Source organism: Cantharellus anzutake (genome assembly GCF_015039405.1).
Source record: "Cantharellus anzutake strain C23 chromosome Unknown EI90scaffold_55, whole genome shotgun sequence".
Lineage (NCBI taxonomy): Eukaryota > Fungi > Basidiomycota > Agaricomycetes > Cantharellales > Hydnaceae > Cantharellus > Cantharellus anzutake.
In genome coordinates this window covers 494885-558108 of record NW_024067005.1, presented here as the reverse complement: position 1 = coordinate 558108, position 63224 = coordinate 494885, and the positions used below count along the sequence as shown (strand labels likewise).

The window sequence follows — 63224 nt, the reverse complement described above, 5'->3', positions numbered from 1 at the left end:
GGGGATTAATATCATGGACCACAGGAATCATGATCTGTTAGAATTCTTGGTATAATGGCATACGCTACGACCAACTCACGTTTGGTGATGTTGAGTCGTGTGGCGTCTTAGATTTTCGCCAATTACCTTTCTTGGTGACACCCGTCCCAAAGTCAGTGCGCATTCATAGCGCCTGACTATAAAATCTTAATTTTAGGGCAACCCAACCTTTCCTCAGTTCACGTACAACGGGACTGAGGTGTGTTGGTTAGATCTTGTTCATTCTTCATAAAACATGTATCTAACTTTCGTACACCAGCGACAACATCGCTAGTCCATCTTTTCGTCTTATATGATCATGTGCTGGCCCAGTGATTGTGCGACAGATGACGGTCTGAGAACTTGACGTATTTTTCAAATGATGTATTGGACTGTTCTCAAGCCGAAGGGTATCAACTTGTTGGAATAAAGAGCCAGTCGGAGGGACTCATCTCAACTTGCAAGTGGCCAGCTGACTTACTTGGTGGCGTCTCGTTGCTTTCACCTGCATGCACTGGATTTAAAAGGGACAGATCTTCTGGGCAAGATGAAATGGAAGACTGGGGAGTATATTGCCCAGTCCAGTAGCACATGAACTAGAGGAGAGTAATTACCTAGCGAGTATATCGCTGGTATACATGAATCAGTACAAGATGATGGACACAGTGAGAGGATAGTCAGACTCACCTCAGTGCCGTAGTGTGTGAACTGAGGAAAGAGTGGTGAGATTCAAAAATTCCTGCCTTGATCGCTAGGCGCTATGATTTTCTTTTTCTAACACAAGAAAACGATGCAACAACTGCATTCGCGACGATGTCGAGGTATGTTCATAGTTCTGTATTCATCATCCCTTACTCTAGTATCTCATTTCCCTTTTTAAACAAGGCTTTTTCTTCAAGGGCATTCCCTCGCCTATTCCCTTACAGGTGTAGAATACCCAAAGGAGAACGGGATCACCCCCCCACATTTATTGAACACATCGGATGGTGCTTACAGTATCATGATGGGTGTTTTTGCAGAGACCATTTGTTCCCTTGTTCCCTTTGGTATCTACCAACCACAGGGCCTCAATTCGGAGCAAAATCTGGAGTCAAACGATCAAGTGGCCCCCCCCAGTCTTTGGGTTACAATCAACCCAAGGAACCAAGTTTTTGTGGGGACAAGTCCGTGCACCGCAAAAAGTCGGATTCTGTGGATTCTACCCAACAACGCACACTACATACCCACCTATGCTTCAATTGCTCATTCCCTCACTATCTAACACTCCATACACCCATTCCCTATTTTTCCATATTTTTCCCATCATTCCCGACAGTCCCAGGTCAATTTCCCACACCCAACCACACGGCCAATTTCACCCCCTCCCCAGACCTCCACAACTACACATCAAACATAGCCATTTTTCTGCCCGATGGTGATGCTCTACCTTCCCCCCTTCACTCATGGAGCATTTCCCAGAATGGAAACCCCATTGGTTCAGCACGGTGTAGAGCCTCACGTGGTGTTGACAGCACCTGTCAATGGCCATATCTCAGGAACTACCCAATCGGGACAAATGAGGGTTCGTTGGAAAGCTGGAGATGGGGAGGTTGCTGACGGGAGGATAGGCGGGCGCTGTAGCGAAGTGTTGCGGAGTTAACCCTTACAATTTCCATTTCGGATCCGTTGTCACAATTCCCCCATTCATTCTATATCTTTTATTGTTTCTCTGTCCCTGATTGGACATTCTTTATTTACAGTTGCCTATCGGCCCGTTTGCATTTCCCCATTGCATTCATTTTATTTCCAGCCCATATAAAATAGAGAAACCTTGTACATAACAAGTTAGTACTGAATAGACCCGTGAAGTGTTAGTTTGAGGTTTTTACAGACCTAGTAGCACCCCTGGACCAAAACCCGACCTCCCAACCTGTACCTGCGCATCACTACAACCCTCCCCCTCTTCTCTGTCTCAAAGTCAAGGCGATCGACCCATTAACAACATTTGAAGGAACTGAAGGACCAAATGCTATGGAAAGAATGCAAAACTTGGTGGCAGATCTGTATCTCACGCAGCAAATGCGAGTCCATGACAAGGAATGGACAGTACTGTTGACATGGGAAGTGCAAAGACCGACATATCAGGATGCTATGGAAACTGTTAGTAGGAAAAGGAGACCAGCCAAGGACAAACGATGGAATACTTGTGGCAGACATCGGAACACCATCAAGGGGAGCGTTGACACCATTTAGCACATACATAATAACACTATCACATGTAAGAGGATTGGGAAGGAGGACAAAAGGAGAGTGGGAGCAGACAACGGTGGGGGTGTAGTGCAGAATGGAGAAAGTAGACATGTGGAAAGGATCTGGCGAAGATGTAATGAGAATTGAGAAAGAAGATGACATAATTTCAGCATCGAAATTTCACTAATATTGCCATGGTGAAGAGACTCTTTTGGCAGCAACTGTTCTGAGAAAGGAAACACACATAGATCACAAGCGCTGCTAGACTCAACATCACCAATTGTGAGTTGGCCTCAGCATCATCCTGGTTCAGTACAACGGAGGAGGGTGGAGACCATGTGGTGAAGTTAACCTACAAGTTCTCATTTTTATGTTCAGGTGGCGCCAACAGTTATTGTGACAAAGTTTGTGTCACAACTGTGACAAAAGCGGTGATGCACAGGGGGAACAGAAATGTATCTGTGATGGCTTTTTGTCACAATTGTTGTGACACAAGCAGTGATTGCATACTCTGTTTCTCCAGGGGGAAACAGAAATCACCACTTGTGTCACAATATTGTAACAAAATGTTGTCACAGAGGCATTCTGTTCCCCCTAGAGGAACAGAGTATGCATCACCGGTTGAGTCACAAAAATTGTGACATGAGTTGTCACTGCATTTTCTGTTCCCCCTGGAGGAACAGCACCGCTTGTTGTGTCACAAAAATTGTGACTCAAGTTGTCACTGTATTTCTGTTCCTCCTGGAGGTGCCGACACTCCTTCTATTGCAATAGGCTTTCCTCAAGCTGATGAAAGCATAGTGGTACATTTCTGTTCCCCCTGGAGGAACAGAGTGTGCATCACCGCTTTGTGTCACAATATTGTAACAAAATGTTGTCACAGAGGCATTCTGTTCCCCCTAGAGGAACAGAGTATGCATTACCGGTTGGGTCACAAAAAATTGTGACACAAGTTGTCACTGCATTTTCTGTTCCCCCTGGAGGAACAGAGTATGCATCACCGGTTCGGTCACAAATATTGTGACACAAGTTGTCACCACATTTCTGTTCCTCTAAAGGGATCTGTGTGCTTTTGTCAGCTTGAGGAAAGCCTATTGCAATAGAAAGAGTGTCAGCACCTCCAAGAGGAACAGAAGTGCATCTGTCACAAAGTTTTGTCACAAGATTGTGACACAAACGGTGATGCATACTCTGTTCCTCCAAGGGGAACAGAAATGTACCACTATGCTTTCGTCAGCTTGAGGAAAGCCTATTGCAATAGAAGGAGTGTCAGCACCTCCAGGAGGAACAGAAATACAGTGACAACTTGAGTCACAATTTTTGTGACACAACAAGCAGTGATGCACACTCTGTTCCTCCAGGGGGAACAGAAAATGCAGTGACAACTCATGTCACAATTTTTGTGACTCAACCGGCGATGCATACTCTGTTCCTCCAGACAAATTGTGACACAAGCGGTGGTGCACACTCTGTTCCTCCAGGGGAACAGAAAATGCAGTGACAACTCGTGTCACAATTTTTGTGACTCAACTGGTGATGCATACTCTGTTCCTCCAGGGGGAACAGAAGTGCATCTGTGACAACATTTTGTTACAATATTGTGACACAAGCGGTGGTGCACACTCTGTTCCTCTAGGGGGAACAGAAGTGCATCTGTGACGACTTTTTGTCACAATTTTTGTGACACAAGCGGTGATGTATACTCTGTTCCTCCAAAGGGGAACAGAAATGCAGTGACAACTTGTGTCACAATTTTTGTGACCAAACCGGTGATGCATACTCTGTTCCTCTAGGGGGAACAGAATGCCTCTGTCACAATATTTTGTTACAATATTGTGACACAAGCAGTGATGCATACTCTGTTCCTCCAAGGGGAACAGAAGTGCATCTGTGACAACTTGTGTCACAATATTTTTGTGACCCAACCGGTGATGCATACTCTGTTCCTCCAGGGGGTACAAAAATGTGCAAGCCAAAGTAAAACTTGCTAGAGTGCCCTACTGCTTGATGCCCTAGCGCTAGGGCAAGCTGAACCTGGTCCCTAGGAATTTTTTGACCCTAGGGCAGGATGACCCAGGTTAGGGCTAGGGATCCTGCCCTAGGGATTTTTCAAACCCTGGAACCCTAGGCCCCCTCTTAGCTCCAGAATCCCATTCATGTCTCCATCTCTGGAACCTCTGGTCTTAGCTCCAACCTTGGACTTTGACCCCACCTCCGCTCATACCCATTGTATTGGTTAGCTAATTCCATTTATTTACCTTTGCCAATATCCTGGAGTTTGACTTCCAAGTTTGGACTTTCTGAACTTACTTTGGACCTTGCAACTATTGCATTGTCCCATTCAATTCCACTATTCTCCCTCATTCCTATTTGGGCTGCTGCTTCTTTCTATTCAGCTAGCCATCCCCAACTCCCATCCTCCCATCCTCCTTGGGCCTTGGCCCTTCACTCCTCCTTTGGGCAACACCATTGAGTCAAACACTTGACCCTCAATGTTGTTCCTCCTTCCAACTCCCTTTGTCTCCTTTCAGACTACCCTTGCTCGTAACTTGTAACCTCAGTCCGAAATTGACTTGATTTCCCCCCTAAGAGACTTCCCCCTTGCTAGATCCAAAATTAGGGACCCCCAGGACAACCAGCAATGGCACAGCACTCTGCCTGAGTCACTGAGGCCAAGGTCCTTCCATGATAAGTCTCCAATTCCATTCCGGAATCATCTGAACCCACCGAATCTAACAGTATCTATATATACTATACTTGTACATAGATACTGTCATATCCGTACCAACCTCCAATCTACTGCGCCACCATTCCGGTTCACCTCCAGTTTGTCCTCTCCCTCACCTCCACCATATCCTCTGGTATACTTCTGGTCCACCTCCACCTCCGATCTCCAGTACCTTCTCTGGTACCCCTTACCCTCATCCCAGAAGTTTATTCATATTTCTACCTACCCAACATTACTATGGACCTCCTAGGACCTCTGCCAACCCTGCAAAGGTTTTCCCATTATCCAATAGCTGTCGCTAATCCCACCCTTCATCTACCCACTCCACAGTGCTCGATAAGGTGATTCTCTCATGAGCTTGCCAACCCGGCAAGTGGGTAAGTCCATCTTGGGTTTTCCCTTTCTTCTCATTTGTCTTGTATTATGTATATAAGTCATGTACCATAGTTGATGGCACTTCAGTGCAAAATCGATGACTAGATCTCCCCAGAGTTTGTGCCCCCTCATTCTGAAGTTAAGGACCCAACACTAGCATTACCAAACATAGGCACAGCGCTCCTCTCCAAGTCACTGAGGCCGCAGTCCTTCCGCTCATCCTCTACCTCCAGCCTGCTTTCTGGGGAAAGGTCCAGACATGCTCGTTCCCTCCTTGCCGTGTTTTGACAGTAGGCAACTAAATAGCCCAGTGGAGGTGGGGATGCACTTGTGGACATCAGAGCTGTCTGGAGGCCTTCAGGGGTCCATACTTAGGGAGGTGTAAGTAATATATTGAAATGGGGGGGTGGTGACCATCAGGGTAGTCAGAGGGGATTACAGGATTCAGGGGCTCCAAGGTTGGGAATGGCAGAGCAGAGGCAATTGGGGATGGCCAGTTGCAGAAGGTGGTGGTGGGAGATGGATATGACATAATCAGAATTATAGTGAAGTAAGGTTAATCCCTTACAGTGATCCAGCTCCACTCCTTCAGTGCTTATTGTCAGGGCACAGCCCTCAACCCCACACACCCTCAGACACCCCTTCCCCCATTTTCCCCCATTTCTCCTCCACTGTTCCACAATGGTACAAGTATGCAAACCCGTGGGAATGTTCTGGGCAAGCAGCTCACCCAGAATCTTCCCATGATACCTAATATGGAAACTCAGGAAAGACCCGACAACTGCACAGTTCTCAGGCTCCTTTTGTAGCAGCCTCACAGGGGGTTGAGAGGTTACCCTTCTTCTCAACTCATTCCATGTGAAGCCCAGGGCAAGTCCCCTCAGCAACTTTGAGGAACTAGTGGCTGGAGAAGACTCTCCAGTGCCACTCCCAGACCTCCTGTCAGAGATGGGCTGGGTTCTGTCAGAGTCGGGGTCAGAGGTGATGCAGAGGTCTGTTGGAGCAGGCACACACGGATATGCGGGCAGAAATATGCGGCGCGTCTGGAAGTGCTGTTCAGGGTTAGCAGAGTGGGATCGCGGCCTCAGCGACTCAAGTGGAGCACTGTGCCCTGAGCTTGACATCTGGGGGAGATCCCTTATTTACGACTCACAATTACAGCGGACTTCAAACAAGACTTGCAGGCGGAGCGGGCCCATAGGAGGAGCACGGACTCTGCAAGCACGGACTCAGAAGGGGGGAACAGAAGGAGGGACTCAGACCAGACAGGGTGGGGTACTCTAGTTGATTTCAGACTGAGGTCCCCGAAAGTATTTACAATGTTAGAACCGGGTGGATTCGGACGACTCCGGAGTGGAATCGGAGACTTAGCGTGGAAGGACCTCGGCCTCAGCGACTCATGCGGAGCGCTGTGCCATTGCTGGTTGTCCTGGGGGTCCCTAATTTCGGATCTAGCAGAGGGAAAGTCTCTTGGGGGGAATTCATGTCGATTTCGGACTGAGGTTACAAGTTACTATGTACATTGTATATAAGGAGGGGTCCGGAATCAAAAGGAGCGAGGGTAGGACGAAAGGAGACAAAGGGAGATGGAAAGAGGAACAACACCGAGGGTCAAGGGTTTGACTCAATGGTGTTTCTCAAAGGAGGAATGAAGGGCCATGGCCCAAGGAGGAAGGAAGGAGGTTGGGAGTGGGGGATGGCTAGCTGACTGAATAGAAAGGAAGCAGCAGCCCAAATAGGAATGAGGGAGAATAGCGGAACTGAATGGAGCGATGCAATAGTTGCAAGGTCCGATGTAAGTCCAGAAAGTCCGAACTCGGAAGTTAAACTCCGGAATATTGGCAAACATAATTAAATGGAATGAGCTAACCAATACAATGGGTATAAGCGGAGGTGGGGTCAAAGTCCGAGGTCGGAGCTAAGACCAGAGGTTCCGGAGACAGAGACGCGAACGGGATTCGGGAGCGGAGGTCCGGAGTCGGGAGTATAGGTTTTGCGTACTCGTCTGGAAGGTGTCGAGGTTGGGGTCGGACCCAGAATGTTCCGGAGTCGGACCGAAGGTGGTGTCCGAGCCGGAGGTGGGATAACCTCTTGGAAGTCGGCAAGGAGAAGGTGACGGAAGGGAAGTAGGGCTCCGGAAGTCAGAGTTCGGAGTTCCGGGAGCCCGGAGCGGAGGTTGGGATTGTATGGATATGACATACAAGGTATAAGTAGGTAAAAGAAATCATAAGAGGGACCGGTCAGTCCGGTGTGGAAATGAGCAGGGACTTGTCAAACTAAACCAAGGACAAGAACCCGGGAAATGGGAGGCAAGGAATGAATAAAGTCAAAGTGGATCAAGTACCAATATTGACAGATTAAATGAATGAATTGGAAGGTGCAATCACACACAGATCAAATGCCAATATTGGCAATGAAATGGGTGAACATAATAGGCACTTGGCAAGGAATGAATGATATGATGCCAAGTGGCAAAAGGCCAAAGGGAAAGCAGGGCCGGCATGCGGCACCGACACAAGTCCGCGAAATGGGGTGCGGGAATCAGCGCGGCGCTGATCAGTCCGCAGACAGAGGGTGGTCCGTCAGTGCTGTCACAAACAAGGACAGCATGATGGCCAGCAAAGGTATGGAGTGTTGACCTGACCACAGGGTGTGGAGGGCAACCAGGAGCAGCAGAGGTGCAGGGGTGCAGAGGTGGGCAGAGGTCCGGATGTGGGGAAGGTCCAGATGCGGTGCATGGCTGTGACCACATAGCAGAGGATGGGTGTGGTTCAGATGGAGATGAGGCAAGGGGAACTAGAGGGACTGGATGCCAGGAGCACCAAGGGCTCGGGAACTGGAGGTAAGGTCAGAATGCCAGCAGGGTCCAGGGTCTGATTGTTGGCCAAGTCTCATGCGATAGGGCAGTGGGGCCAGACATCGGATTGAGGGCTGGTTAGATTGGGTTTCGGGTCAGCAGATTCGCCTATCGGCATTGATTCACCGCTGACAGAGCCCCAGGATTTGTCAGTTGTGACACCTCCTCACTATGTCCCCTCGGACAAGGGATGGACCCTGACACTTATCAGCTTCACAACCAGCCAAAGGCAGTTCAACTAGTTGGTATAAAAATGCAGGTATTTTACAAGAGTGATGGACTCATCAGGTGCTGCGCCCAGCAGCTGCCAAACTAGCAAGAAAGTGAGCTTCTGTGTTGCAGCAACCAAAATCTAACATCAAAGTATCACGAAATGCATCCTCATCAAAACTAGTGGTCTGCGATAGGCAAATGATGACCGCAATTTTGAATGGTTCTAGGTATGCAGTCAAACCCACACATGAGGGCATCCCCAATGAGTCGGTTACCTGCACCGACTTTGCTGGTGATTTATCACTCATCTCCCTTTGATCTATTGCAACAGTGTTCAGGTCAGTACAGGCAATCTCCAGAGCAGCAACAGGCACTAGTGCCTACAGCTCACCAGTGTTCTCAGCAATCCATGCTTTGATCATCCGACACATCTCAATCACAAAGATATGTCCAGGAACATGCTCCAAAATTGTTTTTAATTCTGGCTGTCCGAGGATTGGTTCCCAATCTAGCGTGACATCAACTTTGTGAATATCGGCTTATGAAATACTTAACTTGCCTTGGTGGGTGTAGGGTTCAATAAAGGCAGAGACAAATGATTTACTGACCTCCCGATTCCACGGCGAGACTCCTATATTGCTATAGCTACCCAGGATAAAAGCATCGAAGATTCTTTGGGCGTTCGGGCGCCATTCTTCCAAGGCTTGGTCTGGACCACCGAAAAAATAAGTTGCCTGGAACTATAAGATCACCATTCACTAACCATCGAATATCATGTATGATAACTGGAAGGCGTTGGGAGTCAACTTCCAAAATTTAGAGCACGGGTCGCCTCAAACTCAACGGCGGAACGAGCCGAGGTTGATCTGAGCTCTTGAGCGCAACAACGACAATGCAGAGCAATCATGAAACCGAAATTCGGCAATATCTGTACGGTGTCCTGAAGAAGTACATGAATGAACACATTCTAATTGGCCATGTCACTGAGGTGGGAGTGCTCCGAGGCGTGGCAACGCGTCTAATGAGTTCCCACTTCCTCTAGCTTCTCTCTCAATGCCTTCCACTTGCGTCTTCGGGCTTCCGGAGATACCCATGACTAGACTATTTCGTGTTTGCAACGTGGTGGAGATCCAGCCACCTGCTGTCGAGCAATGGACTATGGATTCTGATGATCAACGGTATCTGCGCGACCATCTAAAGTGGAGGGCCTCTTTTCAGAGTTCAAAACTGGAGTCCATGCGTATAATAATAAAGTGTGATCCAGGTGCGGTGTTATCAATGGCATCTTATCCAGAATGTGAAACTGATGATAGAAGGCCCCTATCTCCTCCTTTGGTATCGAGGCAGATGGTGCGGAACATGAGGAAGGCTTGCTCCTTGAAGCCTCTCGGAGTGGCTGCCATACTGGACGATGACACTTTGATGAAGAGTTGTTAGTTACCATTTCTTCTGGATCCAAGGATTCGTCGTTCAACTCGAACACTTCATGGTCAGGAGTCGGGAAGTTGATCACGACCTAGAAGAAACTCGGTACACGGAGCCGTTTCAGAGCCCATTGCCAAACATCACCCGAACTGGGATACCTGGAGGCTCGATTCCGCTTGCCGTCCGAGATTCCCTTTTCCACCCAGACTCACCTCCCACCATGGCGCCTCGCCCAATCACCCCTCCTCTGTTTCTGCGGGACAGTGATCCTCTTCGAAAGCGATGTCGAGTACCTCATTCATCTCCACCGTCAGCCTCAGTCCGGGCGCTGGGTTTATCAGAAAGACACCGAAACTTGGAATCACCTGCGCGCCAATCGCACGCCGTTTCTGCATTTTCCGAACCGAGTGGGAAGTTCGTTCCTCGTATCAAGTTAGAAGACCCTGAGACCAATCTCACAAGAGAGAACACGGCAGCTGTGGATGGGTGGAGTAACTCTTATTTTGTTTGGTGGGTATCTCATCCTGTTTCATTAGTTGCGTATGTTCCCGCCGCTGCTGACTTCGTCACCTCAGATCAACCTGTACCTTCTCTAATTGCTGACCAGAGCGCAGATGACCCCGGGAGTGATAATATCGATGGAATATTATGGGAACAATCGCCCGAGCCAGAAAGGCACTCTTTTTAACAATCATTGTTGAGTCCCGCATGGTCCGTCAAATTGCACACGGAACGATGTCTCCTTTAGTTCAATCAGATGAACTTTGCAAGAGATTGCGGCTTGAAGATACTATTGTTCCGTTTGGGAAAAAATCTCAAGATATACACCAGAAGCGCAAGTAACTTCGTTGATCAGTGAGGCACTAACTCAGAAGAACGAGATATCGGTGGAACAACCTGTGAGCGATAATGACGAGGGCTTCTTCAACATATGCTATCATCCCCTCCCTCAGCTTACGAGTTTCAAGGATTTACTTGCTCTGCCTTCCATCAAAGGGCTACCTAAATCGCACGGGGTTGACAATTCAAAATCAAAAAATGTCTTCCGACTCGCCAAGGTTCAAGCACTACATATTGACCACACTCATCCCCGTTGGAACAATACAATCGTAGGTTATGCATGTCCCTCCCCAAACGGCGGTCCGGCCAAACCGAGGCACCTGCTACATCACACCCGTTAGCACCGTTGTAGGTGATGTGCGCGTCGATTAATGTCCTTAACGCCAGTATGATCGACTTCAACCCTGATCGCGGCTCTATGTCCACACATCCCGGTAAGCGCCCAAAATCTATCGATCCCACCCAGCTTTAACATCGAGTGTAAACGTCGTACTCCATTCCACAGCTCAGGGTTGCAACACACAATCCTTTCCAGCCCTGTTGGCCATCTCTGCGCTCCCCGAAAACTCCATTTCCGGTAAGTGTTCTCCCTGTTTGCTCTCAGCGTTGCAGCTAACAAAAACTTTCTAGATACCATTGAGGGCTCTTCTCTTCATCTTTAACGATGACTAGAGGTGCTTCGCGCATCGCTAGTAAATCACAGTTACCGTGAAGATATCCGACTGATGAGGGCCAGCAACACCGCTGGCACTCACGGTCATTTTGGGCTACTGGCCTACCCCCTGCAGCGCCAACCTCCCGTTCTAATCCCGTGTAGTACACTCAACATTCCTACACCCCCCCCCAATCAGCTCTTCTACCCAAACGGTGTATTACATCACGCGCGGATACCCAAACCCCTAGTACAGCGTTACTCGTGCATGGGCCTGTAAGTTCCACTGCTTGTGGTTGGGTATAGCAGCAAACATTTTGCGCATCGTCTTTTAACATCAAACGGCACTAACAATCCCACTTGGTGGACATTGTCACGACCCCTACCCCGGATTGTGTACTGTCAATTCAATCCTTATTAGTCTCGTACTCAGGTTCGGCTTTCTGGACATCACTCATGCACCAAGCGGTGCTTACATGACGTGCAAAATGGTGTGATCAGACATGAACCTCAACCTTGCCCTTCTGTGTGAGGGCTGCTGCTGAACGTGAACGAGAGGAGGCTGAAGAGGCCAAAAGGGCCACCGAAGTGTTGAAAAGGAGGAAGAAGGAAGAGGCAGCGGTGAGGAAGGTGAGTAGTAATACAGCAATCTTTGGTTGATGGAGTGGGCAGTCTGGTGGAATTCTGGAAAGACAGTGTTGGATTGCACATGACCAAAGGAGGTCATGAAAGCTTGGGGGTATGTTTTTGTAACAACCTTGCCAGTGCGGTGTGGGTCTGACTGCCAATGATTCCCATAGACACGATTGAACATGGTGTCATATCCCGGAATCCCGACCCCGTGCACTCCCACCACATCACACCTTCCTAACAACTTCACCATCCCCTACACCTTGCCTCCCCACTCTCCAAGTCACCTTCCCTCCTGACTGTCTCAGCTCCGGTCTGGTTGCGGCACACCGAACCTTGGCCACTCCCATCCCGGAACCTCGGTCCGGAGTCGGAACATTCGGAGATCCCGGATTTGCTCCGATATCCTGACGGACCTCCGACATCCCGTGACATGCCCTTAAACCCTTCCTCCACCCATTTCATTTATTTGAGTCACCCAACATCCTTCGGATACGCAACTCCGCTTTCGGAGCTACCTGCATCCTTCGGTGATCTCCCTCACGTTATCACTTATTAGTCATCTCCCATTCTTAGCACGACTACCTTCTTACTACCATTCAGTCGGCTAACCCCCTTTATCCATTTGTCTTCCCCATTCATTTTCCGGCCTCCAACTCCGCCCTCCTTGGCCCGACACCTTGGTTCCCCGTTTTAGATATCGTTCAGAACCTTTCGGTACCTCTCGGTATCATTCGGTACCTTTCGGTGTTTTCCCCATTTTGTCATTTCAGGCTTTGACTAAAGTCCTCCCCATCCTCCTTTAATAAATACACGTAGATTAGAACCTGTAGTTCCTCAGTTCTAATCTCGACTAAAAATGCCACCCAAAGTCCCTCTGAGTGAATCCTGTCCCTGTTCTACAAGACACCTCAGACATAAGAAATACAAGGACTAACTGAGACGTAACGGAGGCACAGCGCTCCCTCCGAGTCGCTGAGGCCGCGTCCTTCTTAGAGCCTCTTGTACCATCCAGCAGAACCGGGCTCCCTGAGAAGCTCGGTTCACTACCGGAGCCCTCGGACCCCCCTCTAGTTGAGCCCCGCCTGCATTCGGACTCACGCATTGACCCCCTTCTTCCACAACCTCCGGGGTTTTTAACACATGGTGTGGACATTTTCCAGTTTTAGAAGAATCCCCCCAGGGGCCTCAGAGTGTCTGTACAAAGATATCTTCCTGTTGATGATATTTCCACCAGCATCGTAAATATTGATGGGGTTGTTATCTTCATCTTCATATGGAAGCTTGTCCAAGTCATCAATTTCCTGTCCATATTCATCAAAGATGTTAGAATGGGCGGATTCGGACGACTCCGGAGTGGAATCGGAGACTTAGCATGGAAGGACCTTGGCCTCAGCGACTCAGGCAGAGCGCTGTGCCATTGCTGGTTGTCCTAGGGGTCCCTAACTTCGGATCTAGCAGAGGGAAAGTCTCTTGGGGGGAATTCATGTCGATTTCGGACTGAGGTTACAAGTTACTATGTACATTGTATATAAGGAGGGGTCCGGAATCAAAAGGAGCGAGGGTACTCCGAAAGGAGACAAAGGGAGCTGGAAAGAGGAACAACACCAAGGGTCAAGGGTTTGACTCAATGGTGTTTCCCAAAGGAGGAGTGAAGGGCCAAGGCCCAAGGAGGAAGGAAGGAGGATGGGAGTGGGGAATGGCTAGCTGACTGAATAGAAAGGAAGCAGCAGCCCAAATAGGAATGAGGGAGAATAGCGGAATTGAATAGGACAATGCAATAGTTGCAAGGTCCGAGGTAAGTCTGGAAAGTCCGAACTCAGAAGTTAAACTCCGGAATATTGGCAAACGTAATTAAATGGAATGAGCTAACCAATACAATGGGTATAAGCGGAGGTGGGGTCAAAGTCCGAGGTTGGAGCTAAGACCGGAGGTTCCAGAGATGGAGATGTGAACGGGATTCCGGAGTGGAGGTCCGGAGTCGGGAGCATAGGTTTTGCATACTCGTCTGGAAGGTGTCGAGGTTGGGGTCGGACCTGGAATGTTCCCAGAGTTGGACCGAAGGTGGTGTCAGAGCCGGAGGTGGGATAACCTCTTGGGAGTCGGCAAGGAGGAGGTGATGGAAGGGAAGTAAGACTCCGGAAGTCAGGTTCGGAGTTCCGGGAGCCCGGAGTGGAGGTCGGGATTGTATGGATATGACAAAAGACTTGTCCATGTTCTGCCATGATGTCTGCAGGATCGATAATTTCTGTTCCCCTAACTACACAGGCACTTTAGGAAGCAGGTGGTCAAAGCAGGTGAAATATATAATACATATACTGGGGCTTACCGAAGGTGGGTGGCAAGCGCAAAACTCCAGCATGAGATGTGCTCAAATGAATGATTCTGGTGGAAATGAGCCACAGTCTCCTCAAGATGCTCAGTGTCAAACTCCAAGTCTTGGCCATACTTCATGGTGATGATGAGGGGTGATTGGGAAAACCAAGGGTCATCTTTCCACACTCCTGGGGCATTTCGAACAAATTCTGATTCATATCTGTCAATCAGTGTCTGGTGCATTGAGCGCACATCACGGAGTCTTAATGTGTGTCATAACCATTCCTGGCCATCGACTTCCGGTCCCTCCGTTCCCTCCAGTCTAACTCCGCTCCTCCTTCACTAACCTTGGAGCTCCCGTATTCTGCAATCCTCTTGGCACCCCTCGATGGTCACCACCCCCTCATTTCAACTTATTACCTACACCTCCCTAAGTACAGAGCCCCGAAGACTTCCGGACAGCTCCGACGTCTGCTAGCGCACCCCCGCCTCCGCTGGGCAATACAATCGCCTGCCCTGCAGAGCCTACCTTTGGGCTTATCCCTCCTTTCTGTTTCTGGGTTATCGCCTGCCTTTCCGCTAACCCCGCGACCCGACTCATCGGTAATATTCAGTTGGCTAATGTTTAACCCCGTTAGCTCCGCTCCGTTCAGCTCCGCCAATTGCGGACCCGTCTTCACTGTAACCATATATATATCCCGCTTGTACATAGGTTACACTCCAGTAATAAAATCAACTAGAGTTACCCCCCCTAGGTTCTAATTGCCAGTCAGTAAGTTAGGGCACGGATGTGTCACTAGGCACAGCGCTCTTGGCAGAAGTCGCTGAGGCCGAAGCCCTCCGCTACGGAGACATTCCTTCGTCTTGAATCTGGTCTCTGACAATGTGGCCCTGCCTGACTGATTGTGCCTGTGGCATATGGAGTTAGTTGGAGTAGATCATAATAAGTAATATATAAGTAATATTTTTGCTCACACCCAATCTGTGACTTGCATGTATTGTTGAAGCCCACCATCCAACTCCACATAGATATTAGGTTTCCTGGTTGAGTAGTCCCTCTGTGGAATTTCGCCCATTGCCCAGAGAATGATGCATGTTGCCATTCGCACATGAGCCCTGGTCATCAGAGTGGTCCCAGTATGCATGCCAGTGCAACCAGGTCATCAGTGCCATCCAGGAACCCTTTGGGTGCCATGGAAAGGTACACATTGTCGTGGTCCTTGGTCCCAATGTGGAGCATTCGCCCAGTGGGGTCAAACCCAAGATCACCACAGTGATTGAGGAACTCACGCACAGAACCACAGAGGTTCAGGTGGAAGCACCATTCAGTATTTGCACCAATTGTTGGGAGGATTGCATCAAACCCAGCACGATCAGGGACTTTGAGTGAGAAGTCAATGAAATGGCCTGCCATCATGTGGGTGAAGGTTTCTGAGCCACCAGGTGCATAGAGATGGGCATCAACTTCCAAGTGCCACTTCCTCAAAAGGCTGAAGGCCTTTTCACCATCTCCCTTGTTGTAGAGGGCTTGGAGCGGGCTTAGTTTTAGGGGATGAGCCATTTTGCGATAGTAGCGATCCCTTTCAGGTTCACTTGAAGCAGACCTTGACCCTACCATTGCCCTAGCGATGACATCCTGTGAGACAGATCCATAGCCTTCCTCTGCCTGGGGGTTATCAATGTCGAAGGGTGGAATTGTGGCCTCAACGGAGACAGGGTCAATAAGCTCATCAACCATCATGTCAGACATAGTGGGGGTGCAGGAGAGTGGGTTGAGGCAACAAGAAAATATGTGATATATGACAGTTAGAGCCAAGGGGGTCCCAGTAACCAAGTTGATGGCAAGGGCAAAGGACATGCCAGTGAAATATATACTGTGAGGATATATGGGCCTAGGATCAGATCGGATCAGCTAGATCGCCCCTCGGGAAATTCAGGGGCGATCCAACCCGAGGGTGGAGATCAGGCCAGTTTTCTGTTGTCTCTACTGGATCGTGTTGTTGTATCTAGGTTCGCGAACACAACTATGATATTGTGTCAACATTATGGATATATGCTTGTTGTATGGGTTTTCTTTAACAATATGATGAGGCATTTCAGGGCTATTTGTCACAGCAAGCCAAAGAAAAATGGGTGTGTCCCATTTGGATAAATGATCTATGGAGATTGTGTGAGAATCCAAAAATGGTGTTCATTCAGAGAGTTAATCATGAGATCTAATGTCAACAGCGCTTCTAAGTAATCCATGGCCATCAGTGATGATGACCAGATATAAAATGCAATGTTCCATAGCTCTTTCCCCCCACACTGGCTCTGAAGTTCCAGGCAAATGGGGGTGACTGGGGGGACAAGGCTCCCAGGTTGGGCTTCCTCCAAGAGCGCTGTGCTCACTTACTGCTTCATTCCTCACATTTAGAAGTGGCTAGGGTGACATCCCACTGCTTTCTCACTGAGATGAACAAATTATATATTACAGCAACAGTCAAAAAAAATCTGCACATCAAATCTTGACTGCAAAAGATGTGATTTGCCATTTAGGAAAAAAAAATCACCATGTCCCAATGGCACCACCAAAAAAGGACATTATTACTCACCACTTTATTACAGCAAGGGACAGAAAAAATGGCACCACCATCTTGAAATCAAAACCCCCTCTCTCTCCCAGAGAGTAACCATATCCATGTTCACCCATGATGCAGCTGCCTTCCTCTCCAAGGACAATGACTTGACTGACCTCTTCTCCATCCTCCACAGCTGGTGCATAGCATCTGGAGCCAAGTTCAACAGTGAAAAACAGTTGTCTCGACCACAACATCGTTAAACTAGTATGAGGGAAAGAAAAGAACGAAACACAACACTGAGAAACAAATGGTTATAGTACCAATGCGATTATGAGGAAGAGAAAAGCTAATGACTAGTGGGAGTAACTGTCAGGGATGGCTCTGAAGAGGCAGGGGTAGCAGTGTAATGCTCAGCGCTAGTGGCCCAGATGGTGGCAGGGCAGTGAGACCATATGGTGGGTAGCCCTCACTCAGGCTGGCATCCCTGTGTGGCTTCTTAGGCTGAAGCGGGAATGTATTGTTATTAAGGTGAAAAGCTAAACTAAGTTGAACCACTTGCCTGAAGCAGGAATGAGAAGAAGGGTGCTTCTTTGGTCCTGCTTTGGCTAAGTTTATATACATGTGAAAATGGGTCATGTGGAGGGCCACGTCAACCTCGGACAAAGCGAGGTTGTCATGGGCAACTCCGCTGTCAGAGACCGGATTGAGATGAAGGAATGTCTCCATGGCGGAGGGTTTCAGCCTCAGCAACTTATGCCAGGAGCGCTGTGCCAAGTTACACGTCTGTGCCCTAATTTACTTACTGGCAACGAGAACTAAAAGGGGGTCAACTCTAGTCGATTTGATTACTGGGGTGTAACCTATGTACAAGTTGAGTATATATAGTTACAACGAGGGTGGGCCCGTAAATGGCAGGGCCAAGCGGAGTGGAGCTAACAGAGTTAAACATTAGCCGATTGAATATTACCGACAAGTCAGGTTACGGGGTTAGCGGAATGATAGGCGATAACCCAGAAATGGAAAGGAGGGATAGGCCTGAAGGTGGGCTTGCAGGGCAAGCAAGTGTATTGCCCAGCGGAGGCGGGGGTGCGCTAGTGGACGTCGGAGCTGTCCGGAAGCCTTTGGGGCTCCGTACTTAGGGAGGTGTAGGTAATAAATTGAAAAGAGGGGGTGGTGACCATCGAGGGATGTGAGGTGATTGCGGAATACAGGAGCTCTGAGGTTAGTGAAGAAGGAGCGGAGATAGTCTGGAGGGATCGGAGGCAGTGGAAGTCGATGGCCATGGATGGATATGACAGTATCCCCTTCTTAGGCCTGAACCCTTGAAGGCCCAGAATTAGTAAGGTGAGGGGAGCTGTACTTACAGAAAGAAAAAAATGAAAATGGGAGTGAGGAGTGGAGAGAATGGGAGAGATGGGAGAGGAGTCGGGGTTCCTAAGGAGCTTCAGGTCCAGGCTTGTCTGGGTACTGAGAGTGGAACACTTCGACGAGGTCGGAGGCGTGATCAAGTTCGCTGGCAAGGAACCATTGTGTCTCCTTGTTGGTCCCTTCATAGCCTAGCCACTTGACCAGGTAGAGCAACTTGTTGCATCTACATCAGTCGATCTTGGAGTCGAGTATCTCTTCGATCTCATACTCCATCTTGCTTTCGATTTCTATGGGAGGCAGAGGTGGCTGGTGGCAGTTTGGAATGACATTCGGGACGGAGGGTTTGATCTGCGAGACATGGAATACCGGGTGAATGGCTTGCATGTTTTCCGGCAGGTGGAGAGTGAGGGAGTGGGTTCCAACATGGGCAATGATCTCAAATGGGCCGAGGTTTTTCTCGGAGAGCTTTTTGGAAGGTTGGGTGGAGTGGAAATACTTGGCCTTTACATAGACCGAAGTTCCTACCTCGAAAGCTGGGGCAGGACTCTGACGGGAGTCTGCCAGGCCCTGATAACGGATCTGAGCAAGGTGCATTTCCTCATGAAGGAAGTGATGGAGGGAGTCGAGATCTACAGAGTACTCCTGGGCATGTACTGATGTTAGGTCTCGCTCCAGGTGAACGGTGATGTTTGGATGGTAGCCTTTGTTGGCGAAGAACGGGGAGATGCCTGTGGTGGCATTTGGAGCGTTGTTGTATGTGAACTCCGCGAGAGGCAGGAGTTCAGACCAATTGTCCTGCTGGTAGTTACTGTAGATGTGCAGGTACTGCTCGAGCGTCTGGTTCATCTGTTCGGTCTGTCCATCTCCTTCCAGGTGATAACCAGAGGTGAAGTGGAGGTGGATATTGAGGGCCTTACCAAGTGAACGGAAAAAATGAGAAACAAACTCCGGACCCCTGTCGGAGGTGATGTGGGAAGGAACTCCGTGCTTGGAGAACACATGGAGGGGGAAGAGCTTGGCCAGTTCCTGAGAGGTGATAGTATCGTGGGTAAGAATGAAAATGCACTGCTTGGACAGGCAGTCCACGACGACCAAGATGGAAGTGAATCCGGAAGAGGAGGGTAGCTGTTCAATGAAATCCATGGAGATGGAGTTCCAAGGACGTTCGGGGATGGGGAGTTGTTTGAGTAAACCATAAGGCTTATGACAGGGGACTTTAGCAAGGGCACAAGAAGTACAGGAGGAGACATAGCTCTTGATGAAGTTATGGATGCCCAGCCAGGTATACTCACAACGTACTAGATCCAGAGTCCGGTTTTGACCGAAGTGTCCAGAAAGTTGGTGGTTGTGTTTGTCTCGCAAAACGTGGAGATGAAGATTGTTGGAATCGGGAATGTAGATGCGGTTGTCCAGCCTTAACAGGCCTTCGGCATCAACGGACCAGTGGGAATTGGGGAGGTTGGGGGAAGCGAGATGAGAAGAGATTGTGGTATCGGAGGAGAGGGAGGCTAGAATGCCTCCATGGAGAGCCTCTGTGTCAATGAGTATGGCTGCTTGGATTACCGTGGCAGCTAGGAATGTGGCTCGTAAGGACACAGTGAGCTGCTCCGAAGTGAAGACCGGTCGGAAGTTCTGCAGATTGACGCAAGCGTAGTCCATATCCCCTTCTTTGGGATAGACATCCCAGCGTCTAGTCAACACATCTGGTTTACTCCGAGTCTTCCAGGATGGAATCAGACAGTCATGTGGAACTGGGAGAGGAACTCTGACCAGTGGGCTTGCTGCCGGGCCAAGAGTTTGGTGGTGGAAAAATACTCGAGGTTCTTGTGGTCGGTAACGATGTCGATTGGAGTTCCTGAACCTTCAAGGTAGTGACACCATGATCAAAATGCATCGTGAATGGCGAGCAGTTCCTTATCATGGGTGTCATAATTGAGCTCCGGTGCCGAGAGTGTTCTAGAGCCGAAAGCGATGGGGTGAATCTCTCCGTCATCACAATGGATGGACAGGATTCCGGAGATCGTGTAATCGGAGGCGTCGGTTTCTACAATGAGGGGGGCATCAGGTACCCAATGTGTCAGGATAGGGGCAGAAGTGAAGGCTTCTTTCAAGGTGTTGAAAGCAGAGCGACAATCGTCAGAGAATAACCAGGGGGCTCCTTTACATGTAAGGTGTGTCAAGGGGACTGCAATGCCGGAGTATTGGTGGATGAAATGCCAATAGAAGTTAGCGAAGCCAAGGAAGGACTGGACATCCTTGACTTTACAGGGCTTGGGCCAATCTTGGATGGCTTTAACCTTCTCGATGGACATGGTGAGTCCAGGGGGGAAAGGCAGTATCCGAGATATTCCATAGTGTCCATATGAAATTCGCATTTCTTCGGATTGGCATATAGGCCGTGTTTGCGGAGTCTTCTAAGAACTTCTTGGACATGCTCCTGATGTGAAGCCATGTCTTCCGAGTAGGTAAGGATGTCATCTAGGTAGACTACCACAGAAATGTCCAAGAGGTTGGCAAAGATCATGTTGACGAATCGCTGGAAGGCTGCAGGTGCATTTGTGAGACCGAATGGCATGACAAGCCACTTGTGGGAACCATAGCACGTGCGGAAGGAAGTCTTCCATTTGTCACCTGCTGCAATGCAAACCAGGTGGTAGGCATGCCGGAGGTCGAGTCTGGTATAGACTGTGGCACAGCTAGGTGCGTCAAGGAGGTCTGAGATGCAGGGAAGTGGGTAGCGATCCTTTTTGGTGATCTTGTTCAGCCCTTGGAAGTCAATGCAAAGATGGAGGGATCCATCCTTCTTGTGGATGAAGAGGACCGGTGCTGCGTGAGCGGAAGTAGTGGGACAAATAAACCCGGAGGCTAGGTGTTCATCTAAGAACACCCGGAGAGCCTCGAGTTCTGAAGTAGAGAGAGAGTACATAGTACCCAAGGGTGGTGAAGTGCCTTCCTCAAGGTCGATCTTCAGGTTGTGCTCATGGTGCAGTGCCAGCATTGAGGCTTTGCTCTTACTGAACACATCTGTGAACTCATGGTACTCCTTCGGAATGGCAGAGAGGTCAACGGAGTCGGTGTGGGATGAGGCAGCCCTCAAGCGGCTGTCCTTGGAAGGGATGGTTAGGCTGAAGGATACCGATCCTTCAAGTCGACAAGCCTTCACGAATGCGGAACGGCTGACGAACTCGATAGATGGTAACAGAGGAATGGGAGCCTGGGGCTTAGGTGCTGGCGGAACATCAGATGGTTGGATGTCGGACGACGGCAGTGGTACCAGAGATGACAGGGGAGAGCTCGGAGTAACTGTCTTGGTAGGTTCAGAAGTTCGGAACGTAATACTGCTTGAGACCCAGTCAATCAACAGATTGTAGCGGGTAAGCCAGTTGTGTCCTAGGACTAGGGAACATGATCCATCCAGCGATGTGACAAAGAAAGTCATGGGGGTGATGTTTCCTGAAGCGAAGCAGAGGGGAATATCAACGGTGTGGGTTATGATTGAGTTGGTGCTACAGTCAAAAAGGCATAGTTGTAGGGGCTTAATCTGATATGTCTTCAGGGCCAACTTCTTTACGAATGTGTCGTCGATGAAGCAGTCTGAAGACCCAGAGTCTATGAGTGCGGGTACATTCTCATAGGTGCAGAAGAGTTTATTTTGTGTCCTATCATCAGATGGAGGAGAAGAAGAGACAGGAGAAGAGAAAGAAGAGAAACGGAAAGAGGTGGAAGGATCTATGGAAGTAGGAGGAGGGGGAGGAGGAGAGAGTGGTACATCAGCAACACTATCTACAATGGGTAGAACATCAACCGGAGGGTCAACATTGAGAGGAGAAAATAGACCATTTGAAAGAGAAAAAGAAATGGGAATATGGGGGAGGATAAGTCGGAGATGGGAGACACGTTTAAATGCACTTCTTTGAGTGCACGGAGGGAAGAATTGCAACCCCCGGTCCATGCGGAATCCACAGGGGTGCGGACTAATTTTTTGCTTCTGTGGAAGGGGATCCTTGCTCCTCGGTCTGGACCGTATGGGCCTTAGATGCGTGAGAAGAAGACTTGGGACAGTCCTTGACCATGTGACCAGACTGACTGCAGAACATACAAAGTTTCTCGTCGAGACGATGCTTACGCTCTTGTGGCGTGAGCTTGCTGTTGTCTCCGAGTTTTGATGAAAGGTCCGGCTTAGCGGAGCTGGCCTCGGACTTTTTATTGTCCTTCAGAGGCTTGCTACCAAAAGCGGAGTTGAAAGAGGAGGAGGAAGGAACGGGGTCGGAACGAGAAGCAGTGGTGGACTTTTCGAAAACGTTAGAGGAGGGTTCCACGTGACATGTCACTTCAGATTTACGCTCCCAATAGTGCGCATCGAAAGTTTGTGACAAGGTGCGAAGTTCTGAAAGAGTAGAAGGTTTACCTACTCTGGCAATATCGTCCTTGATACATTCCGGCAATGCGTTATAGAAAAAATGACGAAGTGCCGCTTCTCCGTAACCATGACATTGAGAGGCATGTCAGTTGAACTCGACAATGTATGTGCCCATCCTTCATGTCCAGGGTCATTAGTTGAACTTCAGCATTGCCCACAGGATCGTGAGGACCGAAGTTCATTTGAAGTTCGTTGATGAACTCTTGATAGTTATTCATCCATCACGGATGAAGCATAGAATTTTGGTCGAATAATAGATCCGGCTTGAACCAATCGAGAGCCATTCCCTTGAGGTAGGACTGTGTCATATCCGTGCATACCCGATCCCGACCCGACTCCCGGACCTCCTCCTTCACCACCTCTGGAGTCCTACCCTACCACTGTCCGTTCCGATATTCACCTTCGGTCCTGGCACCACACCTCCTCTCACCTCCCATGCCACCTCCACTCCTCCGTCACTCTCCTGTCCTATCTCTGTCCACTCCGATACCCACTTCGGACCGAACACCACCCCTCTCACCACCCTCCTACTACTCCTCCTCCCACTCCTCCGCTTCCTCCCCACTACACCTCCACCCCTCCATCATCCTCCTACTCTTCTCCCATCCACTCCGATACTCACCTTCGGACCTGACACCTCTCCTCTCCTCCACACCTTCCCTCCTTCCTCCTTCCTCTCTCTTCCCTCTGGCCCTCTTCCGTCGACCCCCCGCCAAGTTACAACCTTCCACCGCTGTCCCGTACTTCGTACTCGGACACCGCTCATACCTTTGCTCCGAGCCTCCATCATAGTTCCTACCTCGGACTTTGACTCCACCTTGGTCTTAGTCCATTGCATTGGTGACCTCATACTACGTAAACACCATTGCCAATATTCCTCGGACTTTCAACCCCGCCTCCATAACCTCTGTAAGCTCTGCAACCCCCGAGCTCCACGGATCATCTTCGGCACTTTCGCTGCTTGTAATGTATCTCTTGCATTTTCCCTCATCCCTATTTGGACTGCTGCTTCTTCCCATTCTAGCCAGTTAGTCATCATCCCCACTTCCCCTCATCCTCCTGCCCCTCTGGGCCTTGCCCTCCTTACCTCCTTTCAGACGTACCACAGGTTCTGCCTTATGACCTTCAGTACCGCTCCGCTTCTGTCATCCCTTTGTTCCCGTTCGGACACCTTCATTCCAATTTGGATCCCCTTTGTTTCCTCATGCTTTCGCCCTCCCCATTATATATATCGGTGCTTGTACATACTCGTTTTAGGCTTAGTCTAAAATCGACCTGAAATGCCCCCTATAGACTTCCTGCTCACCTACTGTGAAATTAAGGACCAAATGGACAAACAGCAATGACACAGCGCTCCGCTTGAGTCGCTGAGGCCAAGGTCCCTCCTTGCTAAGTCTCCGGTTCCCCTCCGGAATCGTCCGCCCTTGCCCAGTTCTAACAGACTGTGTGAAGATGACTTTGGTGTGGTTGCTAGCAAAAGCAAGGGGACGGTCCTGGAAATTCGCATTGGACCAGAAATACACAGAGTTCTTGGGGATCTTTTCTGTCAAACTGTTCAGGCTCACGGACCTTGGTCCGGAGAGCGGAGGATGGTGGAGGTGGTGGGCATCCGGTGTGACGAGCCAAACTGGCGATAGCTTGGGCTAGTTGTGTAATAGCCATGTTGGGGATGGGTTCGGCATTGTCGGTGGTTGGGACAGTGGGGATGGGAGGATCAGCAGGAGGAGGGTTGACGAAATCGGGGACCTCGGAACCGAGTCCAAAGAAGTGAACAGGGTCTATGGGCTGTTCCGTGGTGTCTCCGAAGTTGGAATCTGCAACTGGTGATCGATTCCTAACAGGATGCATGATCGGAGTCGACAGGAGAGGAGTTTCTAGATTAGAAAAGCTGCGAAACTCAACTGGGTTTCTCGCCAATTGACTAGGACCAGGCTGTGAGGGTTCTGGGGATGGTGAGGCAGAGTTGGGAACTAATGTGCATAGTTGCAAATGAGTGCAAGGGGCTTTTGGTGCCATACAAGATGTGTACTAGTCAGGGAGTAATAAAATACTGTCAGAGACCGGATCGAGATGAAGGAATGTCTCCGTGGCAGAGGGCTTCAGCCTCAGCGACTTATGCCAGGAGCGCTGTGCCAAGTTACATGTCCATGCCCTAATTTACTTACTGGCAACGAGAACTAAAAGGGGGTCAACTCTAGTCGATTTTATTACTGAGGTGTAACCTATGTACAAGTTGAGTATATATAGTTACAACGAGGGCAGGCCCGTAAATGGCAGGGCCAAGTGGAGCGGAGCTAACGGAGTTAAACATTAGCTGATTGAATATTACTGACAAGTTGGGTTATGGGGTTAGTGGAATGATAGGCGATAACTCAGAAATGGAAAGGAGGGATAGGCCCAAAGGTGGGCTTGCAGGGCAAGCGAGTGTATTGCCCACCAGAGGCAGGAGTGCGCTAGCGGACATCGGAGCTGTCCAGAAGCCTTCAGGGCTCCATACTTAGGGAGGCATAGGTAATAAATTGAAAAGAGGGGGTGGTGACCATCAAGGGATGCAGAGGTGATTGCGGAATACAGGAGCTCCGAGGTTAGTGAAGAAGGAGTGGAGATAGTCTGGAGGGATCGGAGGCAGTGGAAGTCGATGGCCGTGGATGGATATGACATCCGCAGTCTATCCCCAGTGTAAGAGGAGAGAAACACAAGTAGGGATGCACAGCATGTTTGGCATCGCAGTACCCATACAGGGTGCTCAGTGTTGGATGCATCCATGCTACAAATGGGGAAAAGAGAGAAGTTGTCTGTATAAGGATAGAAAGGAAAAAGAGAGAGGAGAGAAAGAAGGAAAGGAGGAAGGAGGGAGAGGGAGAAAGAGAGGGCAGAGAGCGGTGCAGTGCAGCGTGCCCTGACAGTAACCCAAACAAGGGTACAACCCACATCAAAACGGATAAACCAGGGGGCAACAGCTCAGGTAGCACCATGGTGAGGAGTTGCAAAGACACTCGAGCCAAGGGCCACTGACAAAGAGTGTCCAGCCCCCAAAATAGGGTTGAAAGCAATGCTGGGCTCTGGATCCACTGGGTAGTTCCATAGAACTAGGTAGTTCGCTGATCTACCACACAGCCTATGTGCGGTAAGCTTGGTGTCCCCCATAAACGACTCATGGAGTCATGGAGGTAATCCTTGGTTACCATCCAGAAAAACCCCTCTGACACAGCTCAACCCCAACAGTCATTCGCCCCCAGTGAACCTCAACCCCCTGTCTGTCATATCCCAGATCTTCTGCCTCCCTCTGCCCTATCCCTATACGACTCCTATGACCTCCACCAGCCCTCCCAATCTCTCTCTGCTGCCTCTGGTTGATGCCAACGACCCTAGGATTACCTCTTCACTTCCAGTACCTCCTTACCTCCGGTACCCCCCCATATTCCTATTTTACCTCTGGTCTTGATAATCTTTTTTTCTACAACCCCAATCTTCCAGACTACAACTTCCGGGCTCTGGACCTTTCTGGACGCCTTTCTCTGTAGTTCCCTGCTTGTTCATAGACGATTCCAGACCTTGCCATTCAGTTGGCTTTTAATTCTCTCACTCCACAAACCTCAGATGTAATTTGGGCTTTTCGCCTAGTCCTTATTTGTCTTGTGGATTCTTTTCTATTTACTTCCCCTTCCCCTTGGTAACCTTTGTTTACCTTCAGATCCAATTGTTTCCACTATATGTATGCATGTACCCCTCTAGTAAATAATTCCCCCAGTTATAATATAAACAGTCTTGAGCCCTCCAAACCCTCCTCCAGGACGTCTATCACATCTGTCAGAGTCTGAATTACTGTCAGAGTCGGACATGCTGTCAGAAGATGGACTGAAGATGGATGTTTGGCAGAGGTCTGTTGGAGCGTGCACATGCGGATATGCGGGTGGAGATATGCGGCGCATCCGGAAGTGCTGTTCAAGGTTAGTGGAGTGGGATCATGGCCTCAGCGACTCAAGTGGAGCGCTCTGCCCTGAGCTTGACGTTTGGGGGAGATCCCATATTTACAGAATGACACCTACAGCAGACTTCAAACAAGACTTGCAAGCAGAGCAGACCTGTAGGAGGAGTGCAGACTCTGCAAGCACCGACTCAGAAGGGGGAAAGCCCCTTTGCAGAAGGAGGGACTCAGACCAGACAGGGGGGGGGTGGTCTAGTTGATTTCAGACTCAGGTCCCTGAAAGTATTTACAGGTCCGCAAATAAGCGGGGTCGGTGCAGTGCCGACACAAGTCCGTGAACAGAGGTTGATCTGTCAGCACTGTCACACAAGGACAGCATGAAGGCCAACAGAAGTACAGAGGGGAGTGGGAGTGTTGACCTGACCAGAGGTGTCAAGGGCAACCAGAAGTGGCCAGAGGGTGCAGAGATGGGCAGGGGGCACAGAGTGGGCAGAGGGTGCAGAATGCACGGAAGCAGGGCATGGCTGTGACCACATAGCGGGAAGCAATGAGTGTGGTTCAGATGGAGACAAGGCAGGCATAGGAATTGGAGGGACTGAATGCCAGGAGCACCAAGGGCTTGGGAACTGGAGGTAAGGTCGGAATACCGGCAGGGTCTAGGTTCTGATTGTTGGCCAAGTCTCATGCAATAAGGCAGGGGGCCAGACAGTGGGTTGGGGGCTGGTTAGGATGGGTTTCGGGTGGGCAGATTCCCCTATCAGCATTAGTTCGTCTATCGGCATTGATTTGCTGCTGACGGAGCCCTGGGATTTGTCGGTCATGACAGCGTCCCACTTGTCTGCTGCTCTAAAGAACTGAGTGACAGGGGCTCCTAGAGACACCTTGGTATAAAACCCAAACGAATGGCATGATGAACAATTGACCCTCGCTAACGCCTCCTTCATTAAGTAGTGAGGGGGGGGGCTTCTGGCCCCCTTCTGCTGGTGGCCTCAGTTCCTCCATCACCAGCTCCCCTGACAAATTGGGGACAACGAGAATGTACCAGGTGCAGCACTCCATTCCGAGTCGCTGAAGCCAAGTCCCTTTAACACCCCGTCACCCTCAGAGCTCCACCCCACCTCTGGTCTGTCTCCGACCCACCATGGGACAACCCGGAACACCGAGCTCCACCCAACAGCGTCACCTGGATAGCGATCGGACCTATCCAAGGAACGTTGCAAGTGGGCTAGAGATCTAACCCCCTAAATGCAAGCAAATTCGTGGGGAGGGAGTCCGGGATGTCCTAAGCTCGTCCTAGGTTCCGTCCAACTGCTAACAAAACAAAAATAATCACAAACTCGTTAAGAATTATGTACCCCTGGTCCATCTTGGACAATGGTCAGGGATTCCTTATAATACTCAAGGAGTCAAGCTTAGAATTTCTCTCTTTTTCTTGGATCTCTCAGTGCTACAGTCTCTTTGTAGTCAAAAGGGAGGTCACTTTTCCATTCCTACATGTACAAAGCTTTTAAACACATGGAACAGCAATAATGTGGAAAAACAAATGAAAGGAAAAATATAAAATGAAGGATTATTGTTACGGACACCATGTGGACCGTTAAGTATGGCCGATAAGTCCAACGGCCGATGTGGAAGTTCAATAAAAAAAGACAGGAGTGATAAGCAGGCCATATCCGCTAATAATTGCCGTTCTCCACCAATTTCCACCATCACACTACACTCATCCATCTCTTCCTACCTGTAGCATCCTTTCCCCACCTCTCCATTCGATTCCCCAGGTTCATAGCTTTCTCCCGATACTAAATTTGTCCCAAATGGTTGAGATTTGACCAAGTGGCAGGCGTGAGAATCGTAAAATTGGCCCGTGCACAGGGTTAGACATCCTGGAAAGTGTTTGCGAGAGTCCCCGTGTCAATTGGATCTTCATATGCATCCTTTGTGATTTTTCTGAATTTCTCTGAGCACATTTTGGTTGTTTGTTTACTTTGGTACAGCTTGTGATTTCCATTTTGGGCCGAAAACAAGTTTCACGATCTCCCAAAGTATGGATCTCGGCTCCGCCACATGGGACTTTTGACACTGCCACCCTCATGTGCCTTTCGACATTGTGCGGAACCTCACGGTAAGGTGATAAATCATCACCACCATTCTTCCACAACGGCTGGGTCGATCTGGACGAAATTCGGGGAATCCATAGTTATGATTTTTCTCTATTTATTGAGCCCTTGATCGTCTTTTGGTGGCCAGTAGTGCCAAGCATAGTTTTTGGGCTGGACCAATTCAGTACCAGCGCATTATGTGCAATTGTACTCCGTAATAAATGAAATAAAATGTTCTTATGCACCATTGGCATTGGTAGGTGATCATCGCATATGGGAAATCCTTAAGGAACGTAAAACCGCGAAAATATTGGCAGTGTAGGGTATAGTAGGTTATCCTGCCTACAACGTCTTCTTGACACTGTCCCCCTCACCCCCAAAGATGAACCCATGCTGGAAGCCCTCTTCTCTAACAAAAAACTCAACCAAAAATTAAAACCCATCACCACTTGACCATGGAGAATGCCACAAACATACCATTTCAATTTGCCTCTACCAAGCCAGCAAATGTCAATGAAGACCTATATGAGCCCCAGGACTCTTCCAACAACCCCCCAAGCCCCCTAACAAACAAGGGTAAGAAAATTGAAAAGGCTGCCATATTCCCCCAGGCTGCTCTGCAACTAGATGTGAGAAAACATGCCAGATCCCCAATGGCCACTAAAATGCAAGGCCCCTTCAGGCCCCCCCCCAGAATCCACCTCCACAACAGACTCAGCTCAAAGCCACCTGCACACTCCCCCCTCCAGCCTACTTCCCAGGAGGTTCCCAATGATGTTACCCCAAATGGCACATTCCTCCTACCAAATATATAGCCCCAAAAGAGTTTCCCCCAGCCCACTGCCCTAACACCGAAACCGAGGAAACCAACAATGCCCAGGACCTTGCAATGTTTGAAACAGTGATGGCTGAGAAACCACAGGATGGAAATGAAGACTATAACTGGATGGGCCTCAGGCAGGACCTCGAAAATTTCGTAGCGCATGGACTCCGCCCCACCAGTCTCCTAGAAGGTGCTAACCCCACCAGAGTGAATGAATGGATGCTAACCAAAGATGCCATCCTAGTCTTACCACTGGATGCCACCCACAGTGGGAAGTCGCCCCATCAGATTGTACCGGGTTGTACCGTCACTTGATCGGAAATGCTGGGAGTCCCTATCAGCTTTTTGCAACTGCTATAGCTGCTAAGTCGCATGTAGTACCGGGGCTACCCAGCATCTAAATTTTGACCTACATCGATCGCAAAATATGATATCACGCATTATATTAACCTAAGTTCTACATCGTCCTCTTTAAAGTCCGTTCTAGCGTAGTCTGTGCTTCGATCCACAATCGCCCATTTTTCCCCTACTCACCCGTACTTGAAGCATCCCACCACCGCACAAATTGCAGCCAAGTCAACAATGGCACACGGGCCTATTTTGGTGAAAGTAACAATGTCCTTGGCTGCATCCTTTCCGTCAGTTTTGCAGTCGCTGACCAGTGCAAGAATAAAGCGACGTGGTTCCATAGTCCGAAGTGAAGGGTTTGGGGGTATAATAATCTCAAGTATCATCTCGAGTGTACCATAGTGGATGATGCGAACAAAATCTGTTGCCGAAAACTTGGAGAAAGCATTCCTATCAGCAAGAACTTCGTACTAGCACCATAGTTAGTAGGAATTGAGGATAACTAACTGAAATAAACCAGATCCTACTTACTGTCAGGGTCGTGCGTGCTCGCAACAAAGGATGCCCCCAAAACCAAGTTGATAGCAAAGCTGGGGGACATGCCCATGCCAGCAAAGGATATATATGTACACGGTAGAGATGGTAACTAGCCAACTAACTAATAACCGGTAGAAGCGGATCAAAGATGATAGAAGATCACATGGCATCATAACCGATACCATGTGACCAGATCAAATAGAAGATCAGAAGCGGAAAAGAAGAAGAACCTGATGGGGATACGGGTCATGTGGCACTGCGCTACTTACACTAGCGACCCGAAGACGTGCCCTGACACTTACGCATACAAATGAAGCATCTTGTGAGCGATCTGCATAAAGATCTTGTGCGGATTTCACCCTTATACAATCTCCACCATTGGCGATTCGTACTTTTCCCCATGCAGTGAATGTTTCAGGGATTACTCGTTTGGCAGTTGAAATGCGAATATTGAAGACCGTAGTGAGGTACGCTGCCACAAGGTTTCGCAACCAGTCCGTGAAAGGTTTCCCACCTCTCCTTGGGGGCTGAAGAATGGAATGGGGATCTATTGTAGGTTTTTGAGCCATGAAGACAAACAGATTGACTAGAATGCACTAACACTCTTTATATACGACCTCATAGTGGCTTAGCTCCTTTTTAGATGGCGTTAGCTGTAATGCTTCAAATAACTCATAACGGGTCTGTATCTCGTTGAACAGTGCCAGATGATATTGCCGCATCGCCAAGCTCACAAATGGGCGTTTGTGAGATTTGACAGCAGGTAATAGGTGCTGGCACCATCTCTCCATCACAAACGTCCAATTGTAACATGGAGGGCCATTGGTTTTGATGTCATCGGCTATGTGGAGGAGGGCATGTACTGCTAGGGTACATACGGAGAGTCGATCAGGCTTGAATTGGTAATATATACTGTGCGTGGAGATGACTGCTGTCAGTGGAAGGCGAAGATACAGTGTACAATTCTACTTACCTTTCATACTCTTGGATATAATCGATGACTCTTTCGTGCAGGCTACCCAGTTCGGCATCTGTGAACGAAAACTGGAGAGTTGTCTTCATGATACTGTGGAATTTCATGAAATGCTTATAGTATTTCGGCCGAAAGAAGCGTCTGTCGAGAACATAGGGAGCAATGAAAAGAGTCCAGAAAGACCAGTCTTCAGCGGTGAATATATGTTGTTCTGTAGCAATGTTAGGTGTGCGTCGCCCAAATGTAGATGGAATTGTATTGCTGGCTTCTGCTGTCTCGCATCCAATTGCATCCCAGACAGCAGGAGCAATTACATAGCATTCCTTGCCTTCGTCAAGGCCTTTGTATTTTCCAGTCCAGAATGAGACAAGGCTCTTGCAGTGATTTTCCAGAAATAAGTGCATCCAGTCATGTGGAAATGAGCGCATCATTCGGATCGAGGGGATTTCGGCTAATATTGATGGTTTGTTAATACCATATTTTTTTGAGAGCGCTTTGCGATGACCAGAATTCCACTTGAGGGACGATATGAGCTCTGATTGAATCCGAGTAGACTCCTCAGTGCGCAGTGGGAGATTATGAGCGTCCCATGAAACTTGAGGCATGTGTGGATTATCTTGTGGATGGTTGAGAGGAACATAGTATGGCCCTTTGTTGCCCCTTATACCCTTTATCATACATGACCGGCATGGACGAAGACCATTTGGGCCCTTGTAGCACATGCAATGCTTCATAGCCACCATGTCGCCATGGCATGATATTGGATAGACGTGCAGCTGAAAGGATTTGCTTATTGAGATATCGAAAGACTGGACCCCAGCAGCGAGGTATTTGCATTCATTTACGAAGGGCCACTCAAATGAGTTGAAATCGACAGGGGCTTTGGGGCCCGGAATGATGGAAAGGGGAATAATGTTTGACAAATGGGTGCGGATCTCAGGTGGGAGATTGAAGTTGATGGCAATGAGCGGCCAGCAGGTAGATGAGCCATTGCGCTGACGCTTGAATATATGAAAGCCATCTATCATAAGACCGATTGCCACATCGCGAGGGTCGCTAAAACACTTATGAGAGAGAGGGGTTCCATTGTTTTCCACTTTTTCCCCCAAAAGGCTCTGGTAGTTACTGCCATCAAAAACATCGTTTATTTCTCCAGGAATCGCCTTGTATTTTGATCGATAAGAGAGTTGATGGACCATAGTCTTGTTTAGGTACATTGACTGGACATGTGGCAGAAGGGGAGTGTAGCGATAGAGTTGGCATGGAGCACCGGATTCATTATAACGAGGTTCATGGCAGTAGGGGCACAGGTCTAGGTCACTATAAGTCCCAGTAAAAGCACAGCAGGAGTTGACACAACAGTTGTATATCTCCTCAGAGAGATCTGCCAGTTTGGCCATTCAACGATGTAGGCAATAGAGTGAGAGAAGGCTTAAGGACGTGCGATAGGCATAGCGGATGTAATTATGAAGCTTCTGCGATATATTGCCTTTGAGTTTGATATTAAACATGATGAGATTATCGATGTCTTCTTTGGTAAGAGTGTCACGCTCTTGTAAGGTATGTTAATGAGCAAAAGAGACACTGTGTAGTATGAGGTGATCTAGGCATACCAGCATCCCAGAGTCCTTTTTCAAATTGGTCATTTTCATATGCATGGATCGCTTTGTTCCATTCCTCAATTTCATCATCATCAAAATCATCGTCAAAAACATCCGGGTTATCGCCAGCAAAGATGGGCTCTCCATTTCCAGAATCACTGAACCCAAATTTCTCCTGAAAGTGACTTGCAACATTGGGACTCAGATGACCGCTGGTGATATCATCGTAACGGGAACGGGGATCATCAATGGCCATATTGACACCATGAAAAACCTTTATAGAGAGATTAGAGCATGTTTGTACAAACAAATATACAAATTTTTATCTTGCGTACCCGTTCAGAGCTTAGTCTGCTCTCCGTAGCCCCAGAATCCAATGCAGCATGGTCAGCCTGTGGCTCATCAGGAGCTCCAAATGAGGATGGCCGCAACAGCTCCAGTTCATGTATGCGCCTTGCCTTCAGATGGCGGTTTATCTGGCTCCGAGATAATCTAAGTGAGCAGCAGGGGCAAGACTCTTTGTTTCCCATTATTGCAGGAGAGCACGTGTCAAAGATTGAGTCTTTGGAAATAGTAGTAAACAAAACAAAACAACGCGTCTTGTCACCCCCCATGGCTTCATCTTCAAATGCATCAATCGACAGCGACAATGAGTCTCTCAGAAAAGCTAAGCTGGAAAAGGCATACCGATATATAGAAAGTGAGTTGACATGTCTGCCACACTCCCAGTCCCATCATGGCACACAGTAAGATGCATCTGATATTTTACATATCCGGTATGTATAGGGCATGGAAAGGGTCGTACACGCTCAAAATCGCCCTCTTACAATCGTAAACGAAAGCATCAAAATGCACATGCTGGCCCAAGTCATAAAAAGCCACAAGAGCACGTCATTAAGAAGCCAAAGGGGGAGGTCGGAAGAGCTGCCCCTCGTGGCTACAATCTTCAGGAAGCCATGGGAGTAAGTGACCATGTCTATAGGAGTTACAGGGTATGTGTTTCATATTCCTTGGAAATCTGCTCATTTCAATGCTTGCAGAATACTGCGCGAGCTGCTGCGATCTCATACATCACTAGAAGTGGCCACCTTTGGACGACCTTCAGCCAAATCCCGTCAAACATTATTGCAGCAGCCTCTCTTTTTGAAAGTTATTACTTGGTTTCCTGGAACCCACAATCTGACATTGTGAATAGATCCACCGTACGCACCCGGAGCTGAAGTCGAGGTACGAAAATGAATGGGCAACAACAAAACTACTCTCGACAGCGGTGGGGGCTCAGAGAAAGGGTGAAAATAGGGAGGGAAAAGGTGAATCATTTATTACTATTACTCCCATTGTGAATGCTATCATTCCTTACAGGTCGGAACCCATCCACTGAAGATGGGGGTGAAGATCGCGAAGGTAATAATCTGGATGATAGGTGTGCTTCTCTGGATTTAAGTGGCGATGGGAATGAGGGTGGCCGTGAACCGGATGATCCTAGTCAGGGCAGTGATGACTACTGGCAGCTTGAAGGCAACCAAGACACGGCTTCAGAGGACGAAGAACCACAACTGGATAGTGACAATGAAAACTGCGGCATACAAGTGACAAAATTCAAATTTCAGCCCTGGATTATTACCTGTCAGCCGGCAAACCTCAAATTTGTGTCCTGTGCTCTCTTCAGCACAAAGCGATTCGAAAAGGGCAAGAAATGCCAATAAATCGATCCCAAAAGGTGAGTGTTTATCTTGACAACCCAACATGCTCAATTGCAGCGCAAATTCTAGCTGCACCTATCGACCCGCTTGCCAGCCCCCAGCCAACCATCACTATCGAGCCCAAGAAGTTGTGTACCCGGAAAAGTCAGTAACAATGAAGATGGTTGTCTTCCACAACTTTAGGACTCATCACCTTCGTCCCATAGATGCGAGAAAGAGGAACTAGCTGCTATGTCAATTCACTCGGTGAGCATATGAGCGCCTAATATACACTTGCGCAGTAACTCTTCTATCCAGGTTATCGCGCACGCTCGATTATTCCCTAATGCATGCTCATTCTTGTCACAACTTTCCGTCCCCCCATATTGCTGATGCATGTTCATCACAAGTCTCCCTATGGCAAGTCGGAACTTTGCTATATATTCACCCAACTCACTTCCACCCCTTTGCAGATTTCCATCTCAACCTTACCCTAAGTCCATCGCCCATCTCCACTACCTTAGTATATTTATGTTCGCTGCATCTCTGACACTTCGGTAGCAAGCGCTATATATGATATCCGGTGCACCCATGTACACTACAATGCCAAATTAATATATTATAATTCACCGTTAAAACTGCTGGGGCCACCAATCAATACTTCCTGGGGCACCCCGTCAGGATGGCCCCGTCAGACTGCGCATATCTGATAGGAGGCCCGGCACTCGAAATCTGATGGTTGGCCCTGTCAAATAGTGACGGGGCTACCTAGCAGGGCTGGTACCAGGGCAACCCTACACCATCTACTGGGGTTACTTCCCACTGTGCACCTACAATGAAGAAAATGCATGCAAGTTGTCATATCCATACATACCCGATCCTGAACCGACTCCCAGACCCCCATTTCCCCCACCTCCAGAGTCCTACCCTACCGCTGTCGGTTCCGAACCGAACACCACACCTCTTGCCACCCTCCTCCTCTCACTCCTGCTCTCACTCCTGCTCTTACTACTCCTCTTACTCCTCATGACACCTCCACCCTTCCATCACTTTCCTACCCTTCTCCCATCTGCTCCGATACTCACCTTCGGACCTGACACCTTTCCTCTCCTCCACTCCTCCCCCCGCTCCTCTCTTCTCTCTCCTCCCTCTGACCCTCTTCTGCCAAACCTCCGGCAAGTTACAACCTTCCACTGCTGTCCCATACCCTGTACTCAGACACCACTTGTACCTTCACTCCGAGATTCCGTCACAGATCCGACCTCGGACTTTGACTCCACCTGGGCTTAAGTCCATTGCATTGGTGACCTCATACCACATAAACACCATTGCCAACATTCCTCAGACTTTCAACCCTGCCTCCATAAACTCCGTAAGCTCCACAACCTCTGAGCTTCACAGACCATACTCAGCACTTTCACCGTTTGTAATGTATCTTTCGCACTTTTCCCTCATCCTTATTTGGACTGCTGCTTCTTCCCATTCTAGCCAGTTAGTCATCCTCCCCACGTCACCTCATCCTCCTGCCCCTCTGGGCTTCGTGCCCTCCCTATCTCCTTTTGGATGTACCACAGGTTCTAAACCTATGACCTTCAGTGCCACTCCACTTTTGTTTTCCCCTTTGTCCCATTCAGATGCCTTTGTTCCGATTCGGACCCTCTTCGTTTCCTCGTGCTTTTGCCCTCTCCATTATATACCGGCGCTTGTAATACTCGTTTTAGGCCCTTAGTCTAAAATCGACTGAAATACCCCTAGAGACTTCCTGCTCAATGCCTCTGAAATTAAGGACCAAATGGACAAACAGCAATGGCACAGCACTCCGCATGAGTTGCTGAGGCCAAGGTCCCTCCTTGCTAAGTCTCTGATTCCCCTCCCGAATCATCCGCCCTCACCTCGTTTTTAACACAAGTTCCAGACTGACATGGAGATCTTCATCGATAGAGCATTCCCAGACCAAACTAAAAGAGTAAGAGTCATCCCCCCCTTCCCAGCTGAAGTGAGGAAAAAGAACCACCTGCAGTATGCCCAACCCTGGGGCTTCCTAGTTAAAGACCTCAACCCCCCCTATGCAGAACTCCTCATCAAGGAGCACCTGTGGACTAGAAAGGTTGCTTCGCAACCATGACCTTGCTTGCACATCACATGACCCTGCCATCTTCCGTCATCCTCCATCTATAGAACACATATTAGACCATGCATGGTTGAATCAGAAGCAGAGATCTTAGCATTGCAGTCTAGTAATTGTGTCTTTCACAGTGGTGTTCACACATATAGTCAAATATAATAATCGTTCTGAGTTGAATCAAAGGACAAATGCTGAAAATACTACGAAATTACTTATAATGGGAGGGAATGGAAGGGATGATTAATTTGCAGTGAACACATCGACAGAGCTTTTCTCGAGCTTTTGGCGTTTTACAGGTGAAAAAGATGGACCTGAGAACTGGCACTTCGAGGGGGATCCATTGTTAGTGCGAGAGCTGACAAGAGGGGTCAGGGGTCGGAGGACAATAATCTCCTCAATGCGTGTGGAGAAAGTCGCCTTTTTGCCCTCCGAGCTTCCAATTAAGTGGCAGGCGATGGTGAAAGAAATCTGCACAGTCGCTCCTGGGAGAGCACTTGCATAGTCTGTTGGTGGGATGACTCCATCTCCTTCACGATACACATGTAAAGGATTGGTTTGCCATCTTCGCTCCTTGAACATCTTGTCACGCACTGGGACATTTTCCTGTGATACAGGCCAATGCTGTAAGCCAAATTCGGGAGCCAAGAAGCCGTCAACTACCGCAAAAAATGGTCAGCTCATCCACGGAACATATGCAAGTGATTAAAGGAATGAACCTGAATCATCATCACCGTCAGCGCTGTCATCGCCATCGTCATTGTTATAATCTTCCGGCAACGCTGCATTTGCAATTTTTTTACTCAATGAAATGCTAGTGTGTTACCAATGAAGATACTCACCTTTGCCTTTGTTTTCTGTGGTGTGTTAGAATGGGTGGATTCAGACGACTCCGGAGTGGAATCGGAGACTTAGCGTGGAAGGACCTTGGCCTCAGCAACTCAAGCAGAGCGCTGTGCCATTGCTGTTTGTCCATTTGGTCCTTAATTTCACAGTAGGCGAGCAGGAAGTCTCTAGGGGGCATTTCAGGTCGATCTCGGACTGAGCCCAAAATGAGTATGTACAAGCACCAATATATATAATGGAGGGGGCAAAAGCACAAGGGAACAAAAGGGATCCGAATCGGAACGAAGACGTCGGAACGGGAACAAAGGGAAGACAGAAGCGGAGCGGTACCGAAGGTCATAAGGCAGAACCTGTGATACGTCCGAAAGGGGGTAGGGAGGGTGAGGCCCAGAGGGGCAGGAGGATGAGGAGAAGTGGGGATGATGACTAACTGGCTAGAATGGGAAGAAGCAGCAGTCCAAATAGGGATGAGGGGAAAACGCGAGTGATACATTACAAGCGGTGAAAGTGCTGAAGATGATCTGCGAAGCTTGGAGGTTGCGGAGCTTACGGAGGTGGGGTTGAAAGTCCGAGGAATATTGGCAATGGTGTTTACGTAGTATGAGGTCACCAATGCAATGGACTAAGACCGAGGTGGGGTCAAAGTCCGAGGTAGGGACTATGACGGAGGCTCGGAGCAAAGGTACGAGCGGTGCCTGAGTACGAAGTACGGGACAGCGGTGGAAGGTCGTAACTTGGTGGGAGGTCGGTGGAAGAGTACCAGAGGGAAGAGAGAGGAGAAAGGGAAGAGGGAAGGAGTAGTGGAAGGAGAGTTGTCAGGTCCGAAGGTGAGTATCGGAGTGGACGGGAGAAGCGTAGGAGGATGACGGAAGGGTGGAGGTGTTGTGAGGGAGGAGCCGAGGAGTAGTAGGAGGGTGGCGAGAGGGGCAGTGTTCGGTCCGAGGTGAGTATCGGAGCGGACAGAGATAGGGGAGGAGAGGGAAGGTGGAGTGGAGGTGGCATGGGAGGTAAAAGGAGGTGTGTTGCCAGGACCGAAGGTGAGTATCGGAATGGGCAGCGGTAGGGTAGGCCTCCGGAGGTGGAGGTCCGGAAGTCAGGTTGGGGTCAGGTATGCACAGATATGACAGGTGCATGGCTCCGTTGGCGTTGTGCTGGGCTCCCTTTCCACCTCAGGATGTTCAGTCTCTCCTGAAGTTTCCGCAGTTTTGTCCTGAAGGACCCGAGGACTGTCTGCTGTGGCTGTTGAGTTGTGGCTTGTCTGAGTATGGATTATGTACTTACTCGCATTAGCCAATCTTAATGCAACTGTGTGATTGCCTGCATCAGCAAACCTGGATGCGGAGGCCTGAGAGCTCATAGAGCTCATAGAGCTCTCAGAGTTTCAGTACTTTGAAATTGCAGGTCCCTTCTCTCAGAGCTCCCCAAAGTAGTCAAAGCTCCGAAAAGTAGTCAAAGCTCATAGAGCCATATTTGCACACAGGGGACTATTATCTATATGAGCTCCCTGAGTATTTAATTTATCCGATATCAAAAATTAAAATTTAAGAGCATTGACTCTGGCATCATGTGATGAGTCACAGCCAAGTCCCTACCATGCAGGAAACTGAACAAACCAAGCTTAACTTTCAGCCCCCAATGCGGCACTACACACCAAGGGTATATAGCCAAATTAATATATAGACCAAATTTAGGGATATACATATATAGTTAATCTGAAATTACTCAAGGAAAATGCGGGAAAATGAGTGGAGAAATGGGGGGGAAAATGAGGGGAAATTTGAGGGGGGAATGGGGGGAAATTGAGGAGGGAATTGGGGGGGGTGAATGAGGGGGTGAATGAGGGGGGGATGAGGAGGGGAATGAGGAGGGAATGAGGAGGGGAATGAGGGGGGAATGAAGGGAAATTTGAAGGGGGGAATGGGGGGAAATTTGGAGGGGGAATGGGGGGGGAAATGAGGGGAAATTTGAAGGGGGAAATTTGGAGGGGAGAATGGGGGGGAATGGGGGGAAAATTGAGGAGGGAATTGAGGGGAAAATTGAGGGGGGAATGGGGGGGAATGAGGGGAAATTTGGAGGGGGAATGGGGGAGAAATGGGGGGAAATTGAGGTGGGAATTGGGGGGGGGGGAATGAGGTGGGGAATGAGGGAAAAATTGAGGGGGGAAATGGGGGGGGAATGAGGGGGAATTTGAAGGGGGAAATTGGGAGGGGGGAATGGGGGGGAATGAGGGGAAAATCGAAGGGGGGGATGGGGGGGAAATTGAGGGGGGGGATGAAGGGGAGAATGGGAGCAAAATGAGGGGGAACTGGGGGGTTTCTAAAAAGTCAGGGAAAATTAAGGAAAATTCAGAAAATGGGGGACTTTCTAAAAATGGAGAATGTCCAAAAAATCAGGGGAAATTAGGGGGAAAATCAGAAAATTTGGGATAAGTTAGGGAGAGATATTTCAGGAAATTGGGAATAATTGGAAAAGAAATTAAATCACTTTTTTGATAATTCAATGTGTATTGGAAAGTGCCAAAGTGGGGCAATGTAGCAATGTTTCAGTGTTATGTCAAAGGCTTGGATGATATCTGAAGAATACATCAGCTTTTTGTTTGCTTTATTGGGTGGTATTTTTAATTTACTTCAGTTGGAACACTTTTTTAAAACTGATTTATACCCTACATAACATGCATGGTTACATTGCCACACTTTGGTGCTTTCCAATTCACATAGAATCATCAAAATTGGTTGAGTTTTGAGCAAGAAATGAGATGAAAGTGTCATATCCATACAATTCCGACCTCCACTCCGGGCTCCCGGAACTCCAAACCTGACTTCCAGAGTCCTACTTCCCTTCTGCCACCTCCTCCTTGCTGACTTCCAAGAGGTTATCCCACCTCCGGCTCGGACACCACCTTTGGTCCGACTCCAGAACATTCCAGGTCCGACCCCAACCTCGACACCTTCCAGATGAGTATGCAAAACCTAAGCTCCTGACTCTGGACCTCCGCTCCGGAATCCCATTCGCGTCTCCATCTCCGGAACCTCCAGTCTTAGCTCCGACCTTGGACTTTGACCCCACCTCCCCTTATACCCATTGTATTGGTTAGCTCATTCCATTTAATTATGTTTGCCAATATTCCGGAGTTTAACTTCCGAGTTCAGACTTTCCAGACTTACCTCGGACCTTGCAACTATTGCATTGTCCTATTCAATTCCGCTCTACTCCCTCATTCCTATTTGGGCTGCTGCTTCCTTTCTATTCAGTCAGCTGGCCATTCCCCACTCCCATCCTCCTTCCTTCCTCCTTGGGCCTTGGCCCTTCATTCCTCCTTTGAGAAACACCATTGAGTCAAACCCTTGACCCTCGGTGTTGTTCCTCTTTCCATCTCCCTTTGTCTCCTTTCATCCTACCCTCACTCCTTTTGATTCCAGACCCCTCCTTATATACAATGTACATAGTAACTTGTAACCTCAGTCCGAAATCAACATGAATTCCCCCCAAGAGACTTTCCCTCTGCTAGATCTGAAATTAGGGACCCCTAGGACAACCAGCAATGGCACAGCGCTCTGCCTGAGTTGCTGAGGCTGAGGTCCTTCCACGCTAAGTCTCCAATTCCATTCCGGAGTCGTCCGAATCCACACAGTTCTAACAGAAAGATAAAGTGCAAATTTTTGAATTTCAGAGTTTTCCTCATATTTTGTAAATAGCAATAAACAAATAAGGTGCTGATTTTAGTAAACACGAAAGGTATATGAGCAATGACAATGGCCATTTTACACACACATATATCCATATTATCTTTGCACTACTGGTGCCAAAATAACTAAGCAGATTTCATGGAGATATGAAGACCATCCATTATTTAAAAACAAAAAGCTCTATGAGCTCTATGAGCTCAGTGAGCTTTTCAAGTAATGATGCTAGCCATTTAATATGCATTTCCAAACTGTATATACATATTATCTTTGCACTTCTGCATCCTTAGGAGAACAAAATCATTCAAACATTTAATTTTCTCCACCCAATGTGTAGAGGGTGCACAGCAAAAAGACTCAGTTTGCTCACAGAGCTCACAGAGCTCCCTACCAAGTTTGCTGATGTGGAGTAAGCTTGTATCGCGTTTTGGACTTGGCTATTATGCAGAGTCAGTTGCACGTTAGACTTAGATAGCTACACGTACTCTCATACTCCTGCTGAGGAGTAGCCGGCAAACGAATATTATCCCAGCACGACTTATAGATAGCTTTCTCAGCGACTAAAGCAGTATAACCAAATATGGAACTTACTTCAAACATTCTATGAATCACCTTGATCTGAGGTGTGTTTGCACCCTCCTCATTGACTAAGGAGCAATGGTGATGAGTACCACCCAGCATTAGCTTTTCTAAGCCCTTGAGGTTCTTGATGTACGTGGGGAAATCTTCGTATCTGTCAGGGGACGGACCCCGGGTCCCCATGACCCCTCTCTACAGTCCACAGTCTAGCCTGTAAACACAGCCCATCTCAGGGCATAACTACTGTGGGTAAGAAAGTGGTATAAACAAAGGGGCAAGTAGATACACTTGCCTACTGTGGGTAAGAAAGTGAGAAGAAGGTTAACTTCTCACTTTCCCACAGTGGCCCCAATATGGCGAAAACTTCCGGGGATACCCGGAAGTCACATGAAGGGTGGGAACCGGGCCCGGAGCATGCGGCGCGCGGAGCGTGCAGGGCGGAGGCGCACATGCGGGTCCAGGTGCGGGTCCGGATGCGGGTCCGGGTCCGGGCTAGTCAGGGTGTGTGCCCTGACAGTATCCCAGCAAGCTTTCGTCCATGATTCTTTCAAGTCGTGCCCAGGCATTTGTTCTGGCCATTGCCTCTTGGAGTGAGACATGGTCAAAATAGATCGTTGCAGTCGATTGCTGAAATCCGCCATCTGGGACTAACTTGAATGGATGTCAGGAAACAGAGAATATGCCGTGGAAGGTGGCTGGTGTTGGGTTTAGTGCTGACTTATCGGCACCCTTAGCACAGAGAACATGGCAGCGGCGAGCCTTTGCATATATCCATTCAACTTTAGATGTGATGTTCGGGCCCCCAAGGTATAGACCAGCAAGATGCTGACGGAGCTCATTGTTGGTGGGAAGAGAGGTCATCAAGAAAGGTCACGATAATCGTCACTGAGAGGTGGGGGAAGTGGCAAAGTTAGTCGTTGGACCTTATTATACTCTGTTGCATGCCAAATGAGCATGTACTATGAGTATATTATTGGTGACGCAGTACTTGCTCTGTGATACACGCTATTGAAAAGGTGACTGAATGAGAATTAGAGCAAGAGTGGGATGAAATAATGGAACAAACTTCGAGTCGAGCAATACCAATACAAATTTATGGCATGGTTAGAAGCATTGGGGTGCCTCGGAAGTTCTGATGACCACACATGTGCCGGCTGGGCTACATGCGGTGAGATCATTAAACCAATAACAACGAGGGATCAGTTGAAGCATCATTGAGAGTGAATAGCACTAGTGATGAATGTGGCACAAAGTATAGTGGGAGATAGGTTTCAGCAACCAGTCGAAGGTTCATCCAGAGTGAATCGCGGTAGTGATGGAACTGGTATAAAGTACGGTGGGAGGAAACAGTAAAAATTGGGATGAAACCGAGCGGTCCTGTCAGAGAACATCATAGAGGAGATTATATAAGTGACAGACCTGATGTTGCCACAAATGTGCCTTGAATAAACTAATAACTGTGAATGACAGGTGTTCGGAATCAGTCAAAGCATTGTCAAGACTGAATTGTACTAGTGATGGACCCGGTACAAAGTATGGTGGGAGGAAACTAGTCAAAATCAGGATGAAAGCTGTCAGAGAACATTATAGAAGAGATTTGTAAGTGACGTACCTGAATGGTAGCCTTGATTGTGTTGGTGAATAAACTAATAACTATGAATGATAGGTTTCAGGAATTTGTTGAAGCATCAATTGCATTAGTGGAAACTAGTCCAGATGCGGATATGAGAGAATGGACCTGTCAGAGAACATTGTCGAAAGCGACTGATCCGATAGACATTCATTGGCATAGTTACTCACTTGGCACTTAGTCGTTGGGGCAACTCTTCAACTACACAATGACGGACTGGCTTTCACCATTGACACTGGCAGAAATCATTGCAATCTGCAAAGAGTATCAGATCTACGTGTCAGATGCAGCTCGAAGGAAGTGTGAGAAGATGGTGTCTTTGATCCAAACCTTTCATGAGGATGCTTGAGTTATCTTTGAGCAACGTCGTGATTGCAAAAAGAATGCAGCTTTGCCAAATAAGAGAAAATCAGACTCACCAGTTCAAGGACCAAGGAAGAAAATGAAGAACTCTGGACCAAGTGCCAGCATCAACGGTGATGATACCATGGACAAGTCAGATGAAATAACACTCCCCTCCATAGTCAACAATAATCACATCACTACCTCTCCTGAGTTCCTCCATATACCACCCAGAATGAGCTTCGAGATTGCCAAGCAGAGTTCCTACAAGCTATCTCACCTTCGGCAGTTCAAGAGGCTGTTTGCGCTGTATGTGCACAACTCTGCTGGGAACACGAGTGCAGTGTGGTCAATGTCAGGAATATTCCAAATGCGGGCCGTTTACAACCAGCAGATCAGGACAGACATCTCGCTCAGGTCCTTATTGCTGGCATGCTACTAGAGGAGAAGGGAGTCATCGAGGTCAAAGGGAAATGTAGTGCGACGTTGTGTGGAGCCTGTCTTCAAGATCTTCATCGCGATAAAATACCGCGGTATTCCTATCAAACAAAATGTGGATAGGCAATATACCTCATCAGCTCTCTTGCCTCACAATTCCTGAACAGCTCTTACTTTTGCTCATTTATCCCCACTGTTTCATTTTCAAAATGTACCCCAAAGGTGGAGCCCGGGATGATCCCACATGCTTACAGTCAGGCTTGCATGGAAATGTGACAAGTTACCCTATGAACACCGACGAAATTTTCAGTATGCTCCAAGGACACATGTTGCCACAGCCGATGGAGATACTTCCCTCGATTATATCAGTAACGTATGTTGGAGTCAGCAATCTCCCAAAGCATCATTTCGCATTTGGAGAAGGGTAGTGTTGGAGGCGCTTGAATGGTTGATTGAGCATAATAAATGCTTCTCCGAGTATACAGTAGACCAAGCAGTAATGGCGTCTTTACCCGAAGACGATGTGCCTCTTGAGATATTGGCTAGCATGCGTCAAGAGACAAGTTCCCATATTCTGCTTCGGGAGCATGACTCCTATGTGCCCGGTGATTGTGAGTTTACAGCACGAATCATATATGCTTGAATCTCACCTTCTTGTTTGGTATAGTCAGTGATGACTATGGCAACGTTAGTGAGGGGGCTGAACCACCTAACAAGCAGTATGGTGTGTCTGATGCTCAATATTTCTTACCAGAATGTTAGATGAAGGGGATGTTGTTCCGTTACAGTATATTGGCAGTAGCCAAACCGAGCTCACAGCAGTATCCACATCCGATCTACTTGAAGAGGGACTCACCAACCTGTCCAAAGAATCCCAGACAGAGCAGCCATACGCTGTTTGACATGGGTGGAAGTTGGTAAACGACTTTGGAAAACAGCGAGTCAACGAAGTGCCATCAGACCCTTGTTATCACATACCCAAATTCAATTTTTGGGCATTGGCTTTCCCAGTCCTGTTCCCATATGGAGAAGGTGGGATTGAAGAGCACTGTCCAGTCAAGGTGTCATTCATGGAACATATTGGTTGCTGCCTTCAGCATCATTCACGCCGGTTCCATACTCACCACTTGTTTCCATTCGTGGCATTCCATATTGAGCAAAGACGTCAGGAATTGGCCTCTGCATAAATTCAGATGGGAAGGATGGATTTTGTCACTGACACAGCTATGCTCTCTGGGGTAACCATCGATGACTTAAAAGCTGCAAGTCGTGAAGAGGCCCAGGGTATCAAAATCTCAAACCCCAGGGTACAGCGGCTAATGAAACATGTCCGAGTGTCCGCAAGTCGCATAATGGGGACAGACTCATCCCGTGCAGCAATTCGCAGCCAAGTGTGGAGCACGACACTGAAGCACGGACCTCCTAGCATCTGGCTGACTGTCAACCCAAGTGATATTCATGATCCACTGGCACAACTATTCGTAGGGAAGGAGATTGATTTGGAGGCCCTAGACAAAGTCATGAGCAACTCGATCGAACACGAGCGGGCAATTGCAAGTGATCCCTATGCTGCAGCAAAGTTTTTCCAATTCATGATTCAAACAATGTTGAGCACACTGCTGGGGATATCCGTTGCACAGCACCACATTACACGAAAATGCCGTATACTGGGTTATATCCAAGCATATATTGGCATCGTCCAGTGTCAAAACCGAGGGACTCCGCATCTTCACATGATAATCTGGTTACAAAATGCGCCAAGTGCAGACAAGCTTCAAGAAAATTCCATTCAGAAGATTTCCGCAGCAAAATGAAAGCATACATAGAGGCAAACATCTGGGCCCACCTTCCTGGTATGGATGAGCACACGATGAAGGCAATGGAACGTGAAAAGGACATCGCATTTTGTTGCCCTCCTCATCCTTACCAATCTGATTTCCACAACCTCGCCATTGCACTGGAAAGACGGTTGATGCGTTCCTGTCAAATCCACACATGTAAAGCCAACCTATGCCTTCACGAAGATTGGAACACTCACAAACTGCGATGTAAACGTGGAGCACCATTTCCCTTACCTGATAGTGCTGTAGTAGACGAAAGTGGCAACTGGAAGACCCAACGCACATATGGCTATGTGAACAATTATAATCCTCACCTCCTGGTTTTCATGCGGTGCAACCATGATATTAAGCTCCTCACCAATGGGGAAGATAAAAGAATGTTTGCTAGTACATCACCAAGTACGCAACAAAAGCCCAGACAAAGTTAGCAAACAGCTCGGCACTATTGGCACAGAGGCTCACTTACCACTTCACCAAGGACGAGCATACCAGTAGTATCCGTGATCAAAACCGTAAACTGGTGTTCCGTTGCATAAATTCGCTCAATAGGGACATGCAGCAGTCAGGACCTCAGGTGATGGCATACCTTATGGGTTGGGGCGATACATTCAAATCCCACTACTATGTTCCGTTATACTGGACCTCATTTTCGTGCCTGATACTGCGTCAATGGCCTGAGCTACGATACACATCATGGTAAGTGGAATGATAAAGGTTGAAGTAAAATCTTTGACAAACCCGTTAATTATTAGCCAACCTCCATGCGATCAAGGGTCAACAGTTGAGGCCACACAAAGCAATGGCAATGATGCGACATGCTTACACAGAAGCCAGCAAGGAACTTCCCCCATCTGCAGAGTCAGAAGTAACTAAGGATTCTCCAAGCTCAGACGAAGACATCGAGCTCTTGACATTGGGTGTTACCTCCGATGGGACCTTGGTGACAAGGTCGCAGGCAGATGACTACACCTTGAGAGGTGATGAGCTGGAAGACTTGTCCCTCCTTGAATTTATCTCGGATACTTACAAGACCCCTGAAAACCGCGACAACAAGTCCATACTCCGTGGAACTCAAAGTGGATCTGCTAAGCAAGTTGGAAGACCTGCAAACCCACGTAGTGGGTACCATGCTAAGCATCCAAAGAATGGAACTCACATATGCGTTGTATGCACAAAAGGTCATCGTACCATCACCAATATTGTTGGGAAGTGGATTCCTTCTTCAGACGATCCTGAGCAGGCAGATGTGCACAGAGCTTCTATTCTTTGCCTCCTCAAACCATGGCGGGATATCAGCACTCTCAAAACACCGGAGCAAACATGGGAAGATGCTTACGATTTATTCCTGCAGACAGCAGGACATGACAAAGTCACTATGATCGCAAACGCGCAGTTCTACTATGATTGCAAGGAAGCAGCAAATCGATCACAGGCACCTAGAATGGGAACTAAGCCTTCCATTGATGTGGATGATGATTCTGATGGTGGTGAAGAAGTGGGTGAGAGCAATAAAGGCCCAGTTGGCGAGCTCAGCGAAGAGGATCTTGAGGCTTTCATTCGTAACCAACAACCTACACATGAGGTTATTCATGGTTTGCATGCTGTCGAGTGTGCAAAGTGTTAGAACTGGGCGGGTTCGGACGACTCCGGAGTGGAATCGGAGACTTAGCGTGGAAGGACCTCAGCCTCAGCGACTCAGGTGGAGCGCTGTGCCATTGCTGGTTGTCCTAATTTCGGATCTAGCAGAGGGAAAGTCTCTTGGGGGGAATTCAGGTCGATTTCGGACTGAGGTTACAAGTTACTATGTACATTGTATATAAGGAGGGGTCCGGAATCAAAAGGAGCGAGGGTAGGACGAAAGGAGACAAAGGGAGATGGAAAGAGGAACAACACCGAGGGTCAAGGGTTTGACTCAATGGTGTTTCTCAAAGGAGGAATGAAGGGCCAAGGCCCAAGGAGGAAGGAAGGAGGATGGGAGTCGGGAATGGCTAGCTGACTGAATAGAAAGGAAGCAGTAGCCCAAATAGGAATGAGGGAGAATAGCGGAATTGAATAGGACAATGCAATAGTTGCAAGGTCTGAGGTAAGTCCGGAAAGTCCGAACTCGGAAGTTAAACTCCAGAATATTGGCAAAGGTAATTAAATGGAATGAGCTAACCAATACAATGGGTATAAGCGGAGGTGGGGTCAAAGTCCGAGGTCGGAGCTAAGACCGGAGGTTCCGGAGACGGAGACGTGAACGGGATTCCGGAGCGGAGGTCCGGAGTCGGGAGCATAGGTTTTGCGTACTCGTCTGGAAGGTGTCGTGGTTGGGGTCAGACCCGGAATGTTCCGGAGTCGGACCGAAGGTGGTGTCCGAGCCAGAGGTGGGATAACCTCTTGGGAGTCGGCAAGGAGAAGGTGATGGAAGGGAAGTAGGGCTCCGGAAGTCGGAGTTCGGAGTTCCGGGAGCCCGGAGCGGAGGTCGGAATTGTATGGATATGACACAAAGGCTGCCAATGTTTTTGGGATGCACTGTGGAGGATGGGAAATCGATGTTGAGAATTGCGTTGCTGTTGGCAATGGAGAGAGACTAGCTATATGGAAATCAGCATTAACAGACCAACCCGCTACACATGCAGAGCAAGACATATGCACACCAGAATCCCTTGGCTCTGTAAACATCATGTCCGGAACGAACTCAGCCAATTCCCAAGGCAGTGTACAACTCCTGACTGGTAGCACTCAGGTTGCAACCTGACACGAGGATGATTCACTTCAGCTTCGAGCTGATCAAAAGAGAGCAGTTGACATCATATCGGCTCACAGCATAGATGTGATGAAAGGAGTTCATAAGGACCAACTTTTGATGCTGCTTTTGGGCGAAGGGGGGACTGGGAAATCTGTGGTCATTCGCACTGTCACCAGCTTGTTTGAAGCAAACGGTTGTTCTGACATGCTCGCCAAAGGTGCTTACACTGGGATTGCAGCATGCCATATCGGAGGCTGGACACTGCACAACTTGGCTCATATTCCAGTGGGCAATAGAGCACTAATGAGTCAAAAGATCACAGAATTAGCTAAAGAATGGCGAGCATGGCGATACTTGATCATTGACAAATGCTCAATGCTTTCACGGAAGTTCCTTGCGAAACTGTCATCAGTTCTTTGCATAGTTATGACAGAGGTACACGGAATTAGACAAGACGCACCATTTGGAGGATTAAACATTATTCTGTGTGGCGATTTCCACCAATTTCCCCCAGTCAGTGAGGGGAGGACTGCTCCATTATACTGGCCACCGTCAGTTTCCGATTCTCCAGAGGCCGCATTAGGAAGTAGCATTTTCGCGAAATTCCAAATCATCGTGATTTTGAAAGAACAAATGCGAGTGTCAGATCCAGAATGGATCGAACTACTTTGGCACTGTCGCTATGGAACTTGCAATCAGCGACATCTGTCTCTATTGAAAAGGCTCATCCTATCGTCAAGGGAGGATCCTTCACCAGACTTTGTCAACTCACCCTGGGGCTATGCAAGGCTAGTGATGCCTCGACATGGGGTCTGTGAAGCATGGAATACAGTCGCTCTGGAAAATTATTGCAAACGGACCCGCCGGCCTCTATTTTCCTGTGAAGCCCAGGATACCATCAAAAGATGGCCTCTAGACCTCTGCCAGAGGTGGATTCGAGCCATGCAAACAAAGCAAACAAGAGACAAGAACAAGGTGATTCTCGACGGCATGAAGCTTCCTGATGTTATTCAATTTGCAATTGGTGCAAAGGTCATGGTTACGTCAAACATAAACACAGACAAAAACATTGCAAATGGCACATGTGGTGAAGTCGTGGATATCATTCTTGATACTAGGGAGGATCATACAATTAGCCAGGGCCCTAGAGTGTCACTGCGTTACCCACCATCCTGCATTCTCATGAGGCTGGAAAGTCGAGATCAAATCCAGGTGGCAGACTTGCCACCAGGGGTAGTCCCCATTTTCCCTGAGGAGCGAATGTATCAGCTCAAGGCCCCAGGAGGGAAAGTGAAATCAGTGAAACGGAGACAACTACCGATCACTGGAGCATACGCTTTCACAGACTATCGTGCCCAAGGGCAAACAATAGAGCATGCCATAATTGACCTTGCAACTCCCCCCAGCAGGGCACTGACACCATTCAGTGCATATGTTGCACTATCACGGAGCTCAGGCAGGGATACCATATGACTTTTACAGGGTTTTGATGAATCTTTATTCACACAGCCTGTGTGTGATGCCTAAAGCTGGCAGACTTATGGATGGAAGAGTTGAATAAACAGACAACGGAAGCATGGAAATCAGGGCATTTCGGTGATTGTTGATGTTGAAATAGATATAAGAGGAGAAGGATGTGTAGGTGTTGTTGAATCAATGGGTATACACTGCACTGGTACAACGAACAAGCCTCTAATGAAAGCAGAAAGATCGAATGATGCTCATGTGACACGAGTGACACAAGCATGTTGTTGTTATTGAATGGAAACACAGCATGTGACACAAGCACGTGATTGGAATCAATTCACAGCTGAAAACTGCATAATTCCCACCGCAATTGTGGGGTTGGAAGTGACCTTGCAAGCAAGGTAATCTGTCAGGCCTTTGGATTCATTGCTATTGACCTTAAACTCAGACCCACAACCCTCGTAACTTCCATGATTGGCATGAGCAAAAGACTGAAAGATGAAACCCACATAGTCACAGCCATCCAAGATACGATTGCAGACCCAAAAGGATCCTTTGTCCCCTTCCTCACAGAAGTAGATATGATGACTGACCAAATGTTGGACATTGTTGACAGCGTACAAGCCATCCCAAGAGGATATGCCCTGAAATGCAAGGACATGGCAGGAAATGCCAACGAAAAAAGAAACCCTACATCTGACAGCATGGTGACCATGTGGGAGATACATGCACAACCCCCCTTTAACACTCTCAAAGACACCCAGGACTCACTTCACAATAAATAGATCCATCTTCTCATGACAGCAACCTTCGTCAGCAAGTGGACCCAAGCTGGCACAGCACTGTTGAGACAAAGGATCTGCCACACATGCAAAGCCATTGACCACTCTTACCATGTATGCCCAATCCACCAACACTTGGCCTGGAAGGAGCACTACCCCAAGCATGAGAGTGTGCCCAGGAGAGGACTCAGCTATGGCAGCTTCTACCCTGGTGTCAGGGCAATAGCCCCGAACCCTGAGCCACATGTAATTAGATACATATAGTCACATGGGTAAGCAGGAACCTCTGGGTAACTGCTTACACACTACCGTAAAATACACACATTTGTATCACTTATGGCTCTGTGTGCTGAGCTACCCCCAGACCTCACACTTTTTTAAGTGTATGAGGTGTGTTTTACAACACAACCCACAAAAACTATCCAATCTTAACATCTGACTCGGCAGCGCCTATGGCACCTAAACACGCCTGCAAGGGCAAGGTCGCATCTGCAGCGACACTAAAAATCATGGGAGATTCAAACCAAAAGCCATCATCAGATGACAATGAGGATCAACACGATCCGGCATTAGCAACCAGCTCAGGGCTGGCCCCTGAAGGTTTTAGAAACTTACATGGAGTAAGTGCGGGGCCTAATACCCCTAGAACTCCACGACATACCGATCTAACCCAAGCTGGGGAAGATCCTTCACCTCCTCACGAGGTGATTGACTTGCGCGATAAACGCATAAGCGCCCAACGATCAGCCCAAAAAGCTGATTGGATAGAGTAGCAGGGAACTCCAGGGCCCAACTATCCCCTGGAGTCCCCCCTCATGTCCCCAAGTCAAGCCCCAAAGGCAGACAAAGGGAAACAAAGGGAAGAGCCCCCGCATCAGCTATCCGAAAAACTACTGGACTTGTTCCAGGTTCCGTCCGAATGGAGGACGGAAAGCGAAGACCAACTTCTTCTCAGGCTTTCAGCCTGAGAAGGCGCGAAGATACGCCCAGAGAGCAGGATCTCCCAGAGCATGGAAGCTCCAAAAGAACTTCCGCTGTTTACACTCCCCCATGCCATGCCAGACAAGGCAAGGTCGCCAACCTTGGAGGAGGTCTCCGAGATAATGAAGAGGAGGTGAACTGAAATGAGGGAGTTCGCTGAGGAAGCCTTATGGAAAAGTAAGGAAAAACCAGCGAACAGACCCCTCTATGAAAGGGAAGCACCCTCCACAATAGCCTCGCCTAAACAAAGCGAGCGTGGAGTGTTCACTCCAAGAACCCCTTCTGGAACCCCCAGAAGCGGTAATGTCAACTGGGGAGAGTCACTGCTCACCCAACCAAACTTCCTCCTGGAAAACCAGGAATCGCGCATAATAAACACAATAAACTCGATCCAAAAAAAGATCAAGGAAACGAACCATAATAGTACGGCTCGTCTAGAGATAACTCTAGAAAGAATGGCCAATGCAATCGACGTGTTGACTGAAAAAATCAGCGAACAGACGGACTTGCTGAAGGAAATAAACTTCTCACAAAAAAGTGAGGAAACAAATAAACACCCCTGGACCACGGTCCAGGACATAAATAGAACTTGTGAAAAATTCACGAAAAGAACCACCAGTGAAAGCACACTGGAGTATCATCAGCGACTCGACAGAGATCCTAAGGAGATCCTTCTCCCAAGGATAGGAGAAGACGATGCCCCAAGAAGGCACCGTTCAGAAATTAGGAGGAGAATTGGCACGTACCAAAGGTTTGGCCAAACGTCCACTTACGACGGACCTCTCAAACAGAGAGGTAACTCAACCACACTCTCTCAAAACAATGAGAGAATCCAAATACAACTTCAGGCGAATTCGCCTGAAACCACAGAAACGCTGCGAGGAAGATTTCCCACAGCGAAAACCCCCCCAAAGGAGATATCTCCATTGGATAGCAACCCCGCGAAGGCAGGGGAGCAAGAGGAGTACCTGGAGAAATGGTACGAAAAAGCCATAAGAATGGCCGAAGTGAGAATACTCACTCCCTACCCAGAAGGAGTGAAGCCTGAAGCCCTGAAAAGTGGGCTGGCATTCCCTGACAAGAAATGGTCAGGGGAGAACAACATGGAATCGTTCTGGCAGCAGTTCACAGAACTACTGGGATTCCTCGCTTCACAAGGATGCAAAGGTCCCCAATTCAACGAAGTCCATCTGGACTGCTTGATTCATGGATTAGGGGGACCCGCGTTCGACCTTGGAATAAGACTCCGAGACGAAACTCTCCTCAGAGGAGACAAGGGCATGTTCCTCGAAGTTCTCAACATATTGATGAGAACTTTCATTAAAGCCTCTGCCGCATTGAACGCGACAAAGAAGTACTGCAACATCAAATACGAAGCGGAAAAAGGTCTAAAACAGTTCTACCTAGAACTGTCCAAAGCAGCGTCCCAGATGGTGATGCTGCCAGACCAGGCATCCTTCAACGCCAGGTTCCTAAACTACATTCCCCTCGAATGGAAGAGGGAAATGATTGCTCATGATAGAATCAGAGCAGACTTCTCCTCAAACGAGGAGATGTTAAAAGCAATATCTCGTGTAGACAAGATAATCGACGGGCTGAAGATGTCTTCAGCCTACGAATCAGGATACTATACCCGAACAACTACCATGGCAACCATGAGCCATGGTAGAGCCCTCCCATCAGGACAGAAGGCTGAAGAGCTGAAACCCAGATGGAAAGAGGATACATCCTCGAAAAACTCGAGGAAAACTGACCAAAAGTCAGTTCCAATTTGCGGCAAAATAGGGCAAACGAAAGATTGCCCAAGACACAATGTAACGAGCAATGAAAAACCAAGGTGCATAGCCGCCATGGAGATCGTGATCACAATGGAAGAAGAGTCGAAAGACTCATCAGATGAGAAACCAGAGAACAACTCTGGTAACTCCGAAGCATCAAGCTTCGAAGTAGAGGACCCATATGAAGGACCTCAATACTCACCTGACTCAGAGGGTGAGGAAGTCAACATTGGGACCATAAGGATGGGCCCAATGTCAGTCGTCGATCACGACAACATAAGCCTATGCGCTATTCAATAGTGGAGCCGAAACGGACGCTTTATTGCCGGACTTTGTCCACACAGTCCACATCCCAATTCTCCAATTGGAGAACCCAGTCGTCCTTCAAATGGGGACGAAAGGAACAAGATCACAGATCCTGTTCAGAACAAACGTGGACGTTGAGATTAACGGCCATGTAGAAAAACACTACTTCGATGTAATTAACATCGATAGATATGACACCATATTTGGCGCCCCCTGGTTAAACAAAAACCAGGTAAGCTTAGACTTCCGGTCCCACAAAGTGAGAACGGTGAACATGGGCAACATAGACACCCTTGGAGTAAGCGAAGACTGTGTGACGAGATCACATGGATGGAAAACTGGAGCAAGAGCTCAAGAACAACCAAAAAAGAAGCCCCCCTGACAGGGAGGCGGGATTGAAACACACCTCAGGGTAATCGAAAGTGTCATATCTGTGCATACCTGACCCCGATCTGACTTCCGGACCTCCACCCTCTTCACCTCCGGAGTCATAACCTACTGCTGCCGTTCCGATACTCACCTTCGGTCTTGGCAACACACCCCTCCTCTTACCTCTCCGACCCTTTCTCCGTCCGTTCTGATACTCATCTCGGACCGAACATCCCCCCACTCGCCACCCTTCCTACAACTCCGCTCCCCCCTCACAACACCTCCACCCTCCCGTCATCCCCCTACGCCTCCCCCATCCGCTCCAATACTCACCTTCGGACCTGACTACTCTCCTTTCCGCCACTCCCTCTTTCTTACCTGTCCCCTCTCTCCTCCTCCCGTTACCCTTCCGCCAAGTTACGACCGTCCACCGCTGCTCCGTACTTCACACTCGGACACCGTTCGTACCTTACTCCGAGCCTCCGTCATAGTCCCTACCTCGGACTTTGACTCCACCTCGGTCTTAGTCCATTGCATTGGTGACCTCATACTACGTAAACACCATTGCCAATATTCCTCGGACTTCCAACCCCGCCTCCGTAAGCTCCGTAAGCTCCGCAACCCCCGAGCTTCGCGGACCGCCTCCGGCACTCTCGCCGTTTTGTAATGTATTTCTCGCAATTCCCCCTCATCCCTATTTGGACTACTGCTTCCTTCTATTCTAGCCAGTTAGTCATCATCCCCACATCCCCTCATCCTCCTGCCCCTCTGGGCCTCGCCCTCTCTACCTCCTTTCGGACGTATCACAGGTCTTGCCCTATGACCTTCGGTACCGCTCCGCCCCCTCTACCCTTTGTTCCTGTTCAGACGTCTTCGTTCCGATTCGGTCACCCTTTGTTCTCTTTGTGCTTTTGCCCCTTCCATTATATATATCGGCGCTTGTACATACTCGTTTTGGTTTTAGTCCGAAATCGACCTGAAATGCCCCCAAGAGACTTCCTGCTCACCTACTGTGAAATTAAGGACCAAATGGACAAACAGCAATGGCACAGCGCTCCGCTTGAGTCGCTGAGGCCAAGGTCCCTCCACGCTAAGTCTCCGATTCCACTCTGGAGTCGTCCGTTTCCGCCCATTCTAACAGAAAGCAAGTACCCTGAAGGTTGGCCCAATCCTAGTCCGGAAGGACTAGAACTTCCAGATGTACCACATCTGGAAGGTCTCTCCATGAACACCCCCGAGTTCAAGATACTCAGGGAGTGGTGGAGAGAGAAATTCGAAACCATAATGGCGCCAGCGCCATTAGAAATGCCTCCCTTGAGGGAGGTGAACCATTGAATCCCGTTGAAGGATCCGAACAAGAAATTTTGGGAAAACACCCCAAGATGTCCTGCAGCACTGCAGGAAGCACTAGTGACCAAAATAGATCGCTATGTAAAAGCAGGATGGTGGTATCCCATGAACAGCAAGCAAGCATGCCCGCTACTGTGTATCCGCAAAGCAGATGGATCTTTGCGCACAGTAATAGACATGAGGAATCGCAACTCAAACACAATCCTCAACGTTACACCAATGCCAGACATGTGACTGATCCAAGAATCAGTGGCCAGAGCAACATACCGATCCAAGATCGATATGTCGGACATGTATGAAGAAATACGTGTGGATCCAGATGACATCCATATGACGACATTCTCTACACCCCACGGGACGTACAACTCGAACACGATGCAGCAAGGAGACTGCAATGCTCTCTGCACCTTCCAGTGCGCACTGACCTGGGAACTATGAGGAGAAGTAGGCAGACGCCTACACATCTGGTTCGACAATATATTCACCAGCACAAGCTCGGTGGAGAACCACAATAAAGCATTATTGTGGTTGTTCACTCACCTAAAGGAGGCGAAATTCTACATAAGCCGGAAAAAATTCCAGCCATTTGCCCCAATCCTAGATGTTCTAGGAAGCCATGTGGACGAACAAGGCATCCACGCTCAAGTGGATAAAATGGACAAAATCTGCAACTGGCGAGAGCCAGTAGACCACACAGGAGTCCTAAGATTCCTGGGAATGGTAGAATACCTATCGATATTCATGCCAAACGTCAGTGGCTACACAGGACCACTGCAAACAATCTGCTCAAACAAGCAGACATTCAGGTGGACACCACTCCACCAGAAATGCTTCGACAAGATCAAACATCTAGCATGCAGGGCTCCGATCCTGAAGCCCGTCCAGTGGAATCCACCTGTCAGGGTTCAGCACCCTGCCTTAGGGTGCCCCGGACTCCCCACCTACTTTACCCCCTTTTATTCTTCAACTGCTGCCTTGTTGTTGCCTTTGTGTGTTGTGTACACGCACGCGCACGGGATAGCACGGGAACTTTCTGAGCGAGCAGCTCGCCCAGAATGTTCCCACGGGTCACAGCCACAGTTCTGGGCGAGCAACTCGCCCAGAACGTTCCCATGCTTGGCACTGCCACCTGGATGTTCCCTCCGGGTCACACTACACAACTCTAAGAGCTGTATAGTTGTGGGCATGTGACCCATTCCTTTATATAGCAACCATGCGGGGAGATGAGACCTTTACCCTTCTTCTCATCTCATGCCCCGCATAGGCAAGTGTATATATTCTCTTTCCTTTTACTATACATCTCATGCCCCGCATAGTGTGAGGACAGGCCAGATGGGGGTTGAGGTCAGGGAGCCTCCGAGTCCGAGGCCGGGCCCTGACACCACCGGAAAGCCTCTTAGAAGAAGAGAGGACCAAACTCCACATCTGGGTCATAACAGACGCATGCCCAGTGGGCATGGGCACACTAATTGGACAAGGCGAAAAGTGGCAGACTTGCCGCCCAGCCGCATTCATGTCCAAAAAGTTCACCAACACACAATGTAGGTACTTTGCCTACGAGCTCGAGGCACTGGGTGTCCTCGAAGCACTCATGAGATGGCAAGATGATCTCATGGGAGGCCGTGAATTCACAGTAATCATGGACCACAAAGCTTTGGAATATTTCAAAGCAAAAACCACAACTCAGGTAGACACCTGAGATGGCAAGCCTTCTTCACAAGCTTCAATTGCGAAATAAAATATGTGGAAGGCCACAAGAACAAAGTGGCAGATGCACTCTCACGGTACTATGACTCGTCAATGGACGAGGATCTGCATTTCGACAACTACGTGTGGGTGGACATCCATCTGGACAAAAATGCAGAAGATACTATCCCCAACAGAATCGAGGATTATGAAGAACTGCTACTAAGCAGTACCCTGAGTAAAAACTCAGAGAGAAAGAGACTCGCAGCGATACGCGCGAGAAATACCCTAGAGGAAGCTCTAGGGGGGAGCACCCAAAATCTGGAAGAAATCATAATTCCAGAAGAGAACCTTCAAAAACAATTCAAAGAGAAAGACCTCATTGAGGCAATAAAATCTGGATACTGGCAAAGCCAGATCCACCGGGAAATCCTAGAGAGCCCGGGGAACTTCAAAAACTTCTCCGTAAAAGATGGGCTGATAACCTGACTTGGAGAAGGAGGAACGACCCAACAAAAGGGAACTATGAAAGGAAGTCCATTCAAGGAATAATCCTCAAAAACATCCACGAAACACCTGGACACTTAGGATCCAAGAAAACAGTGGAAACCCTCTGTCAACACTTCTGGTGGAAGTCGATGAGGAAGGATACCCACAAGTTCTGCAGGTCTTGTGGAACTTGTCAAACAACAAAGAAAAGCACCAGGAGAAATCCCGGACTGCTTCACCCACTCCTGACCCTGGAGACACCATGGTCGTCAATAGCTATGGACTTCACAGGTCCATTCCCAACAAGGTTGGGATATGATTACCTCTGGGTAATCATTTGTAGGTTGACGTCCAACGTTCACCTAATTCCGAACGCACTAGAACTAGCATTCGTATTTCTTCATGAAGTTGTAAGACTCCATGGTCTACCACACTCGATCATATCAGATGGAGACTCGAAATTCACGTCAAAATTTTGGTGCAAACTACACTGAATACTCGGTGTGCAGTTGAAATTCACAACTGCATTCCACCCGCAAGGCGACGGCCAAGCGGAAAGAATGATACAAAAAGTAGTACAAATACTACTTGCAATGGTTAGACCAGATCAACGTGACTAGCGAAACTGTCCATGGTGGAATTCGCGATCAATGCGAGCTCGAACACATCAACAGGATTTGCCCTTCAAATTAATCTACCACCATATGCCAAAGATGTGCCTAACAGCACCACTCTCGGACTACCTGGGAGTAAACAACTTCGCCCAAAAGGCAAAGGAAAACCTCATGGCAGCACATGATGCGATAATACACAATCGTGCCAAACAATCCAGGTGAATAAGAAAAGACGCCCGGACCCACCTTTGAGAAAAGGCGAGCTTGCATACTTATCCATGGATAAGCTGAACCTACCCAAAGGAAGGGCAGGAAAACTAAAGCCCTTATACATAGGGCCTTACGAAATTCTGGAAACATTTCCAGAGACATCAAACTACGTCCTCAAGTTGCCACCACAACTTGAACAATGCGGAATCCACCCAAGATTCCACATATCCTGGCTCATACCTCATGAGCTGAATGACCAAGAAATCTTCCCAAATAGGGAAGTAAACATATTCTAACGTTTTTAATAACTTAATAACTGTGTCATAAATGCTTCCTATAGCATCAAAATTGTCAAAAATCTGTCTCATATAACACATAAAGTACCACCACATCTGCCCAATGTATTCTCATCGGCTGTTGGGTAGTTGTTGTAAATAAACGCCATGAAACGTTTCTCAGGCGTTTAAACGATATACAGGATTTTCCGACACTCGAAGTCATAAATCACATGACAATTGTAGTCTGGGCGAAGCCCTCTGTCTCATTCAAAAACACCCCAGTGGACTGTTATACATGAAGTTGAATTCTCCTGATTCCGACCCCTAGTCCCCCGTAATTTCCACCCACCCTTCCCTCACTCATCCCGGTGTTCCATCTCATCCAAATCCAAAGTGGGTTCCCACACAGGCAGCGGCCCAAAGAAGAAAAATAAAGAAAAGAAAAAAGGAAGAAGGAGGGAGGGATGGCACTTCCGGAAGTGGATGAGGGGGGAGGGGAACAAAGAAAAGAATTCAGCGCAAGGTCCTGACATCACACTGCTAGGGAATAATGAGATTATAAGCACGCAACTCATTTTCCCCAAGGGCCATTTGATGGACATACATACCGGGGTCATGTTACTTTGCATGAGACAACAGCCCACCATGAACTTCTCCTACCTCATCCTCTGCTGGGTATATCCAGTATGACATTGACCTTAGTCCGTGTTCGAGCCAAGAGGATTTGAGTCTCACCATGTCGTGCATACATGCCTGAAGCATGTCCCTAGCATAATCTTCCTGGAGGACCCCATGAGATGAATGAATGGAATACACAGGAAGTGGGATATACTCACTTTGTCGAGAAATAGCTGCTTTGCGGCCAAGATGAGCGCCTTATCCAACACACAGAGGAACGGACTGCCATGCTATTCCCATTCATGAGAGGCATCGGTGAAGAGAGTATCAGAAAGGGGGCTCAGGTAAGCTACTCCCTCGCCTCCTTGCGACCTCCCACACCCATCTTGACCGCGAGGAAAAAAACTCTCATCGGATGTGCCCATGGCAAGTGCCGGTGTTTGGTTCTGACCCATCACACTATTCCTGCCCTGTCCTGCCATACCCGCTGTCAGCACATACTGGTGCTGGTTAACTGCATAGCCAGTTGTGCCATCTGTGCTCGAGAAGCTTTGGCTCAAACCGAGGCTGTCGCTACCCCACCACACAAAAAACCCATGGTCGCAAGTCCCATTCCACACTTTCTGATTCAAGTTTGCTAACATACTAAAAGGGCGAGTTACGATCAACGCACTCTGATTGGTTACCTACCACCTCAGTCGACACACTTCCACAATGTCTCCTCTCTTTCCCGCTCTCTCATTAAAGTTCGATTTCTTTTTATCCATCCAGTTCGGTCCCTCCTCCTTGCGTTGGAGATCTCTTATTTGTTCAAGGTTCATTTATCCCTTGATTTGTCAACAAAGAGTCCATCCCTTCCTCCTCGCTCTCTTCCTGTACTACCTCCTCAGTAACAATCCCGGAAGAGATATGCATCCTATTACTGAGACGAATGCGTTTTTCGAATTCACAGGCACATCCACAAGCGCAGTGATCACTACTTCACTCTGGCCACCGGAGCGTATCAACCCACAGTAAGTGGCTTTAGTGGTTCAACCAGGAGTCCACACTCATCATTATGCAGTCAAAATCCGTCGTTCATTTCTTGGTCTACCTTATCATAGCAGCCGTTTCTCAATCTCATTGGTTCGGCTTATCCTTATCGCGGTTTCATTACATATTGACACTTTTATTTTTAGGCAGGACCCAGCCTCTGTCCTAGATAGTAATCCTCAGTCCTCAAACAACCCTTTGTCTGACTCTTCACTTTCACCGATTTCTCATTGGGCTTTGACTTCCACTCCCACGTGGTGTTCAGTTACCATCTATCAACTTCAAATCATTCCAACTTCACTGACGATCTCAAGTGCCTTCGCATATCGTGGTCTTCGTTTGTCAACTTTGCCTGTTGATGTTCGGTGATCTGATTCACATCCATCCAAGGTATGCTTTAGAATCAAGTTGTTGGACGGGCCCATTCAGATGCTGCCAAGTTATCGACCTCCTCATTTGGCTTGGCGGAACATGCCGGTACCATTCCACTCGGGGTATGCCAGCACGGCAGAAGGAGACTCGTCTTCAATGGGCTGGGTGTGAATGATGGAGAAAAACCCTTACCTTGACCCTGCTGCGCAAGCATTTCTCGAGGAGTTTAGATTCGGATCGTCCTCTGTCCGAGACGTGAGCGCTGAACTCGATCATCGTGTCAAGGTGCTCAAGGCAACCGGAGGGTTCTCTTCTGTCTACGCAACCGATGGGCCCCACCAGGTGCCCAGACCATTCGAGTGAGTCCCAGCCCACGTCGCTGTGGTTTGCGATGCATGTGATGTTGATCATTCTAGGTGTGTTACAAAGAATTATGGCCACTTTCCAGCAGTATGCCGGAGCAAATTAACCAAACTGGAAAATGAATGAAAGTCAGGTTTTTTGCTCACTGTCGTTCCCAGCACCTGACTCGTGAAGTCAGGATATGGAAGGAACTTTGGCACCCCAATATCCTTGAGTTCATTGGATATGCCATTGCAGGCGAACGGTCGGACATGAAGGCTATCTTAGTGTCCAAATGGTGTGCAAACGGGAATGTTGTGCAGTATTTAAGAGCACATCCAAACTCGAGTAGGACTGACTTGGTGAGTGTCAGTTTGCGATTGTCATACTGTTATTTTTGATGTATATCAGGTTGTTGGTATGGCGAATGGACTACACCACTTCACAGGTGAAACCCTCAATTGTTCACCGTGATCTGATGTCAGGGTCGCATCCGGGGTCGAGGTGGTCCGGGCGTAGCATCCGGTGCTAAGGACCTCACGGGGGGTGGATCGGGCGTGCGTACTGGCGGGCCCGATGTGGGACAGCGATCCCTGGCCACTTAGACTGAAGTGGGAATGTTGAGAAGAAGGTTACTTCTTCGGTTCCCACCCCAGGTGTGTTTATATACATGCGGCTTGGGTCACATGAGGTCCGCCACGTCACCCTGCATACAGCCGCAGTCACCCAGGTGTCCCTGTGGGGGATCCCGAGGGTGTATGCTGCACACGCACGCACTAGGTTGCACCCTAGAGCCATCCGGGGTCGTCCGGGGCTAGGCATGTCGTGTGCGCGTCCCAGGCGGGTCAATAATACATGGATATAAGGGAAAGGTCGTCTGTGTGAAATAGAAATAGAAGTGGGAGAGGGATAGAGGGGGAAGGGGTATGAAGGAGGGGTGCAGGGTGGGAGAAGGGGTACTGGGTGAGGTGGGCCCGGGTGGAGGCGGGTCAAGCGGGTGTGCCCTGACATCTGAAGCCAGTGAGTGGGACCCTCTTTGGCTCGTAGATACACTGCCCTTCCTAGGACAACATCTTGATAAGTGGTCAAGGTGCAGTGCAAGCTCTGTGACTTTGGTATGTCCCGTGTAATGAATGAATTGTCCAGAGTTGCCCAGACGACATTGACTCCGCTGGGATATGATACTCTTCATATGAAGTCATTGTTGAGGAGAAGAAGACAGAGTTCAGCGATGTCTACACATTCGGGTGCACATCAATACAGGCAAGTGTAACTTATTATCCAGAACAACGGAGTCAATGATGCCGGTTCCTCAGGTGTTGTTCGATCAACACCCTTTCCCCGACATAAAAAATGATCATAGAGTGATTGCTGCAGTTGAGAACCGACAATCTTCTTGGGTGTGGGACATGGATGTACCCATTCAACACATTCTTTCTCGATGCTGTGATCCACATCAGAATGAATGCCCGTGAATTAGCAGCACCCTCCACGATCTTGATCGCATCCTGGGAATGATGGTTGACGGTCTCTTACACCGACGTGTCTTGGTGGAAGGAAGGGCTCTGTGCCAAGAAAACCAACCAGACCAGCTCCCGAGCTCTGAAGCACCTGAGCCCCTAGGAGTGCCATGGTCCCATTTTCGGGCCCCGGAATGTTTCCGAGCTCGAGAGTACCCAGTACCCCGACCCAGTTCCGGCGCTTCGAGGTGTTCC

The 63224-nt window shown here is 48.6% G+C and overlaps 12 protein-coding genes across 12 annotated transcripts; 7 read left to right on the top strand and 5 right to left on the bottom strand.

Moving 5' to 3' along the window:
• Positions 1–8454: 8454 nt before the first annotated feature.
• Positions 8455–9343, bottom strand: EI90DRAFT_3073908 (uncharacterized protein). The gene is made up of 4 exons (XM_039061467.1): positions 9184–9343; positions 8980–9129; positions 8812–8928; positions 8455–8739 (listed from the first exon to the last, which is right to left on the bottom strand). Exons 1-4 carry the CDS (start codon positions 9194–9196, stop codon positions 8492–8494), a joined length of 528 nt encoding a protein of 175 aa, XP_038912048.1. The 5' UTR covers positions 9197–9343; the 3' UTR covers positions 8455–8491.
• A 563-nt stretch (positions 9344–9906) lies between these two features.
• Positions 9907–10533, top strand: EI90DRAFT_3129240 (uncharacterized protein; the record flags this gene model as incomplete). The annotated part of the gene is made up of 1 exon (XM_039064176.1): positions 9907–10533. The coding sequence occupies one exon, from the start codon at positions 9907–9909 to the stop codon at positions 10531–10533; it is 627 nt and encodes a 208-aa protein (XP_038912047.1).
• Positions 10534–10965: 432 nt separating this feature from the next.
• On the top strand, positions 10966–12526 carry EI90DRAFT_3019278 (uncharacterized protein; the record flags this gene model as incomplete). Its single annotated transcript, XM_039057338.1, has 6 exons — positions 10966–11033; positions 11073–11119; positions 11191–11262; positions 11379–11613; positions 11871–11967; positions 12251–12526. The coding sequence occupies 6 exons, from the start codon at positions 10966–10968 to the stop codon at positions 12524–12526; spliced, it is 795 nt and encodes a 264-aa protein (XP_038912046.1).
• A 1309-nt stretch (positions 12527–13835) lies between these two features.
• Positions 13836–14526, bottom strand: EI90DRAFT_3129239 (uncharacterized protein; the record flags this gene model as incomplete). The annotated part of the gene is made up of 2 exons (XM_039064175.1): positions 13836–14238; positions 14297–14526. The coding sequence occupies 2 exons, from the start codon at positions 14524–14526 to the stop codon at positions 13836–13838; spliced, it is 633 nt and encodes a 210-aa protein (XP_038912045.1).
• Positions 14527–15406: 880 nt separating this feature from the next.
• Positions 15407–16033, bottom strand: EI90DRAFT_3019277 (uncharacterized protein; the record flags this gene model as incomplete). Its single annotated transcript, XM_039057337.1, has 1 exon — positions 15407–16033. The coding sequence occupies one exon, from the start codon at positions 16031–16033 to the stop codon at positions 15407–15409; it is 627 nt and encodes a 208-aa protein (XP_038912044.1).
• Positions 16034–29114: 13081 nt separating this feature from the next.
• On the top strand, positions 29115–29797 carry EI90DRAFT_3129235 (uncharacterized protein; the record flags this gene model as incomplete). Its single annotated transcript, XM_039064174.1, has 3 exons — positions 29115–29288; positions 29354–29423; positions 29475–29797. 3 exons carry the CDS (start codon positions 29115–29117, stop codon positions 29795–29797), a joined length of 567 nt encoding a protein of 188 aa, XP_038912043.1.
• A 215-nt stretch (positions 29798–30012) lies between these two features.
• Positions 30013–31744, bottom strand: EI90DRAFT_2933090 (uncharacterized protein; the record flags this gene model as incomplete). The annotated part of the gene is made up of 4 exons (XM_039055090.1): positions 30013–30300; positions 30670–30914; positions 30969–31279; positions 31341–31744. 4 exons carry the CDS (start codon positions 31742–31744, stop codon positions 30013–30015), a joined length of 1248 nt encoding a protein of 415 aa, XP_038912042.1.
• A 588-nt stretch (positions 31745–32332) lies between these two features.
• Positions 32333–32740, bottom strand: EI90DRAFT_2933104 (uncharacterized protein; the record flags this gene model as incomplete). The annotated part of the gene is made up of 1 exon (XM_039055091.1): positions 32333–32740. A coding segment is annotated over one exon (408 nt), but the record flags the coding sequence as incomplete, so codon positions are not given.
• Positions 32741–33553: 813 nt separating this feature from the next.
• EI90DRAFT_3019275 (uncharacterized protein) lies at positions 33554–34870 on the top strand (the record flags this gene model as incomplete). Its single annotated transcript, XM_039057336.1, has 9 exons — positions 33554–33641; positions 33728–33903; positions 33982–34101; positions 34137–34251; positions 34304–34364; positions 34386–34567; positions 34611–34661; positions 34702–34788; positions 34851–34870. The coding sequence occupies 9 exons, from the start codon at positions 33554–33556 to the stop codon at positions 34868–34870; spliced, it is 900 nt and encodes a 299-aa protein (XP_038912040.1).
• Positions 34871–43691: 8821 nt separating this feature from the next.
• On the top strand, positions 43692–45165 carry EI90DRAFT_3019274 (uncharacterized protein; the record flags this gene model as incomplete). Its single annotated transcript, XM_039057335.1, has 7 exons — positions 43692–43785; positions 43873–44134; positions 44170–44303; positions 44486–44636; positions 44687–44874; positions 44931–44987; positions 45026–45165. The coding sequence occupies 7 exons, from the start codon at positions 43692–43694 to the stop codon at positions 45163–45165; spliced, it is 1026 nt and encodes a 341-aa protein (XP_038912039.1).
• Positions 45166–46903: 1738 nt separating this feature from the next.
• On the top strand, positions 46904–47728 carry EI90DRAFT_3129229 (uncharacterized protein; the record flags this gene model as incomplete). The annotated part of the gene is made up of 1 exon (XM_039064173.1): positions 46904–47728. One exon carries the CDS (start codon positions 46904–46906, stop codon positions 47726–47728), a length of 825 nt encoding a protein of 274 aa, XP_038912038.1.
• Positions 47729–60050: 12322 nt separating this feature from the next.
• Positions 60051–62114, top strand: EI90DRAFT_3129226 (uncharacterized protein; the record flags this gene model as incomplete). The annotated part of the gene is made up of 10 exons (XM_039064172.1): positions 60051–60107; positions 60462–60652; positions 60716–60776; positions 60827–60888; positions 60942–61132; positions 61204–61289; positions 61348–61526; positions 61584–61617; positions 61689–61871; positions 61995–62114. 10 exons carry the CDS (start codon positions 60051–60053, stop codon positions 62112–62114), a joined length of 1164 nt encoding a protein of 387 aa, XP_038912037.1.
• Positions 62115–63224: the final 1110 nt, after the last annotated feature.

Excerpts from the sequence above, each read along its gene's own strand:
- EI90DRAFT_3073908 (XM_039061467.1), bottom strand. Across the intron at positions 8,929-8,979 it reads TGAACCCTACACCCACCAAG|ATTGGGAACCAATCCTCGGA; the intron begins GCAAGTTAAGTA and ends ATGTCACGCTAG. Across the intron at positions 8,740-8,811 it reads ATGGATTGCTGAGAACACTG|ATCAAAGGGAGATGAGTGAT; the intron begins GTGAGCTGTAGG and ends CTGTTGCAATAG.